The sequence below is a fragment of the Phoenix dactylifera genome, chromosome 2, assembly GCF_009389715.1.
Source record: "Phoenix dactylifera cultivar Barhee BC4 chromosome 2, palm_55x_up_171113_PBpolish2nd_filt_p, whole genome shotgun sequence".
Classification (NCBI taxonomy): domain Eukaryota; kingdom Viridiplantae; phylum Streptophyta; class Magnoliopsida; order Arecales; family Arecaceae; genus Phoenix; species Phoenix dactylifera.
The window spans coordinates 25,693,520-25,754,467 of record NC_052393.1 but is presented as its reverse complement, the minus strand read 5'-3'; the positions used below and the strand labels follow the sequence as shown (position 1 = coordinate 25,754,467).

Sequence of the window (60,948 nt, the reverse complement as noted above, 5' to 3'; positions counted from 1 at the left end):
TGGGTCGGATATCTTCGGCTCCGCAGCCCGACCCCGGGTCGGCTGCCCCTTGATCCAGCAATCCGACCTCGGGTCGGATATCTTCGGCTCCGCAGCCCGACCCCGAGTCGGGTGCCCCTTGATCCAGCAATCCGACCCCAAGTCGGCAATCTCTTGACAACAACAGACTGTTCCCTTGAGGCACGCCGCGGCCCCCTGCTCCACTACTCCCTGCAACGGCCGTATCCGGCGCTGCCCCACGATCCCCTGTAACAGCCGTACAAAGCGGAGCTCCACTACGCCCTGCCATGGCCGTACCCGGCGCTGCCCCACGACGCCCTATAACGACCATGTCAGTGGCAACCCCATCGTGCCACACGATGACCAATCCCCAAAAAACCCCCCAGCCTGATATATATGCGGCTGGGGGGGAAGGGGAGGGTAAGCAAGATTTTTCAGAGTATTATCTTACCTGCTACCTCTTCTTCTCCTTCGATCTCCCCTAACTTGATCGTCGGAGGGCCCCACTACCCCGGTGGTGGTGCGAGGCTTGCTTGCAGGTCTCCCGGCGGAAGGCGGAGCACAACCGAAGTAATTCCAAGGGAACCCCATTCACACCGCTGTGCCAATCGTTCTCGGTTTGGACCCCCAGCAACAGTTTGAAATTCATGACATGGTATGCTTAATTACCCTACAATTTTTCTAGTTTTCTTATGAATTTTAAAAAGGGTAGAGATTTATCTTTCCTGTTAATGGGCTATTAGTTGTACTTCCTCTCCTATAAGGAGACCAAGAGTCATATCTTAATAGGATGTTTTCAACTAGGGTTCAGTCCTTATTGTGATAGGATTTCTATGAAGCCCACATTTTGGCCCATTCTAAGGGTAATGGAAGAACAGACATTACTCTCCTCTCTCATGCAATGTCTCTTGGTGCTATTGTGGCCCATCCATCATTCAGCCCAAGTTTGAGTAGCGATCAAGTATGCCAATTGGTGCAGACACCAGTATCGAACCGCCTGTTATACGGAGCCGCGGTCGTCCCAGAAGGATGGTCCAGCCACTTTCGTTATGGCTGGATTGATTTGGTTTTTATGTTATTTTATTTTATAATTGATTGGGTTTATTTACATATTGTTATTTTAGGGCTTTTGTGGGATTATTTTATTTGTAAGGATTTCTTTGTTATTTTATGACCCTATAAATATGGGTCCATGCACTTGATTTGGGTTGATGGATGAATGATTGAATGAATTAGCCTCCTTTTCTCTGAAATCCTGGCGTGAAGTCATGGCCAGAGCCAGGTGAGAAGCTTGGTTCTCCTTTTTCCCCTCCTCTTCTCTTCTTCCTCTCCTCTCCTCCTTCTCTCTTTCTTCCTCTTTTCTCTGCTGTCCTGCATCACCAATCTCCTTGTGTATCTTGGCGGGGACCTCCTAGGGTAACCTCTTGATACCAATGTTGAAAGATAGGTCAAAGAAGGCCAATGATAATTGCAGCTCAATCATGCTCCAAACTCCAAAGAAGCAATGGGGGCGAGACAATATCCTTGAGGTTGACGATGAAAGACACGAGTAACTCAGCATACACAATCATCCCTCAAACCCGAGCCTCAAAAATGGAAGGATAGTGATGACACCACAAGGATTGCGTGAGATAGAAGGAGACAGAAGAAGAGAGAGATGCCCATGTCTATGATCATCAGCCTCCAGAAGCCTTATATAGACTTTATTAGTCTTATTACAATTCTCATGACTGCACCCATAGTCAATTTAAGAGGTATAAAAGCATGTACAAAATTAACAACTAGCACAACATCTCATTAGCATAATTTAGCAGCAATTTCTTGAATCAAACTAATAGTCTAACATTAAATCATCTCCTGTAAACAAAGTCTAATTGTTATTGATCAATTCAATTATATGCAAAATCAAGGAATTCAGCAATAATTTCTCAACAATTCTACTTGCCTAAATCCACCCAATCAGTATGGCATTTGAAGCATGTTATCATGCATGCTTATCTCATAGAATTATTCATGCATTCATTCACATAATAATATCTATTTCTATTTAAACATGCCTCAAAAATATATAAATTGCATGATAATATCCCAAATAATTATAATATGTCATGATTCTCAATATCTTACAGATATAATTAAACATGTTATAGAATGCAAAGACATATTTTTCTCAATTTTTCAAAATTAAATATATCTAATTTTTCCACACGCTTTACCGACGCTTTGGAAAACGTCGGGATGGTTTCTACCGACGCTTAAAAGCGTCGCTAATAGCCAAAAAAGCGTCCCTAATGTCCAAATTTTTTGTGGTGATAAGTTATAAATGGTCCATAAGTGGTGCCACGTGTTAAGGGCTCCGTGGGAATCCAACCAAGGGTGCCAAGTCATTTCCACATCAGCACTACCTTGTCACTGTTGCCATTTCACAACCATGTTTGTTCGCTCTGCCATGTCACAACAATGCCATCATGCCAGCACCACGTCACAGACACGTCAGCATTGACTGTGCCAAATACTTACATATTTGCGTCATTTAGCATGGAAAATAGAGCATGATGTTGATTTACTTTACAAAAACTGCCAGTTGATTCATTCAATGGATGCATTCTTCTCCTAAGTCTTCTTCCTACTGCAGAGATCCAATCAGGCCACTAGTCTTCCTCGCGGGTGACTCTCGAGCCAAATGCCACAAGGCCTCCCCTCGGAGGCTTGAAATGTGGCATCATCGATTACTCTCATACTGATAGGTCTGAGTCAGAGGAGAAGTGTGGTCGAAAGGAATAGAAAAGGTCGATTCACAAACTCTCTTCGGGTGAGATCAACCCTTACAATTTCTCTACAAAAACAGTAAGAAAAAAACTCCTCTCCTTTCCCTTCCAGACTCTCCGTTTATATTCCGTCACTCATCCCCATAACTCCTGACGTGAAGCTCTGGCCATCACTCATCAACTTTCCCACGTCCACCCCTTGCTTCGGAGCCCACCTCCCACGTCCTCCAATGTTCTCGCTTCGGAGCCCATGCATGGCTCTCCCTCTAGCGTTCTCCCACTTCTAGCTTCGAACTTCTTCCCACTCCCAACTGTGAATGGCTTCTCACTCCCAGTGTCACGAACTTTCCACTAGCGACGCCCGCTGGCAACGAACCTACGTGTATGGCCCGTCTCGTGCTTCCTTCCGCTCCCAGCCCCATCACTGCGTGATTTTCTTCCTCCTGTGAACCCGGTGCTGCGTTCCACATGTCAACCACGCGGTCGATGGGTAGTTTCTTGCAATGGATAGAGAAGAGGTGGTAACGAGGCATCATCCCATGCGGGATGGCTTCACTTCTGGCCGCTGCCTATGCCATCAACTGCACCTATGGCCACCACACCCTTGCCAACATCACCCTCAGCCGACTGGAGGGAAAATGAGTTGAACCTCAAGCAAGGCTCTACCGCCAGGGTCAGAATGGAGCATGAGTTGATCATCAGTCTTCCAATTGTATCACAAGGTGAAGAACTAATCGATGGAGAATAGATCTATTGAATTGATTAACTTAATGAATTGTAAATCATACCTTGACTCGCTAAATCCATCTTCAATTAAACTTTGAGATGCATACGCAGTCGCGATCAATTTAGATTTCTGAAAAAGGATTAGCGAGAGATCTTCTGGAGAGAGAGCTCTTAATGCGTGTATTAGAGAAGAGGTCTGACAGGCTATTTATAGCCCTCTCCAGGGACCAAACGCCATGATTAGTTACACACGTGAAGAGTCACCCCCCATCAAGGCAACCTTTCACTGCCGTGCAATTATCTTAATGCCCTTGTGATTATCAGGATTTACAAGTGACACTTGTCAAGATGTGGGTTCTAATTAAACGGGATCAAGGTTTAATTAAACGGGATCCAACATTCTCCCACTTGGACCATATTGACGCCATTTGTCAATGTGGGCCACAACTTGATGGGATCCCAACATTCTCCCACTTGGACCATATTGACAAGTGAAATATCCTTAGCACTTGAATTTTATAATCTTTATACGCGTATTCTTTTTATTCTGATATCAAGTCAGGAAAACTTTATGTTTGACTACTTTGAGAATAATAATACGAACCATGGCGGAAATAACACCTATTTATTGGCGTATAACCTTCCATGATCACTATATTACTAAACCATCATAACTAAACTCTTATGAATGAACTTCTCATGAAATTCATTCTTTGGTCACAATTTCTGCTACCATAGTATGCATAAACCATATGAATTCATTAAAGCAGAAAATACAATAAATGTGATTTACAACCATCTAAAATGTGCACAATAATACATCAATTAATTTATACAGAAAAAGGCTCATTTGACCGACATGCTCCTTATGCAATCCCGGAGCTATTGCTTTGGTCAAAGGATCTGCCAACATAAGCACAGTATTGATGTATTGAACTGAAACTTTATGGTCTTCACATTTTTTCTTTATAACAAGATATTTCACCTCCATGTGCTTATTTCCATTGGATATCTTGTTATTCTTTATTGAGGAAACTGCTGCTAAATTATCACAATATAATTTTATGGGCCTTGAAATAGTATCCACGATCTGTAGGCCCGTGATAAAGTTTCTCAACCAAATAGCCTGTGTAACTGCATCATAGCATGCTAATAACTCAGCTTCCATTGTTGAAGCAGCTGTCATCTTTTGCTTCGAACTCTTCCACGAGACTGCACCACCAGCTAGTAGAAAGATATAACATGATGTTGATTTTCTACTATCTGGACATCCCGCAAAGTCTGAGTCTGAGTATCCAACTATCTCCAAGAGATCGGATTTGTTGTATGTGAGCATATAATCTTGAGTTCTTGAAGATATCTCAATACTTTCTTTGCAGCTCTCCAATATTCCATTCCTGGATTAACTTGAAATCTTCCCAGTAATCCCACAACATATGTTATATCAGGTCTGGTACAGACTTGAGCATACATTAAAGTTCCAATTAGTGAAGCATATGGAAATGCTTTCATATGCTCCCTTTCAATTTCATTCCTCGGAGATTGTGATTGGCTCAACTTTTCACCTTTAGTAGTAGGCACTGGGCTTGGTTTGGAATTTTTCATACCAAATCTCTCCAACATTTTCTTAATGTAGGCTTTTTGAGATAGACAAACTTTTTCCTTAGATCTATCTCTATGAACCTCAATGCCGATGACATATGAGGCTTCACCCATATCCTTCATATCAAAATTACTGGAGAGAAATTGCTTAGTCTCCCTAAGCAATGCCAAATCACTACTAGCAAGCAAAATATCATCTACATATAAGACTAGAAAAATGAACATACTCCCACTGATCTTAAAGATAAATACATCTACCAACAACGTTTTCTACAAAGCCAAATGTAGAAATGACGTTATTGAAGTTAAGATACCACTGTCGGGATGATTGCTTGAGTCCATATATAGACTTATTTAGCTAGCAAACTTTTTGACTCTGACCTTCTGAAACAAAACCTTCAGGTTGTTTCATGTAAACTTCTTCCTCTAAATCTCCATTAAGAAATGCAGTTCTCACATCCATTTGGTGCAGCTCTAAGTCAAAATGAGCCACCAAAGCCATAATTATCCTTAAAGAGTCCTTCTTTGAAACTGGAGAAAAGATCTCATGATAATCAATACCCTCCTTTTGAGTAAATCCTTTGGCAACAAGTCTGGCCTTATGTCGCTCTACCTTGCCTTTGGAGTCTCTTTTGGTTTTAAAAACCTATTTGCAGCGTACTGCAGTAGCTCCAGGAGGTAGTTCAACTAAATTCGAAACATTATTTTTAGCCATAGAATCTATCTCATCTTTTATAGCATCTAGCCATTTGGAGGAATTTACTGAATTTATGGCTTGTGAGAAATTTATTGGATCATTTATATTCCCTATGTCATAATCACTTTCTTGAAGGTATACTATATAATATGGTGGAATTGAAGATCTCCTTACCCTTGATGACCTTCTTAAAGTTGCTTCTTGATTCACTGGTTCTATAGGTGGAGGAGCAACATTTTCAGTGATAACTGGCACAGATTCAAGTGAAACATTAAAAGTAGACTCATCCTCCTCCAAATCATTATCAATGATAGGTAGAGGAATCATTGGCTGCTTATTTGAATCTTGCACACCATACGGAGTTTGCTTTTCCTCAAAATTAATTTCTTGAGGTTTTATACTCCCACTGATTTGGTCATTTTTAAGGAATCTAGCATTTCTTGTCTCCACAATCCTCAAAGTATGATTAGGACAGTAAAATCTGTATCCCTTGGACTTTTCTGGATAACCAATAAAATAACAACTAATGGTTCTAAAGTCCAACTTTTTCTCTTGTGGGTGGTACACCCTTGCCTCAGCTTGACACCCCCAAATGTGTAGATGTCTTAAACTAGGTTTCCTACCTGTCCAAACTTCATAGGGTGTTTTTGGGACAGCTGTAGTAGGAACCCTGTTTAGAATATACGCAGCGGTTTTTAAGGCATCACCCCACAGAGAAATTGGGAGAGTTGAGTGACTAATCATACTTCTTACCATCTCCATTAATGTTCGGTTTCTTCTTTCCGCAACTCCATTTTGATCAGGAGTACCAGGCATAGTGTATTGTGCAACTATACCTTGCTCTTGAAGAAATCGAGCAAATGGACCTAAATGTTGTCCTGTTTCAGTATACCTACCGTAATATTCACCACCTCTATCTGATCTCACAACTTTAATCTTTTTATCAAGTTGTAACTCTACCTCTGTTTTGAAAAGCTTAAATGCATTTAATGCCTCAGCCTTATCGTACAACAAGTAGAGATATCCATAGCGTGAGTAATCATCAATAAAAGTGATAAAATACTTATGACCAGTAAAACATGGGGTCGAAAAGAGCCCACATATATCTGTATGTATGAGATCCAATAAATTTGTGCTTCTTATGGCACCTTTCTTAAACTTGTTAGTCTGCTTTCCCTTGATGCAGTCTAAACAAGTTTCAAAATCACCATAGTCAAGAGTTGGTAAAATTCCATCATTTACTAATCTCTTGATTCTTTTTATGGAGATATGGCCTAATCTTCGGTGCCATAACATAGAAGAATTTTTATTTATCATGCTACATTTTAATCCATAATGATCTTTATTTTGCAGGGATAAAAGGGATAGCTCAAAGGATGTATCAAGGTCTAATTTGAATAAACCATCCTCCAACAAGCAATTACCAACAATAATATTATTCAAAGAAAGGTTTACAAATGACCGTCCAAATGAAACGGTATATCCAAAGGAAGTAAGTTTAGAAACAGATATCAAGTTTCTTGAAAATCCAGGTACATAGAAGGTATTTTCTAGATACAAAATATGGCCAGTTTTTAAGGTCAATTTGAACGTTCCAACAGCTTCCACATGTGAACGCATCTTATTTCCCATTATGATGCTTCGTTCACTTTCCGTTGGAATTTTTTTGTTCAACAATCCCTGCAAAGTTTTACATATATGGACAGTAGCACCAGAGTCAATCCACCATGTGTTATGAGGTACATCAATAAAATTTGATTCATAACACACTAAGGAAAGAAAAGTACCTTTCTTTTCGAGCCATTTCTTGTACTTGATGCAGTCCTTTTTTCAAATGTCCCTGTTTCCTACAGAAGAAGCACTTTATTTGCCTTTTGTCAGTCACTTTGGCTAACACTTTCATTTTCTTCTTCTTAACAGGAATATGATGACTGGTACCGCCGACCTCTTTATGTCCTTTTCCCTTATGAGAGGTGAGATAAACGCTCACTTGCCTCTCTTGTTTTATTCTCTGCTCCTCATCAATACACATGGCTAGAAGTTTATTCATAGTCCATTTTTCTGTATGTGTGTTGTATGAGATCTTAAATGGTGCATACTCCATAGGCAGAGAATTAAGAACAAAATGTACAAGAAAAGTCTCTGACATGTCTACTTCCAATGATTTTAATTGGGCAGCGATGTCACGTAATTCCATAATGTGTTCGCGTATGCCACCATTATCATTATACTTTAAGGAAGCAAACCTTGATATTAAAGTGCTGGCTAGGGCTTTCTTTGAACTCACAAATTACTCTTCTACTGCTGTTAAAAATTCTTTTGCAGTTTTGCAATCAGGAATTGAGCCCCTTATCTTTCTGGAGATATGATTTTGTATGAGTAAAAGACTTAAGCGGTTTGATCGCTCCCACCTCTCATACAACTTTTTCTCCTCTGGCGTAGTTTCCTCCGTGGGGACAGGTGGCATGTCCTCACGAAGTGCCAGATCAATATCCATGCACCCTAAAGTAAATGTCAGTCTTTCTTTCCATTCCGAGAAATTTGAATCATTAAGTATTGGGATGCATGATGTAGATTATGAAAAAACTGTCGGAAACAAAGCTGCAAAACATATGCTTACTATCAATATGCATGCTATAAATACGCTAAAACCTTATCTAAATCACTAACCCATATTAGCAATTTAGTGAGTAAATCAAAATTAACTTTACATGATTTACCCCTTTACGATAAAACTAATGCATTAAGTATGACATTTAATGAACTTTATATATCTAGTTGGAAAAATCTAAAGAATAACAGCCAGATCAGCTCCAGATCAGTGGTGGAGCACTAGGCTCACTTAAGTACCATCCTTTCTTAGGCACGTATGCCTTTTTGACAAGCTTTTCTTAGACACCGTTATTCAATGGATAAAAATTTTACTAGATATTGTTCAATATTAATGAAGAATTCAAGGCCTTTGGGCAACAAGATCTCATCATAAATATCATACTAATAACATTATTTCATCCCATCATTAACTTTGTATAATGACTTCCCTTTGGGGCCGGTTCATTATATATGATGCAACTATTCAATTTCATGAGATGGTGATAAAAGACCTTTTTATTGATTAAATTAAATTAAAACATTCTAAAATTTATGGGATGCTTTGGCTCGTCACCACAAATATGCAAAAATTTAATCATTTATATGTCTTTTCCTACATAAGATGCTTTGGCTCGTCTCATGCATACATCACCCTTTTATCATGAAAATATGAATAATATAAATAATCATTAATCATCATAAAAAGCATATAAACTGATCATTTATGTAATAAATTCATTACAGGGACCAATATATAATAATTAGTGTACCATTTTGTAATGAATCCTAAGTACAGGATCAAATAAATATACTTTAGGACCTTTCTGTAATTTAACTTCCGGCTGGGGACCATAGATAAACTTTTTTTTAGAATAATATATTTATCGGGGGTTTAACTGTAAAATGCCCAATTTAAGCCAAAAGGATTCGGGTTTCGGGTCGAAACCCAATAACTCGAAACCTGTTAATCCTTCACCCCTTTTTTTTATTCAAATGGATTCGGATATCGGGTTGGATTCCATGCCCGAAACCCGAAACCCATCTCTTCATCTTCTTCCCCAAATCGTGATGGAAAAGAGGGAAGGGCCAAGTTCGGCAGGCCATCCTCTCCCAAACGACGCCGGCGGCCGCTGGTGCTCACGCCTCCGACCGCCCACACGACGCCGGCGCCCCTTGCCGTTGGCCTCTTCGGCCACATGGGAGGAGGAGGGAAAATGACGGCGTGAAGACCCGTCCCCTTTACACGGCGGCGCGGCCGCTAGCCGGCCCATGCAGCCACCGGTGGCTTCCCCGGCCACCTCATGGGAGGAGGGTACGACGGCAGAAACCGGAGCGCCGCTGTCCTTCCTCCCTTCTCTCTTCCTCTTCTCTTTTTTTTTCTTTCTTTGCCCGCGGTGGCCATGGCGGCCACGGCGAGTTGCAGCCGCTGCCGGCCCGCCGGGGGGCGGGTCGCAGCGGCAGCCGGGGAGGCGGCGGCTGGATGGTGGCCCTGTTGGCCACCGGTTAGGACGGGGAGGGCCGTGACCGAGACCCGTCGCTGCGACGGCCATGGCAGCGGCTCTCCCTTCCTAATTTTCTTAGCAAAGGTGGAAGAAGGGGAAAAAACAGATGAAGGTTTTAGTCCCACATCGCCCAACGGAAAAGATTTCAATGCTTTAAGTAATATGGGCAAACACCTTTCATCCCGAGATAAGGAGTTTAGTCCCACACCGGCTAGCCAAAATTCGTTCCGATGTTTAAATAACATCGGGTTCTCAAGTAGATTAAACTAACAATTCAAATTGGTATGGTTTATTTTGGAATCAAATCCACCCGCTCTGATACCATTATTGAATTGATTAACTTAATGAATTGTAAATCATACCTTGACTCGCTAAATCCATCTTCAATTAAACTTTGAGATGCGTATGCAGTCGCGATCAGTTTAGATTTCTGAAAAAGGATTAGCGAGAGATCTTCTGGAGAGAGAGCTCTTAATGCGTGTATTAGAGAAGGGGTCTGACAGGCTATTTATAGCCCTCTCCATGATTAGTTACACACGTGAAGAGTCACCCCCCATCAAGGCAACCTTTCACTGTCGTGCAATTACCTTAATGCCCTTGTGATTATCAGGATTTACAAGTGACACTTGTCAAGATGTGGGTTCTAATTAAACGGAATCAAGGTTTAATTAAACGGGATCCAACAAGATCATCATCGAGGAAGGTGGAGGAGGTGGACGTAGAGAGTCATCTCGAGCAGGACTATTCCATTCTCGTCACCACCAATGGCAGGATCAGGCTTGGTTGCCTTCGCCTGCAACTCCTAGTTCTTCTCCTCCTCTTGCTTTTCTCCCCCATCTTCTTCTCCCCGGTGTCACCAAACATGGCGCCGATATGAGCAATGTGTGGGAGCCTCAATGGCAATCCACTGTGCACCAATTCTTTATGCTAACGAGCACAATGTGGGTGCCACAAGAACGTCTTGGTGGCAAGTCACCACACATAGTTATTTATCGGGACCCCTTCTTGAAATTGGGTGGAATGGCTCGGAAGGAAGAAGTGAAGACCCTGATGGCCACAGCATGCACATAGCTAGTCTCCATGGCTATCAGAACTCCTTCAATGTCCTTTGTGATGATGCCAGATACCAGGACTTCGCGATGAGACAGGAGTCAATCACCCTGTTGCACTAGCGCATGAATAGATTCAACCACCAAAATTCAGTCCTTATAACTTTCTCGTTTCTCAGCCAAATTTGGCATGTAACCATTCATTGGAAAGCCTTTGTAGTGATCTAATTATCCATAACAACCATGGATAGTCTAGTGCCCTTTGTTGAGAGAAAAATGATCAGGAAAACATGGGTCCCAAATTGTCATAAAAGTTGTGTTCCAATTTTCTCTCAAACTATATGTTAGAATTGGTTAAAAATTTCCAGGCTTAGTCATACTCGAATTGTCTACCTAATGTAAGAAAATGAAACCTTAATATCAAGTGCATAAAAGGTTGCCATGAAAGACCATCACGGCCTTATTAATTGCCAACCCATAAAAACCGCGGATTTTTGGAGTATGTTCATCATCATATTCTTAGAAGCATGAATACTAGCCCAGAGGCTTTGATGCCAATGACAGGAATCAAATCTTCAACAAGAAGGAAGATCAATAATATATTTTTAGGAAGTGCTTCATTATGCTATCAAGATCTTACTTTGGTTAGGATGGCATGATTTGGGTCTTATTATTTTCTTGAACATCTTCTTTGTCTACATAGCCCCAATTTGCTGACAGGAATCCATTTATAATAAAAATGAAAACTCTTTCTGACTACCTAAAAGGCCATTAGGTTCAAGGATGACATAGAGAGATAGGAGAGAGGACTAGAGGACATTGCTTCAATATTCATCTCTCTCATTTCTGATCCCCCCCTCTTATTATAGGGGTGGTTGAGGTGGTTTTTGGGAGTTGTGATTACCACACGACGTAGTTATGATCACCATGTAATAACTCCTACTTAAACCTATTTGAGCCAAGCATGGGCATGTTCTCTTAGGCACCCAACCTTGGTTTCTAACAATTTTCAATACATGAATCAATATGCCAAACATCGAGTGAGTGTTCTCTTAGCTGGCCAATAACTGCATGGATGATTTCTTTTTGACTTGATTCTAGAGTAAAGGTCAATTTATTAGTGACATTGCAAGGTGCAAAATAAACATCCCAACATTGGAGACTTGAAATCACATTTAGACTTGTGATGGAGATCTCAAAAATATTATTTTCAAGTGCATGCATTAATAGTGATTAGTCAAGTTAGCTAGGCCTAAATCATAATTAGATTGACAAAGTTTATTGTCAAAATATAACTTAATATTTCAAAATCACTTATATCACAAATTTTCATAACATAAACATTTCATTAATTCTCAAAATCCACAAGTTCCTAAAAAAAATGTTTCCATGACTACAAAAAGTTGAGTGTAATAAGCTTGCCTTATTTTAGTATTCTTGCCTAACCCAAGTTATAAAAATATCATGCTTATAAAGAATAAATAAAATAAAACTATTTAGTTTAGGAATGTAAGCTTTCAAGTAATAATTATGTAGAAAACTAAGTTTCCAAGGAAATAAAATGGTTTACACCGCATTGCAACTAATGATGGCACTCAAAGGATGCATGCATATTCAACCATATGGCAAGTCCAAGGCATGATGATGATGAGGGGCCTTAAGCCAAACATCCTAAAATATGGCGATAAATCAGAGGCCAAAGTCTTAACGCCATCTAGCAAAATAGACTGAGCAGGCGTGAAAATGGCTTAGCATAGGATAAGCCGAGTAAGAAAAGTATTGGCTAGGGTAAGTTCAATATTAAACACAGACGAAGTGAAGATTTAGTACGAGATCCGGCAATCACTAGAATATAGAGTGTGGAGAACGGTTAGTGCCAATTGCTAAAACTATTAGAGAAGTGGAGACTGGATGCAGACAACTGTCCTTGCATTCCATTTTGTTATGTATCGGTTCATTTGCCAGTATTCCTTGAGAAAATCATGGTTAAAAGTTATTAGAAAAGGTTGAAAACCCTTGAAATAGGCAATGAAGAGATATTGGGTATAGATAATTATTTAATTTCGTTGCTTGCTTTATAAAATTGTAATGAGATGCCTTGCATGCTTGGGGATAGAGTTTCCTATGAGTATACGGCGGCTGCCTTAACCACCGGCTCGTAATCTTGAGTCAGAGGTGTGACATATTTTTAGCACAAAAACAACCTTTTGTTTAGTAACATGAGTAATCCAATATTTTAAGCTGAAACATCTATAAATTAAATAAATTAATTAATAAATATTAAAAGTCCATCCTTGATGCAATAGTGAGGCCGATCTCTCCATAGAGCGCTCTTATAATTAAGTTTTCCCATGAGAGATTTTGGACCATATGGAAATTATTCAAATTTAAAATACTAATAGTTATAAGGAAATGGCTGATGCCCTTATTTCAAGATCATTATCCATCAAATAAAAAAAAATTATTTTACAGTTGATTTAATAAAAAATATTTTTGAGCAATAAAAATTTTGAAATTAACAAAAAACACTATTTTTATTTAACCGCAAATGGTAAATAGCAATTGCTATTCTTATTATTTAACAGCAATTATAATCAAATTAATAGCGGATGAATAATGATCATTTTTTTGGCTCTCAGAGGATCTCTTTTTTTCTTTGCTAAGATATGTGGATCATACCTGACGAGTATGGATGCATTCAATAAAATCAAAAATCAAAATACCATGAAGTACCAAGAGCAGCTCTCCATCATTAATCTACAAGGTACTACCAAAATAACTGATTACATAAGTATCCATTCAATCCGTAGCTCTATTAATTTTACGGAACACACTCGGAGGACCATTTTAAGGATCGCAATTTTAAACCCATGGGGTCGACTTGGCCATGCGGGATAGCTGGCGGTGTCAGAGCACCGCCCGCGCAGGTCACATGCGGCCCACAGGAGTGGAGTATTGCTTCTGTATGCTCGCTGCTGGGTACCGGCGGTAGGCCTAAGCAAAAAGTATGACCACGCCTTCGTCTTCTCGCCTGCCTCGCAGCCTTTCCACGACCTCCATAAATCCAGCAGTTCGCTTCACGGGGAGGGAGGGAGACGCAAGGCGGAGAATCAGACACAGTACTGGAAGATGGTAATAATAACAGCAACAGCTGTGGGGAGAAACAAATGGGGCTGGTTCTGAAGAGCATCTGATCACAAACGTAGACAGAGGAAAGCATTTGAAGCCAGCCTTATGATGCAAGTAGTTGATGGTTGAAGGTGGTGGTTGGTGATGTTACACGCTGTATAAATTAATATAGGTTTAAACTTTCTCTTCCTGTTTTAAAGTCTATCTTCGACAGGCCATTTCATGAACTAGATATGAGATTATATAAATAAATGAATGTTAGGGTGGGAGAGAGCTTGTGTTTCTGTGGATGAGTACTGATGGTAATGGTGGAAGGGAAAAAAAGGGAGAGCATGTGGAGGCTCTGACGAGACTGGCCGCTTGTGCAGCCTTCATGTGGATAGTAGGCGGATTCCGCATTTCGGCCCCTCCTTGCTTTTCTTCTGGACATTCCAAAAGCTGGTGGCTCCATAGAACTGGTCCAGCCTGTTGAGGTTTTAATTTTGAAAAAAATATTTTTTAAAATAATAATAAATAAATCTTATTTTTAAAATTTTAGTTGATTTAAATATTTTAAAATATTTTTTGTTTCAAAAGAGAAACCATTACGTTTCTACAATTATCCAGATAGAATCTATAAATAAGCTCATCTGGGATATATCAGTCTGTTTCCACAGCAATTTTTTTTTTCTTTTTCCTTCTTCTTAGGAAACTGAAGAAGTCGTTCAGAACAAGTCTTCTAATAATTATGCTTGTTAGAAAAGAATTGCACAGAGTCAAATTGTTGTATAGTATACTTTGCACATCTTGATTCAAGCAAGATTTTTTTAATTTTCTATTTTTTTATAATTTGTTTATAATACTATACTAAAATTATAAAAACAGCAACACCTACTAATTTTAGGTATATTCCCCAAACACAGACAACCCATCCCAACCATTCCTCTCTCTCTCTCTCTCTCTCCATGTCCCCCTCTGTTTCTACGTGTATGTGGTGCATCTTGTTACTTAAATACTATCGTACGATGAGACATGTGAGGGTAGGCATGGGACAAGACTGAAAGAAAAGAGAGCTCATAAGTCATAAAGCATATGATGAACCATGCATGTAAAGGATTAGAGGATGCCCATGGCCTATTTAGTTATAAGCCCTTTGCATCCTTACTCTTTTACTTTCTAATTTAGGAAAACATAATTTAACTAGGGCAAGGTCCACTTTGCTGCTAGATTGCAAGCTAGCAAGATGTAGAGTCTTGCCCATGCTTCAGAAAACCATTTACTTTCCACCAAGGGGAATATAATAGCTGATTATGTTAACTCGCAATGCATCATCAATATTGTTCGAAAGCGTTTTAAAATGATAAATATATACTAACATAGGATACGCAAGCTTCAAATCATGCATGTTAACATTAAGCTCCATGTCAAGAAAATGTATTATGCTCCGCATCCAACTAATCATCCTCAGACTCGATAACGATTTGTGGTAAGCTAATTACATACATCGAGTAGGAAGTGCATGCAAATTGCAATTGAAAACTGATGATAATAAGCTAGAAAAATTTGGAGAATCACTACTATTGAATTTGTTCCTAAGTATGAGTCAATTGTGTTCCTTATTTTAACCATTTTTGGTATCATATTTGTTCAAACTTACACAATAAATACTGTACTTATGAAACCTATGCAACAAAGTCTATGAGAGGCAATATATGATATAGGAATTTCAGGTGAAGAAAGTTTATCATGGCATATAAAATTCTTGAAACCCCTCCCATCTTTCTATGGGACTATATACATACATACATACATGCCGTTCCAACGGACCTAGAAGAATGACCAATGTGAGGACAAAACGGTCGGTTTCCTTGGGGCGCGTGGCAGCCAAACCCTGAGCCGAGTTGCCCGCCGCGGCGTCGACGCCGAGTCACAAGAAGCAGGAAATGGTTTATTTTATGGTGAACGAGGGAGAAAGGTGGTGCGAGAGAGAGAGAGAGAGAGAGCTTTGACCAAAAAGAGTCGACAGTCTAAGCTGTCGGATACTAGCGACAGCCATGATTCGGTTCCAGGGTCTCTTTTCTAATTTATATCCCACAAGGTACTAAAACCAATACAACTCACCTTTTATTTAACTACTGTTATGCTTACCAATCTATTCCATAAGGATCGCCGTTTCTTCCGGAATTCAGTACTAGTCTTTTTATTTTTCCCATTAATAAACCACGGAAACAGTAACGAAGAAAGAGAGGGGAAAAAAGACCCAAGCCTCAACACAAATCTCATTCAGATAATCTAAGTCAGTCCCTTCACTCTCTCTTAATTTTGAAACGGGAGCCGAATGGCCGTAGGCCTCTTTCCTTCTGCAGCTGCACTTTTTGGGCTACGAGGACAGAAGTTAGCAGTGAGGGAAAGGGTAGTCCATCCATCCATGGGGGTGATGATGCAGAAAGACAGGGCTAATAGACGGTCAAGGCATGCATCCCATCCCCCCATCCATACATCAATGGAGTCCTTCTATTCAAAAAAAAAAAAAAAAAAAAAAATCCCGTTCAGTCTATCCATAGATTTTCTTCTTTCTAAAGGGTCCGTTCCTTTTTCATCCGTCTATGGCACCTTATTCCTCCCTTAAAAGTTTTTTTTTCTTTTCTTCTTTTATCATGGCCACATAATACATACTTAGCAAGTATACATAATCTAACGACCTTATATATATTGAACAAATCAAAATATAATTTTTATAATATAATATTTATCGATACATAATACATGAATAGATGATATACATTATTCAGATAAATTGATATATAACTTAATATGCATTTTCAGATAAATCGATGTACAACTTTCAGTTTCAGAACATAATATTTATTAATATATTTAGCAAATTAACCCTTTAACAATCTAATATGTATCTCCAGACACATTGATATACCATTTCTAAAGTATGATGTTCATCGATATACGATTTATGACCATATGATACAAATTTGGTAAATAAATTATTTTTTGGGTAAAAACGGTATTTCATATTGAGTACAGTCTGCCAAGTTAAATAAAAGTAAAAGATAAAAGAAAGAGAGTATAAATGCCGTTGTCGTCCAGATGAATTCTTCGAAGTGTCGGGCTACAAATAAGGTGACCTAATTTGCTGTTCTATTTGTCTTCTCAAATATATGTACTGTACTTAGAGGAGGTAATTTTTGGAGAGAGAGAGAGAGAGAGAGAAAGAGAGAGAGAGAGAGAGAGAGAGAGAGAACTTACACAAAGATGGAGAGGGGTGGATGATTTTAGGAACAAGAGCTAAAAAGGATGGCAAGAGGATGCTTTATTTTTTTTTTAATTATTAAATGAGGAAGTCATGATCGACACCGTCAGTAGCAGTCCCCTCCCAGATCTCCAGGCGCGCGGCCAAAATTTTTTGTCCCGCATATAATATTGTGTGTGCCTCGTAAATGTGAAGGTTGAATCCAGCGAAGCAGACGAAGGCTGCCTCCCCATTATTATATATAACGGAGAGCTCTTTCATCGGCCATCGACGGGTCCTTCTCGTCGTGGGCGCCACCACCACCTCCCCCTTGTTTCCCTTCCTGCTTCCTCCCCACATATATACTATTTTCCCTCTCTTCTCCTCCCTTTCTTTCTCTCCCTCCCTCCCTTTCTTTTCCCTGTTCCCTCCTCCATTCCTCTGGCCTGTAATGATTTCTGTGCCCCTGCTATCACTATCTGAGAATCCAAAGGGAAGGTCGGAAATCTTTTCATATAATCTGCGAGCCATTCCTCCTCTATTCTCTCTTGCTGTTGGTGTCTTGTGGTGATGGCGGCGCAGCCACGGCAGTTCCAGATGGGTGGCGGCAGCGGCAATGCCGGCGGCAGCGACACCACCTACACGAAGATCTTCGTGGGAGGCCTCGCCTGGGAGACCCAGCGCGACACCATGCACCGCTACTTCCAGCAGTTCGGCGAGATCCTCGAGGCCGTCGTCATCACCGATAAGAACACCGGCCGTTCTAAGGGCTACGGTTTCGTATGCATTCCCGCCGCTGTCCCTCTCTTTCATCGCTAAACAAAAAAAAAAAAAAAAAATCTCTACCATGCATTCTTCTTCTTCTTCCTCCTCCTCTGATCTTCTATAGTCTTTTATATGTATCAGGTGACTTTCAAGGATCCTGATTCGGCCATGAGAGCATGCCAGGATCCATCGCCGGTGATCGACGGCAGGCGAGCTAATTGCAACCTGGCATCGCTCGGCGCTTCTCACCGGACCCGGCCACCAACCCCACGACGCGGTCTATCTTGGCAGTCTTACTCCATATATATATTAACATTTCTCGCCAGTTCAAAGGAAGGCTAATGGTTTATGTTTCAAGTGCAGGGATGGCAGGGAGGTTTAGACCTCTGGCTGGACCCAGCATTGCTGCTTCTACGTATCATGGATCAGCTGCCGCCACCTCTTACTTCCATCAGCCTGCCCAATATGCCTACCCTTATTCTGTTTATGGGTAAAGAAATGTGGCCTTTTCTTATTAAACTCAAAGCTCCTTTTCTTGTGAAATCCTTCCTCCTCGGTTCATTGTCCTCTTTTTCTATCAGATACTCCGGAGGATACTCACAAGACAGCATGTATCCAATGGTTAGTATTCTGTGAAGAACCCGAACAAAACTAGAATGTAGGAGAAATGGGGATCTCGGTTCATGGCAATTAATGGGTAATTTTGATGGCATTGATGCAGAGCTACTACGGTTTATATGGTGGAAGTGGGGGGCAGCACCACCAGTTCTCTCCATACTATGCGGCTGCCGGGCCGGGGTTTTTCCAAAATCTCTACCCCTACCATGCCCAATTTCCACAGGATATCCAGGCACAGACTGGCTACGGGCTGCACTATCCACAGATGCCGCAATATCCTTACTTGCCACAGCATTACAGGGCTGGGGTCCTCTCCATGCCTCCCTCCATTGTGCCCACCACTGGTAAAGTTTCTTGCCCGAGGCCTAAACAGCACGTCATATAGCTTCTCTCTAATGGTGGCACTGAAGTCAGTAACAGTGCTGGTTTGATTCAACAGGGGCGACTGCCGCGGCAACTGTTGGTTCCAGCTCTTTGCAGCAGCAGCCCGGAAGCGCCTCGGCGCAGAAGCCATCATCTTAATTCTTGCATCTGATGTTAGGATTCATGCATTCTTCCATCCAAATTACTAACACTGTCGCATTGATAGGAAAAAGAAAAAGGAGGAATCATTTGTTTAGTCATATGAGGGGGGCGAAGGAAGAATTGGGATTTCCTTGCACTCCCCATTCCTCTCTGATTTCGAAGATGATAACCGATTCATCAGGTCATTGTTCGAACGAGCGATCGGGATGCATCGCTTGTGCTTCGCTGACTGACTGTCTTCACCTTCACCATGGTCTGCTCTGTTCTTCACCATCATCATCATCATACATTATTGCATTGTTTTATTGTATGCATCGACTGGAGGCTGGAACGAAATATTTAACTCTCTTTCCAGCCTCAAAATTAGGCTGACAATTTAGAGACAGCGATCGGTGCATGCGCGGCGCCGATCTCTCATCTTTATCATGCTACGAGCTCATGGTTCAGGGAGACAATTTTAAGTCTTGAAGCTGATCCATTGGAAGATAGCAGCAGAGGCCGCCGGGATGGCTCTGCTGGCTGACTTGTAATAATCTTCTTCTTTCTGTTGGCTGTTTCTGATTGTTATCAATTTTTATAAACTAATGCAGGATTACTTAGATTAATGGGATTCATGATTCCTTCAACTCTTTCCATCTTTTCTCTCTCTTTTCTTTCATATCACTGTGCAACTGTATGATCCGGTCCTGCTTTTTCTCCTCTCTTTTCCCATTTCCTCTCTTTCTGGTGATGGAAGAAAACTGTGAGGTGGAATCCAAGGGAGCAATGCCAGTGGCGTGGCGTGGTGGTAGGAGAGGGGAGGAGGAGTATCCGAAGTAGCTTTAGCTGTTGCAATGAGAGCTCCAACTAGGTGTACGCAGCTCACATGCCGGCAAAGGAAAGCGAGCCTTTTCTTTGTATATAATCTTTAGGCATGCAGCGAATGGGAAAGGTGGCATGTGAGAGAACGTGGGTTGGACGGGCGGGTGTTGACCGGTGCACTGAGTTGACTGGAATTGTGATGTTCTGAGGAAGGTGATGTGTGCCTTGGAGAGGGACCGACCAGTTCCAATTCCAAGTTTCAGACGCATGAAAACAGTATTGGATACATGTAATGGGTGAGACAGATCACAGCCGTTGATTTCCATTTACAAAATCATGCGAGACAAATCACAGAGTTGTCTGTGTTAAAGATAAGTTGTTGGTAAAATCACAAATTCACAATAGCTTTGTACATGTTTTTGATACGAAGTAATCACAATTTGAAACACTTCTCCAATAGGTTATATTTGCCTTAAGAGTTCTTGCTTGCAGGGAATTAATGGCCGGCCGGTCCATCTCCGGCCCTGGACCGGCAGTTTTGGTCAACAAAGACTTTCTGTTATACCGCAGTCGTCGGGAGGATATCGAACTAATTTCCTTTTTTTTTTTGGTGGGTGGTGGGTGGGGGGTGGGGAACGAAAAGAAGAGGGAGATCCAAACATATAATAATCACCTAGGTCCAAATACTTGAAGATGCTCCATGACTCCAATCCAAGTCTTTATCCTCAAATCTTTGATTGCTAAGGTAACCGGTGTGACCATTCGAGAAATCATCGGTTCACAATTTCGCATATTTCGCATATTTTAAAATCAAGAGTTTTGTAAGTTAATGAGATTTTAGTTTTGCACATAATGTAATCATTGATCTCCTCCATGATTGCTTCCATTTGCACTTAGTGTTGATGATGATGGTACTGTCTGGTATACTTTTGAATTGAGGGTCTTCCAAAATTGCTTCAAGTGAGCTTCTTTGGTTCTTAACTTTGCTTGTAACACAACAATTAATTGCCCTCATCTACAAATTATGACCATTTGCTTAGCTGCTGGCCCATGCAGGCCATCCAACTTAGAAGAAATCTTAGGTTCAATTTCACCAACTTATGGGAAATGAACATGGTCTACATTGTTGCATGATGGTGGGGAGTCTTCTCCCCGCCACGAGATAAGTGGAGGGAGTAATGGCTTAAACCACCTGGCTAGAGATTGGGACTTCCAGATTAACCATGGTGGAGATGTCCATAGAATACATGGATGGCTCATGTTGTACGCATCATCGGAGAACATTAAGGGAGGTATTTCTGTTAGCTACTATGGTAGTTAGTTACCACAAGTAGAAAGACCTCTTGGAGGTTCGAAGAAGTGGTGGGGATTCATTTGGTTCGCGGGGAGAGGAGTGGGGAAAGTGAGGTCTACTGGAAAATAGAGAAATGCATCATGTTTGGTTGGAGTTTTCAAAAAAGAGAAATGAAAAAATAGCTTTTTCATTGAAATAAAAATTTCACTTTTTTCATGTGGGATATGGAAAAAGTCCAATTCCTATCATTTGGAAATTGAAATATTTTTTTTCAAAAATACCCTTAAGCTATTAGATAGAATAGGATAAAGTCTTTTTCTTTATTAAAGATATAATAGATATTTTACACAACTTTCTAAGAAAATTAGATGCTCAATCAGGCATAAGTTACTCTAAAATATGTCATTTTTCCATTATCAACCAAACATAAAAAAATTACTTTTTTAGATATCATATACTCACACATTAGCTTTCCAAAAAAAATAATTCAGTAAAAAAAAAAAAATTGTTCGCGAACTAAAACAAGTCCTAGGATGCAACAATTGCTAAGAGTGGCGCCACAATGCCTGGAAATGCAAAGGGCCTAAGGAGCCCAAGCCTCCGCAGAAGGTTGTTTGAATCAAGGAAGGGCAAGCTTCATCCCAAAAGGCAATGCCTGCATTGCAAAAAGAGAACGAAAGCAAGAAAGGCCAAGTTTTCCCCTAGGGCAATCTGTGCCTGTAGCCCCAAAAAGGAAGCAACGTGAGCAAGTGCAGGCATCATCAACAACAAACAGTGCCTACAGCCCAACAAGGGAGAAAAAAATCCAGTCAGTCCACTGCAAGGGAAAGCAAGAAATTTCCTAACCCTCATGCATTGTCTCCAATTTTTGGTGCCAAGCCTGCCCAACTTCTTCACCAACTTAAGGCTGCCTACTGGCACAAATGGCATCTCAGGTGACAAGGCCTAGAGCACTATCACTGCTGTTGTGTCTTCAAAACCAACCCACATAACTGTTGGATTTATTAATGATTAAATGTTTTATTTTTCCCTCTTTCCACAGGTTTTGTGTCATCCTTTTCATGCTTTTCCTCAGTTTTATGTCATGCTTTTACGTCCGTGCAAGAGGGGCGCGAGTTTTTGAGGGACGCGACCGTGGCTTCGCGGTATCGCGCCTCACGCGAAGGATCGCGCCCGCGACCGTGAAGAGACGCACACCGTGAAGAGACGCACCCGACAGACCCTCTCGTAGAGGTCTATAAATAGACGGCCTCTACAGATTAGAAAAAAATATGAAAAACATATGAGATTAGAAGCAGAGGATTCCTAATCTCTCTTCTTCTCTACTCTCTCTGCCAGTTAAAATATTTCTTCCATTTTTTTTTTAAACGGGTTTGCTGCATATTGATTCTGGGTTCGAAGCCTTCTTTGATCTGTGCAAATCATCGAGGTTGAAGGAATGGGAGGCTGTTGTATCTCAGGAGTAGAACGCCATCCAAGCCTAGTGCACTGTAAGGCGGCGAAATCTACTTCAAGGAAAGTGACCAACATACCACGCCTCAGCATCTCGGATTCCATTTTTTCTACTTTTACTCTTTTTTTTTTTGTTTTAGCCTATTACTGCCTATTATTTATTGAAGTAGAATAGTTTAGTTTTATTTCTGCTTCAACATTATTTGCAACATTCTTGAAGTAGATCTTCGTACGTATAATAGGCTAGTAATTAGAGTTACCCCAATGGCCAATGCAAGTAACCCGGTTCCTCCTGAAAAGTTTAATGGAACTAATTTTAAGTGTTGGAGAGAGAAAATGGAAATCTTCTTAACCACGCTTGGATTATTTTCCATAATTTTTGATTCTCCTCCAAATGAGAATGAGAATGAACCGGCTAGGACTTGTAATTTAGAGGAATTTAAGAAGAAAGACTACCTGTGTAGAGGTAGAATTTTGTCCTATCTTTCTGATCCCTTTTTTAATGTCTATTGCACTCTGAAAACCTCTAAGAAGATTTGGGATGATCTTAATAAAAAATATGGTATCCAAGATACCGGAATGGACAAGTATATTGCCAGTCAATTCCTATCTTATAAGATGGTAGACACCAAGCCCATAGTTGACCAAGCTCATGAGCTAACAGTGATTTATCATGAATTAGGCTTAAGGGGAATGGGTATAACTGAGAGCGTTCAAGTTGCTTGTACCATTGACAAGCTTCCACCTTCTTGGAAAGATTTTGGGTTGTCCCTAAAACATAAGACCGAGGAAATGAGCATGAAAACCCTACTATCTGCCATTAGGATCCAAGAGCAACATCTTGAGAAAGACAATGAGCAAATCACGAACCTTGAATTTCTAACTAAGGTGAACTTTGTAGAAGGCCAGAATAAAACCTATAGGTTCAAAAACTCCAAATTTGAAAAGGATGGACCTAAGAACAAAGAAAAATCCATGAAGCCAAAACACCAGATCAATAAGAATGATCGGAGGCCGATTTGCTACAATTGTGGAAAATCCGGTCATATGGCACGAGTATGCCGGATGATGAAGAAGAAGTATCAGAACTATGAACATGCACCTCCAATCCTCAACCTGCCAATCCACAAACCAACATGGTGTTATCCAGTACTGGTCCTACTAGTATTGATGATCGGCCTGGAGCGGCCTAACAGTGACTATGGGGAATTCTACCTCGGCACGAGTACTTGGAACTGGGAAAGTACTTCTAAGATTTACATATGGGAACGTGCTTCCTCTATTTAATGTGTACCATATGCCCGAAGGAAGGAGGAATCTGATCAGTGGATCTCTTCTGATAAGGAGTGGCTATTTTTTGTTATTTCAATCTAAGAAAGTAATTATAACAAAGAATGGAACATTTGTAGGCAAAGGCTATGAGTGTGATGGCTTATATGTAATTAATAAAATGAATGATGTACCTTTGAATATTCCTTCTTATAGCAATAATAAAGTTATTCTTTCAGTATGTTCTTCATTTCTTTGGCATGCTAGATTAGGACATGTGAATAATAATACTATTAAAAGAATGATTAGTTCTGGTTTATTGCCTAATGTTTCATTAGATGAAAAAGAAAAGTGCCAAATTTGTGTTCAATCTAAACAACCTAGAAAACCATTTAAAATGGTAAATAGAAATTCAACTTTATTAGAATTAATTCATTGAGATGTATGCGATCTAAATGGAACTTTGACTAAAGGGGGTAGAAGGTATTTTATTACCTTCATAGATGATTACTCTAAGTATTGTCAAGTTTATTTAATGAAATCTAAAGATGAAGCTTTTGAGATGTTTAAGACTTATAAATCCTTAGTAGAAAATCAACTTGATAAGAGAATAAAAATTCTTAGGTCAGATAGAGGAGGAGAATACACCTCTAGTAACTTGAATGAATTCTGTAGAGTTAATGGAATTCTACATGAAGTTACACCTTCCTATTCACCTCAGTCCAATGGAGTGGCTGAAAGAAAGAATAGGACATTGCAAGATATGGTAAGATCTTTGCTTGCCAACTCAGGTTTACCTGAGGTTTGGTAGGGGGAAGCAGTGCTTACTGCATGTTTCCTGCTTAATAGGGTTCCATTTAAAGGTTCTAATGAATCTCCTTATGAACTTTGGAAAGGAAGAAAACCTAACCTAAACTTCCTAAAAGTTTGGGGTTGTTTGGCTAAGGTTAATATTCCTTTAATTAAGAAAAGAAAATTAGGATCTAATACTTTTGATGCTATATTTCTTGGTTATTCTCCTAATAGTGTTACTTATAGATTCTTAGTCATTAGTTCTAACATTAATGACATAAATAAGAATACTATAATTGAATCTAAAGATGCTTCTTTCTTTGAAGACATTTTTCCTTTTAAGGATAAAATAGAAAAGCATATAATAGATAGATCTAATAATGCATCTTGTAATTCACCTTCGAATGAAAATGAAAATGAACTTATTGATGTTAATGAACTTGGTAGAAGCAAAAGAATTAGAAAAAAGAAAGATTTTGGATCTGATTTCTATACCTTTATGGTTGAAGATGATCCTAAAACATATAAAGATGCTATGAACTCATTAGATTCTATATTTTGGAAGGAAGCTATTAATCGTGAAATGAATTCACTTATGACTAATGAAACATGGTTTCTAACTGATTTACCACCTGGTAGTAAGGCTATAGGTTGTAAATGGATTTTTAAGAAGAAATTAAGACCTGATGGTTCAATTGAAAAATATAAAGCAAGATTAGTTGCTAAGGGATTTACTCAGAAAGAGGGTATTGACTACTTTGATACGTGTTCTCCTATGACTAGGATAACCACTATCCGTACTTTAATTGCACCGGCTTCAATCCATAATTTAATAATCCATCAGATGGATGTCAAGACTGCCTTCCTCAATAGTAATTTAGAGGAAGAGATTTATATGGATCAGCCAGAGGGATATGTGGCTCAGGGACAGGAAAGAAAAGTTTGTAGTTAGTCAAATCCCTTTATGGTTTAAAACAAGCTCCTAAGCAATAGCATAGAAAATTTGATGAAATAATTGTTAGATGTATGCCCTAGAAGCCAATTTGGCTGACACATTGTTGATTCTAGGGACATAATTTTGTACTTGACTATTTATTATTGAATAAATAAAAGGCATCTTTTCATTCATATTGTTTATGTGTCTATGAATCATCCAAGAAATTAATAAGATGATGATACATATTCTCAAGAGTTGAGAATTTGAGCCATGTATCATTGGTGATTAATTTCTAAATGCTCCTGATCAATGGATCATCACGAGGACGGTGATCGATCCGATCAGTGCACAGATCACCTTCCTTCTGGATGGACGAGACTTGAGTCCACAGTGTAGGGACACTGAAGTGATAGTGCAGGTGCTTGTTAGAGAACAAGGGTACTGAGCGTGACCAAGACAAGAAGTCACTTGGATGTCTATCCACTCGTCAGTGACTTGCTTGATGTTGCAGTAGTGTGACTGGTCCTTTGACCTGCGGTGCTTCGGCTACTCACAGTGAGGTTATTGTAGTTTGACTGCACACATACATGGTCTCTAGCCATATGGGTCCATGCAGTGTAGATTGGCTGCAGTAGGTTCACTGTAGGAGTAGGGTATGCACCTATAAGGAATCTATCGACCTTGATAGAAGAGGAGTGATCCTATGTGATTTGTTAGACTGAGTTCTAAGACCTTGACCAGGGCAGTAATATAAAGTGGAAAAAAGGTTTTCCACTATCGAACTCAAGTCGAATAAATCTTTGACATATGACAGACGATGGGGTTTGACGAGTTGTCCATGACCTCCGTCCTGTAGGGATCCATGATAGTAGGACTGTATCACATGTTAACTGTACCTAGAGGTTCATCATTCCATTCTGCTGGGTAGCCACTACATGCTGCTAGGTGTCACTGGTGGATGGTGGGACTCATAGGGATCATCTTGATGATCGATAAACCCTAATGAGTTGAGTTGGAATCGTTCCAACCCATTGAAAGGAGTTTTCAATGATATAGTGATAGAGATCATAATATATCTCACTACCAGTCAGAATAGAACCTATGGGGTCACACACACTAGAAGTATTGACCGATCCGATGGTTGAAAAGTGATTATGAATCACGAGTAATCAATTTGATTGATAAAGAAGTTGAAGAAGGAAAGGGGATTAATTAATTGGACTTGAAACAAGAGTCCTACTTCGGGTAGGATTCCTAGAGTCCTAATTGGATTAGGACTGGAAATCCTAGTTGGAGTAGGACTGGGAATTCCTACTTGGAATAAGATTCCTAAAATCCTAATGAGATTAGGAGTTTTGAATTAAAATTGGATTCCTACTTGGAGTAGGATTCCTAGAAATCCTAATTGGATTAGGACTTCGAATTCAAATAGAGTCCTAATTGGATTAGGACTAAAATTAAACAAATCCTAATTGGATTAGGATTCCTTAAGTCTAAATTAATTAATAAATCAACATGACTCCTAATTGGATTAGGATTGAAGAGTTCAATTGAGTCATGGTTCATTCAAGTCCTAATTGGATTAGGACTAGCATAGATTGAACCCAATTTGGCTAATCCTAATTGGATTGGGATTAAACCATGAGAGAGGCACCTAATCCTTTTTGGAAGAGGATTGGATTAACCAAGTAAGAGGGGCATCACCCCCTCTTCACTTAGTTGGTGCGACATGAAGAGAGAAAGGGGGTCGGCGCCCCCTCTTGGAAAGTAGTCAAGGGCTCCTAACTTGTAGGAGCCCTTCATCCTTATTAAAGGAGGACTAGGGCCGGCGCCCTAGATGGACCTTTCTCCTCTTCATCACGTGGCCACCCCCTCTCCATCTCTCCTTGGTTCAGCCGCCATCAGCAAAGGGAAAAGAAGAGGAGGCGTCTCCCTCCTCTTGGTCTTCTTCCTTGGCTCCAACGCATGGAAAAAGAAGAAGGCTGCAGGGGCTTTTGATCTTCTTCCCATCTTCATCCTTCTTCTTCCTCCTCTCAAGCACAATCAAGGGTTGATTGAAAGAGAGGAGATCAGCCATCAAAAGCTATCTCTGCAAGGGAGCTAGCACCCCGGTGAGATAGAGAGCTTGGATCGGATCCTGCTTCGTGTGGATACCTGTAGAGGCCGGACGTTTGAACGGCTTCAAGCGAACCCTCTTCCAAAACCACGAATTCAGATTTGCGGTGATCATCTACCCGCACAAGGTGAAGATTTGATCTTCCTAATAGTTTTAAAAGTTTTAATTCTTACCTAATTACGAAAGGTCTCGAAACAACGTTCATGCGATGAACGTCGAACCCGTGCATGCCAATTCCGCTGCCATCTGATTTAATTTTTGAAATATCAGCGGCATGGGCGGGTTCCCAACAGTGGTATCAGAGCCTAGGCTTCGTAGATTAAGGTAAGAATTAAATATCTAAAGGCATAATAGATCTGAAAATTGAATGATCATGCATGCTAAAAAATTCTGCATGCAGATTTTTCAGGGGTGCTGATTTTTTGCATGCTGATTTTTATGTGATAAAAAGATGATTCTAAATGCATTGTTAATGGGATTACAAAGTTTAGAATCATGATTAGCATGATCAGCGACCTATGTCATGATACAATCAGTTAGTTTTCAGATCTGAAAATTATAATTGTTGCATACGGTGATGATCATAGGATTCAAACCCTTTTGGTATCAAATGTAATGACCTGCGATGTGATCTGCGATGTCATGTAATTTTTCAGATGCTTGCATGCATCTTATTTGATGTTTTGAGAGGCCTGCGTGCCTCCTAAAAGGAGATGTAATTTATTTTTATTTTTATTTTACATCTGGTTGTATTTCTGTGATGTGATGTACATCAACGATCAAGTTGAAGCAAAGGCATGAGATGAAAGGTGATCTAAGCGGTTGATGGCGATGGGATCAAGAGTTGATCAAGGATCGAATCAAGGTGGCTTGGAACCAATTCAAGAGTTGAAGACCACTTGATCGATTGATGTGCATGTGCTTGTAATACGACCTAATTAGAATCCATGATCATCACCTAGTTAAAGTTTAGCTTTAATTTGATGCTGCGATTATAACTGCCTGTGATGCGCCGTTTGCATGTGATGTAAATGCAAGTCGGGTAGATAGGTTTACATGTGATGTAGCAAACCCAATTGAGACCTAAATCAAAACCTCCTCAATCAAGTCGAGAGTGAACCGACATGAGCAAGTCATATTAGATTAATTGATCTAATTGGTGTCTAGGAAAGCATGAAAGGTGGTTACTTAATTAGGACCTTACTCTCTGAGTAAGGGGAGCCTCCCACCTGCTTACCTGGCCAATTGTTCGATTACCTCTTATGAAGGGCTCAAGTTGCAAACACTAAGACCTGATTAACCAATATTAAGTCAATAGGTCTTCCACTGTAGTAGAGCTGCTAAGGCCTTTCTGATGTTGATTTGTCTCGCTGGACACAGTGGTCAAGTTGCATCGGGGGCTGGACCTCTCTATAGACATGAGATGTTGTAGGGTAAAGGTGGGGTTGGGCACCAATAACTGTTAGGTGAGGACCCAATGACGACTTTATTCCTACGGTTATACGGTGGGTCTGACTTAACTAAGAAATGGGACCAATAACTGTTAGGTGAGGTCTTCATGGCTTAGAGACCAAGTTACACTGCAACATGCTTGAGAAGCATTGTACAAGAGTTGTACACTCATCCATCTATGTGTCACCAATAACTGTTAGGTGAGGTGGCATATAAATCGGTGGGACCGCAGTACCCACTAGAAACCCTAGTCGTGTGGAATTTCCGTTTTCCTACCAGGGGAGTGTGAGGAATTCGAGAAAATAGTGGGAGTTACATTTGTTCTAAAAGACCTTAGAACAGATTAGGATCAAGTACAAAAGTCTAACTAGAATCTTTACTCTCTGCAGATACAATGTCAGCTTCAAACCCTCTGACCCGTATTCTTGAGACCAACCGACTGACCGGAACCAATTATAAAGACTGGCTTAGAAATCTCAAAATAGTTTTGGACTGTGAGAAGATAGGCTACATACTCGATTCAGATATCCCCACACTACCAGCACGTCCTACTGATGTTCAGCGTGAGTTGCATAAAAAGTGGTTGGATGATGACATTAGAGTAAAATGCTATATGATGGCATCCATGTCTAATGAACTCCAATGCCAGCATGAAAATATAAAGACAGCTAGGGAAATACTGGCACACCTGCAAGAGTTGTATGGTGAGCAGAGTCGCACAGCTCGTTTTGAAGTGTCCAAGAGGCTTTTCAAAGCGAAGATGCGCGAGGGGCAGTCTGTCCATGATCACGGTCTGACCATGATCAAGGACCTAGAGGAGCTTGAGAAGCTCGGGTATGGACATGCACAAGGAATTACAAGTGGATTTGATCCTACAGTCACTTCCTGATTCATTTGGTCAGTTTATAGTAAAACTACCCATATGAATAAGATTGAATGCACTAAGACTGAACTAATCAACATGTTGGTAACTGCTGAGGGAGCCTTGAAAGGTTCAAGGGGCAATGTCCTTGCTGCTTGAGTTGACTTCTGGTTCCAAGAGAAAGTCTACTTGGAAGAAAAAGAAGCCTGCTAAGAAGCAGAAGAAAGACAAAGAAGCCAAAGAAGGAAGTTCAAAAGAAAAAGGCTAACGACAAAGGAAAATGTTTCCACTGCAATGTCGAGGCCACTGGAAGAGAAACTGTCCTTCATACCTCGAGAGCCTGAAGAACAAGAAAGGTGACATACCTTCAGAAGGTATAGACTTGCTCATATTTGAAACTAATCTAACGGTTTCTTCTACTTCTAGTTGGGTTATAGATTCTGGTTCTAGTGCTCATTTGTGCACTACCATGCAGGGTCTAAAGGAAAGTAGAAGGCTGGCGGAAGGTGCGGTAACCCTTTAGGGTTGGCAACGGGGCAAAAGTTGCTGCTGTGGCTGTGGGCACCTACCATCTGCGAACTACCGTCTGGAATTTAGTTTAATACTTAGAGACTGCTATTATGTACCTGTTGCTAGCAGAAATTTGATTTCTGTTTCATGTCTAGCACAGGAAGGTCATGTTTTTACATTTTGACAAAGACTGCTGTTCTATTTATTTAAGAAATAAAATAGTCGCACGTGGTTTCATGATCGACAGTCTCTATCATTTACATATGGATGTATCTGTGAATGTTACCGAGCAAGATATGAGTGCCAAAGGATCCAAAAGATCCAGAGATGAGATAAACCAAAGATATTTGTGGCACCTCAGACTTGGCCATATTGGAGAGGATAGGATGAACAAAATGGATAAAGATGGGCTTCTCGGCTCATTGACTTCCGAGTCATATCCAGTTTGCGAGTCCTGTCTTCAAGGAAAAATGGCTAGACTGCCCTTTGTAGGACATGGGGAGAGGACCACTGAAATACTTTACCCTAATACATACAGATGTATGTGGCCCATTCGATGTGCTAGCCAGGGGACGTTATTCTTACTTCATTACTTTACGATGATTATTCACGGTATGGGTATGTGTATCTTATGAGACACAAGTCTGAATCCTTTTGAAAAGTTCAAAGAGTTCAAGAATGAAGTAGAAAAACAAACTGGAAAACCTCTTAAGGCTCTTCGATCAGATCGAGGAGGAGAATACCTTAGTGGGGAATCCGGGACTATCTCAAAGAAAACGGCATAGTCTCACAATAGACATCTCCGGGTACACCTCAACTCAACGGGTGTCAGAGAGGAGGAATCGGACCCTGTGGACATGGTCAGGTCCATGATGAGCTTCACTGATTTACCTAGGTTCCTTTGGGGAGATGCCTTACTCACAGCGATTTATTTATTGAATAGAGTTCCCTCTAAATCCGTTCCTACCACACCGTATGAGATATGGCATGGTAAGAAACCAAGTCTGGGTCATCTCAAGATTTGGGGATGTCCGGCCCATGTCAAGAGACTACAGGCGGACAAGTTAGAGGCTAGGACCATAAGTGCTCGTTTTATAGGATATCCTAAAGAGTCATTAGGATACAATTTTATGTCTCAGAGGATCACAATGTGTTTGTGAGCCATCATGCCATCTTCTTGGAAAATCAGTTTATCCTTGATAGAGGCAGTGGGAGGAAAATTGAGCTTGAAGAGAAAGTCTCTGAAAAGCAACGAGTCATGGATCCTATTGAACCCATTCATACAGAGCCAGTACACAATGTCCCTCGACCACCTCGTAGATCTAGTAGGGTCTCCCATCCTCCCGATAGATACTTAGGTATACTAGAAGAGGATTACCGAGGAAATGTTCCTAGTGGGAGATAGGGATCACATACAGGATCCCAAAACCTACAACGAGGGCGATATCTGATATCGATTCCGAGAAATGGCTGGAAGCTATGAAGTCAGGAGATAGACTCCATGCATTCCAACCAAGTCTGGACCTTAGTAGATCCATCAGAAGGTATTGTACCTATTGGATGTAAATGGATCTACAAAAGGAAGATAGGTTCGGATGGAGAGGTAGAGACCTATAAGGCAAGGCTTGTGGCGAAAGGGTATAGTCAGCGCGAAGGCATTGACTATCAGGGAGACCTTTTCACCTGTTGCCATGCTAAAATCCATCCGAACATTGCTTGCCATTGCAGCATTTCATGATTATGAAATCTGGCAGATGGATGTGAAAACTGCTTTCCTGAATGGATATCTTGATGAAGATATCTATATGGAACAGCCTTTTGGGTTTCACTTCCAGTGATGAAGATCACAAGGTCTGCAAGCTGCAAAGGTCCATCTATGGACTAAAGCAAGCATCTCGGAGTTGGAACACTCGTTTCGATGACGCAATCAAAACGTTTGATTTCATCAAAAACGAAGAGGAACCATGTGTTTACAAAAAGGTTAGTGGGAGTGCTGTCGTTTTTCTCGTACTGTACGTAGATGACATTCTCCTGATTGGGAATGATATTCCCATGCTAACCTCGGTCAAGGTCTGGTTGTCAAAAGAATTCTCCATGAAAGACCTTGGGGAAGCATCCTATATTTTGGGAATAAAGGTCTATAGAGATAGATCTAAAAGGATGCTTGGCCTTTCACAGAAATGTACATAGAGGAGGTGCTGAAGAGGTTCAGCATGGAAAACTCCAAGAGGGGTCTCTTACCCCTAAGGCATGGAATTCATCTCTCCAAGAAGATGTGCCCCAACACATCTGAAGAGATTCAACGCATGAGCAAGATTCCTTATGCATCGGCAATAGGAAGCCTCATGTATGCCATGCTATGTACACGACCTGATATAGCTCTTGCTGTGAGTGTCACAAGCAGATATCAGTCGAATCCAGGTGAAGAACACTGGACAGCTGTGAAGAATATTCTTAAGTACTTGAGAAGAACTAAAGATTTATTCTTGGTTTTTGGAGGATCATCAGAGTTAAAGGTAGAAGGGTACACAGATTCAGACTTCATGACTGATGTCGATGACAGGAAGTCAACATCTGGATATGTGTTCTTGTGCAATGGTGGTACGGTAATTGGAAGAGTTCTAAACAACCGATCATTGCTGATTCTACTATGGAAGCTGAATACATCGCCGCCTCTGAAGCTGCTAAGGAAGGCTTCTGGTTCAAGAAATTCATTGCAGAGTTGGATGTGATGACATCAGATGCCATAACACTCTACTGCGATAATAATGGCGCCATAGCCCTTGCTAAGGAGCCAAGGTCTCATCAGAAGTCTAAGCATATAGAGCGGCGCTTACCTCATACGCGACTATGTGGAGAAGAAATATGTAGAGGTGCAGAGAGTAGACTCCGCGGATAACGTGGCAGACCCGTTCACTAAGCAGCTGAGTCAGCAAAAGACTGAAGCCCACCTTGAGAAGATGGGCCTAAGATATATGACCAATTGGCTTTAGTGCAAGTGGGAGATTGTTAGATGTATGCCCTAGAAGCCAATTTGGCTGACACATTGTTGATTCTAGGGACATAATTTTGTACTTGACTATTTATTATTGAATAAATAAAAGGCATCTTTTCATTCATATTGTTTATGTGTCTATGAATCGTCCAAGAAATTAATAAGATGATGATACATATTCTCAAGAGTTGAGAATTTGAGCCATGTATCATTGGTGATTAATTTCTAAATGCTCCTGATCAATGGATCATCACGAGGACGGTGATCGATCCGATCAGTGCACAGATCACTTTCCTTCTGGATGGACGAGACTTGAGTCCACAGTGTAGGGACACTGAAGTGATAGTGCAGGTGCTTGTTAGAGAACAAGGGTACTGAGCGTGACCAAGACAAGAAGTCACTTGGATGTCTATCCACTCGTCAGTGACTTGCTTGATGTTGCAGTAGTGTGACTGGTCCTTTGACCTGCGGTGCTTCGGCTACTCACAGTGAGGTTATTGTAGTTTGACTGCACACATACATGGTCTCTAGCCATATGGGTCCATGCAGTGTAGATTGGCTGCAGTAGTTCACTGTAGGAGTAGGGTATGCACCTATAAGGAATCTATCGACCTTGATAGAAGAGGAGTGATCCTATGTGATTTGTTAGACTGAGTTCTAAGACCTTGGCCAGGGCAGTAATATAAAGTGGAAAAGAGTTTTCCACTATCGAACTCAAGTCGAATAAATCTTGACATATGACAGACGATGGGGTTTGACGAGTTGTCCATGACCTCCGTCCTGTAGGGATCCACGATAGTAGGACTGTATCACATGTTAACTGCACCTAGAGGTTCATCATTCCATTCTGCTGGGTAGCCACTACATGCTGCTAGGTGTCACTGGTGGATGGTGGGACTCATAGGGATTATCTTGATGATCGATAAACCCTAATGAGTTGAGTTGGAATCGTTCCAACCCATTGAAAGGAGTTTTCAATGATATAGTGATAGAGATCACAATATATCTCACTACCAGTCAGAATAGAACCTATGGGGTCACACACACTAGAAGTATTGACCGATCCGATGGTTGAAATCGTGATTAGGAATCACAAGTAATCAATTTGATTGATAAGAAGTTGAAGAAGGAAAAAGGGAATTAATTAATTGGACTTGAAACAAGAATCCTACTTCGGGTAGGATTCCTAGAGTCCTAATTGGATTAGGACTGGGAATCCTAGTTGGAGTAGGACTGGATTCCTACTTGGAATAGGATTCCTACAATCCTAATGAGATTAGGAATTTTGAATTAAAATTGGATTCCTACTTGGAGTAGGATTCCTAGAAATCCTAATTGGATTAGGACTTCGGATTCAAATAGAGTCCTAATTGGATTAGGACTAAAATTAAACAAATCCTAATTGGATTAGGATTCCTTAAGTCTAAATTAATTAATAAATCAACATGACTCCTAATTGGATTAGGATTGAAGAGTTCAATTGAGTCATGGTTCATTCAAGTCCTAATTGGATTAGGACTAGCATAGATTGAACCCAATTTGGCTAATCCTAATTAGATTAGGATTAAACCATGAGAGAGGCACCTAATCCTCTTTGGAAGAGGATTAGGTTAACCAAGTAAGAGGGGCATCAGCCCCTCTCACTTGTTGGGCGACATGAAGAGAGAGGGGCCGGCGCCCCCTCTTGGAAAGTTGTCAAGGGCTCCTAACTTGTAGGAGCCCTTCATCCTTTTAAAGGAGGACTAGGGCCGGCGCCCTAGATGGACCTTTCTCCTCTTTCCGTGGCCACCCCCTCTCCTCTCTCCTTGGTTCAGCCGCATCAGCAAAGGGAAAAGAAGAGAGGCGTCTCCTCCTCTTGGTCTTCTTCCTTCTTCCAACGCAGGAAAAAGAAGAAGGCTGCAGGGCTTTTGATCTTCTTCCCTCTTCATCCTTCTTCTTCCTCCTCTCAAGCACAATCAAGAGTTGATTGAAAGAGAGGAGATCAGCCATCAAAAGCTATCTCTGCAAGGGAGCTAGCACCCCGGTGAGATAGAGAGCTTGGATCGGATCCTGCTTCGTGTGGATACCCGTAGAGGCCGGACGTTTGAACGGCTTCAAGCGAACCCTCTTCCAAAACCACGAATTCAGATTTGCGGTGATCATCTACCCGCGCAAGGTGAAGATTTGATCTTCCTAATAGTTTTAAAAGTTTTAATTCTTACCTAATTACGAAAGGTCTCGAAACAACGTTCATGCGATGAACGTCGAACCCGTGCATGCCGATTCCGCTGCCATCTGAAATTTTTGAAATATCAGCGGCATGGGCGGGTTCCCAACAATAATTATTTCTTATGGCTTTAAAGTAAATGAATCTGATAAATGCTTATATTCTAAGTTAGAAAATGATTCATGTGTTATCTTATGTTTATATGTTGATGATATCTTAATTTTTGGTACTGATATGAATATTGTAACTGATATCAAGAATTTTTTATCTAATAATTTTGATATAAAAGATTTAGGTCAGGTAGAGGTAATGCTTGGTAATAGGATTACCAGAATACCTAATGGTATAATCTTTGATCAATCACAATATATTGAGAAAATTTTGAAGAAATTTGATAAGTACAACTGTAAACCAGTGAGTACACCTTATGAGCATGGTTTGAACTTGAAGTGCAACAAAGGTGATCCAGTAGCCCAAGAAAAATATGCTCAGATTATTGGGACACTGATGTATATTGCAAATACAAGTAGACCTGACATTTTCTATGTTATAGGAAAGCTCAGTAGGTTTAATAGTTGCCCTAGTCGTAGTCACTGGGAAGCACTGGACAGAGTACTTAGATACTTGAGAGGTACCATGTCTTATGGTTTACATTACTCAAGATTTCCTGCTGTACTTGAAGGATACAGTGATGCTAGTTGGATAACTGATTTAGTGAACTGAAAAGGAACTAGTGGATACATATTCATGTTGGGTGGTGCAGCTGTTGCTTGGAGATCATCCAAACAAACTGTGATCACCAGATCCACTATGGAGGCTGAGATTGTAGCCTTAGATTCTGCATCTCAAGAAGTAGAATGGTTTAAAATCTTATGTCAGAAATTCCTATTATGGAAAAGCCTATGCCTGCTATCTCTTTGGTATGTGACAATGAAGCTGCAATTAATACTTGTAGAAATACTGAATATAACAAGAGAAACAGAAGACTTATTAGTGTGAGACATAAGACAATTAGATACCTAATTAAAAATGGTATCGTGACTTTGGAATTTGTTAGATCTGAAGGTAACCTAGCAGATCCTTTGACTAAAGGACTAGCTAGAAGCAAAGTTATAGAAACATCAAGGGGGATGGGACTGAAACCCATAAGGAATCATTGACAATGGCAACCCAACCTATTCTGACTGGAGATCCCAAGACGAAAGGTTCAACGGGAAAAACAAGTTGTTTAATGATTAGTTAGCACTATTATTAAAATGACTTTATGTCATTTGGTTTCTCCCTATGATGTGAGTGCTAAACACAGCAGAGGTATACGGAAGAGTTTAAAACTCTGAATGAGTCCGAGTCTATGATAAGGTGCTGTGCTGCGAGCACCCTTGGAGGATTAACCTATGTGAGTGTGACTGTGTGGCCGCAGTCTATGAGAATAAGGGTTTAACCCCTAGAGCGCTCATGAAACTGAGATATTGGTGCATGAGGCCGAAAAGCACCACCTATGATGAACCCATTATTTGCATTTGTCATGGGTGAAGTATATGGAAATCTGAACCAAAGGATTTGGCTCAAAGCTTTTTAGCTACCACTATTCCTTCAGATGTAAGCATACTTTCACTAGGTAAAGGTTCAAAGCCGCAAGCTACCTTTATTGAAGTCGTGACATAAAAAGTCCGGTATAACTATTTTTATAAAATCTTAAAAAAAAATATTTTAATCAGGTAGGGGATTGTTGGATTTATTAATGATTAAATGTTTTATTTTTCCCTCTTCCCACGAGTTTTTGTGTCACCCTTTTCATGCTTTCCCTCAGTTTTATGTCATGCTTTTACGTCCGTGCAAGAGGAGCGCGAGTTTTTGAGGGACGCGACCGTGGCTTCGCGGTATCGCGCCTCATGCGAAGGATCGCACCCGCGACCGGTTTCGCCACGCGAAGGATCGCGCCCGCGACCGTGAAGAGACGCACACCGTGAAGAGACGCACCCGACAGGCTCTCTCGTAGAGGTCTATAAATAGACGGCCTCTACAGATTAGAAAAAAATATGAAAAACATATGAGATTAGAAGCAGAGGAATCCTAATCTCTCTTCTTTCTCTACTCTCTCTACCAGTTAAAATATTTCTTCCAATTTTTTTTTTTAAACGGGCTTGCTGCATATTGATTCTGGGTTCGAAGCCTTCTTTGATCTGTGCAAATCATCGAGGTTGAAGGAACGGGAGGCTGTTGTATCTCAGGAGTAGAACGCCATCCAAGCCTAGTGCACTGTAAGGCGGCGAAATCTACTTCAAGAAAAGTGACCAACATACCACGCCTCAGCATCTCGGGTTCCATTTTTCCTACTTTTACTTTTTTTTTTTTGTTTTAGCCTATTATTGCCTATTATTTATTGAAGTAGAATAGTTTAGTTTTTATTTCTGCTTCAACATTATTTGCAACAATAACACAACACCTCAAGTGACAAGGACACATGGGTCATCAGCTTAAGTCAGGGCTTTGATACCTTTCTAAATGATACATCTCTATTTTGGAATGCTTCAGTTATGTTTATATTAATCTAGGAAAACAGTACATAACAGCAAATGGTAAGTTTGTTGATTGAAGCAGGTTTTTTATACTGAGCTGCACATTAATGGGCTTCCAACCAGGGGAAGAGTTTCCCCCTCATTCCTCCTATGGGGCTGAACAATCTAATTTCATGTGGAGGGGCAGCATGCACAGACATTAGACAATAGAATTTTGGAATTGGTGAAATATGTGAAGCATTTTAAGAACTACAGTTAGGGATTGATGAAAATTGGGAATGTCTTGGTGTTTGTCATTAGGAATTGGCAAAAACTGTGGAGGAATTTGTGAATGCTGTGTGAATGAATTGGTGTATGCTTTGAAGCATTTTTGAGATTTATCTTGGGCTTCGTTTGGAGTCAATATGTCTTCTTATGCATTGTCATTGTTCTATTAGAAATGAATCAGATTATGTGATCTCTCCCAATGACTTATATGTGCCGTGAGTTGACTGCTATGTTATCATATATCTTAGTATTAGGAAAATCTTCTATTCCTTACTGCCAGTTATAAGCATTCAATGAATAGATGGGGCAACAAAGCTAGCCTTCACTGACTAGTTTCATGGTCAGGATTGATTTCATTAGTTTTACTTTCATCGATGTCTCTAGGTGAAACCCAAACATTATTCAGGTGAACTTCTATGCCAATCCTCTACAGAGCTGTAGCAACTACTGTTTAGGTAAAGTTTATCATGCCTCTTTGCAAAGAATATGTTCATGTAACCAATTTGAGCATTCGGAGTAGGTTCTCAATATATATTCAAAACACAAGTTTATCAAGATGTATGTTTATATATATTGATTTTGTGCCAATTTAAGTAGTCATAGCTGACATGCATTTCAGATGACTGAGACTGTACATGTTGAATCATAAAAACCATTATTGTTTAATTGAACTGCTATGTTCTCATTATCATTTCAAAGTTCATATACAGTAACATAACTGGCCCAAAAACAAAGTTATTTCTCATCATACATCATTGACTAACCCAAAACAAGATTCCTTTCGTCTCACTTTAACACCAAAATCCAAACACTAGTCCGCTGCCCACCCCATTACAGCCCAGTGCAACATAATGAAAGTTCCACCCACCCCCAACAAGCCACCAACCATGTGTTGAAAATATTTTACCTAAAAACTACTACATCTTTATTTTATAAAAAAATTATAGAGAAATAATCTACTAGAAAAAAAAATCAAAAGGTTAAAAAAAGCTTATCTGGATCGAAGCGGTGTGATATACACTGCCATAAGAACGTGATTCACCCCCTACAAGCAGGTTTGCGGCGATCTCATTCCAAGGTACAACAATTCGGTTTAGCCGATCTTTCTCTAAACGAGCACGATTGCTGGAGAGGCCTGATCCGACCGACTCTTTTAATTGTCCAGATGAAAAAAAAACTTAAAAAATATTTAGAAGAAGAGGAAAAAAAGAAGAATTTTCTATTTCGTCTCAATAAATAGAGAAGTAATATGAATTGAGTTATCTGAAATACTAGATCAGTGCCTATTTATAGATTTTGTCCAATAACTGATACGATTGCCGCGTCTCTAAAGATGTGATGTTTCAAAAATATCGTAGCCCTACCTCTGCATAAACTGAAGCTGGCATATTTATTATTACCTTTTTTTTCTAAGTTAAAACTCCACCCTATTGGCTACAACATCTCCTACAATCGATCACCCAGGGAAGCTAGTAAACACCTCATCAGGTACCTTCTTTTATTTCTGCCAACTTTGGAGCTCAGTCTCAAGCCTCCTATTCCTCCGAAGGAGCCTGTTGATGACCTTTCTCCCACTGTCCCACATGCACAGGTCCTAGCTACGGTCCTCCCAACTCCCAAGCCAAAGAAGTGCCAACCTGGGTATGCAATTGTTCACGAAGTCCAAAGAAGTCTTTTACAGGGACGTAGATGGATGGGATTGCTTGAGGACAATACCTTATGTTGGGGGGAATAAAGTTTCCCCCCAAATGACATAAATGCCCTCTAAGAAGCCGTACAACCTCCGACCCCGGACAGCCGAAGTCGCGTCTGACCTCGGAACGCTCGGCCACAAGACGACCGACCCCGAAACCTCCGACCTAAGAGAAACCCCCGATGTCCGAGGACCATACTCCAACACCCCTCCGGCATTTATTGCGCATGGCCGCTGTAATCTTCCGGCACACTCAACAATAAATGCGGATCTCCGGCTTACTTCCACCATTAATGCGGATCTCCGGCTTACTCCATAATAAATGCGGATCTCCGACTTACTCCACATAAATGCGCATGGCTCCTGACATCTACGGATCCCAGCTCTCCACGGCAAATCGACCCGGCAGGGTCTAGTCGACTATGATAAGTCCTGATCTCGGCCATACCGCCGACATCAGTGCAATGATTCGCCCTGACCGAGCGCCGACCTGAACAACATGCCAAGCCGTACTACGGCCTCGCCCTGTACATCACAGGTAAACCGACCCCCGCATATAAAAGGGAGCCTTGGCCTCTCAAGAGGGGATTGGAAACATTCATACACCCAAAATCACTGTTTATCTCCTTCTCCCCACTATTTGCCCCTCCCTGACTTGAGCGTCGGAGGGCCGGCGCCGGAGAACCCGGCCACCGGTTCGTGTGCAGGCACCCGGATGGAGGACGCCGTCAGCCAACGGATCGCCGCCCCCGCTGCGAGGACCTGCTGTTCCTTCTCTCCGACCGCCCCGGACGGAGGACCGCCGCCCGCCGACAGACCGCCGCCCCGCCGTGAGGACTAACAGTCGCTCCCCTCTGCTCGACCGAAGATTGCCCCCGGGTCCAATTTCCAGCAACAGTTGGCGCTAGAGGAAGGGCCCGAGTAGCAGTCATGAAGTTGAGAAGTAAAGGAGCCTCTAACGTCTCCCGGCGTCCCCCGCAAAGTCCTGGACACTCCGTCCAGAATTCTCCAACTCCGGCTGACCCAGCTCCTCAGGTCCAGCCGGAACAGTTCAATGCCCTGGTACAGCAAGTCCAGGGCCCTGGCCGCCGCCGTTCAGGGCCTGCGGCGCGTGGAGCTTACCGGCACTTCCCCCGCAGGCCCAGGCCCCGCCGGAGTGTCTCCCCAACGGCCCGGTTCTCCCCAGCCAAATTTGCATGGGCTCCTCCCAGAGCCAACAATGGAGAACGAGCTTCTCCCCGGAGAGAGTTACCGGGAGAAGGTTTCGACCGGAGACCCCAACTTTCTGAAGGCGGAGTCAGCCCCGGATCACCGTGAGCTGGCGCAAACCACAGCGACAATCCCACGGGTGGGGGAGCTCGACCGAAAAGTCGAGCATCTGGAGCGCCAGATTGCGGCACTCCACAGCAAGAAGGCAAGACAGGAAGGGACTTTGAGTTCACTACCAAGTCCCCCTTCTCCCGCCAGATCGAGGACGAGCCAGTTCCCCGCGAGGTTCAAAATGCCTCAGGTGGAGCCCTACAGCGGAATCACCGACCCCTCGACCACTTGGAGAGTTATCGGGCCCTCATGGCCCTACAAGGGTCCTCGGAGGCCATACTCTGCAAGGCCTTCCCAGCAACCCTCCGAGGGAACCGCTCGGCTTTGGTTCTCTGGTCTGAAGCCGAACACGGTGTCCTCTTTTGAGCAGCTCGGCAGGCAGTTCGCCACCAACTTTGCTGCCAGCCGGCGCCAGCGACGGACATCAGACTCCCTCCTGGACATCAAGCAGAAGGAGGGGGAGTCCCTCAAAGAATACCTGGACCGCTTTACCGCCGCCACATGGGAGGTTCGCGAGCTAGACCAGTCGATAGCCATGTCGGCTCTGAAGACTGGGGTCCTCTCCTACCGATTCCTCTTCTCCATCGAGAAGAGCTTCCCGGCCGACTTCACCGAAATGCTGGCCCGAGCCCGGAAGTACGCCAAGGCCGAGGATGGCAGTCGCCTCCAGGCGGGGGGCAATCGAGCCCACCTCGAAGAAGCGGAAGAAGCGCCCGCGAGGAGCGCGGTCGACAAAGGAGCCGGTCTCCCCGCCGAGAGAAGAATCTCCCCAGACTGAGGAGCCCGCCCCGTCAGCAGGGGCGACCTCAGCAGAGGACACCTCCTCGTCCGAGGTCTCCACCACGGCCCCGGACGTACCAGGCGAGGTACGAGAACTATACACCCGTCAATGCTCCTCGGGCCGAGATCCTGATGGAAAATTGAGGGTCGGGACTTCTTCCGACCCCCGCCTCCTATGCGAGACACGGGATTTCCCCGAAATTCCAGGAAGTACTGCCGCTTCCACCGAGATCGCGGGCACGACACGGAGGACTGCTTCCAACTCCGGGACGAATAGAAGCGCTCATCAGACGGGGAGTACTCAACTGGTTCGTGAGGAACCACATGAGGAAAGGAGGCCGGCGGAGAATGTCGCACCAACCGAAAATCCTGGCGGCAACAGGCCTATCGCCGGCACCATCAACATGATTGGGCGGACCTCGGCAGGAACAGCCGCCCAGGGAGCACCCCCGAAGCGCCCACGCACTGATGAAGTCATCTCGTTCTCGGACGAGGACTTAGAAGGGGTCGAGACCCCTCACGATGACGCTGTGGTCATCTCAATGATTGTAAATAGGTTTGATGTAAAGCGTGTCCTAGTTGACAATGGAGCTCAGCCAACATTTGTACTACCATGCCTACCAAAAAATGGGGTTGACAGAAGGACACCTCCGGAGAATCAATGCCCCGCTGGTCGGGTTTACCGGAGATGCGGTCCCGATGAAGGTGAGGCTAGCTTCCTTGTCACAGTTGGCCTCGCCCCCCGGGAGAGCACTGTGAGGATGGACTTCCTGGTGGTCCGTCTGCCCTCGGTCTACAACGCCATCCTTGGGCGCCCAGGGTTAAACGCCCTTCGAGCCGTGGTTTCAACTCGCCATTTGCTCATGCGGTTCCCCACCGGCCAAGGACGTGGGCGAGGGTCCGCGGAGACCAAGCTGGTCGCCAAGCAATGCTACATGGCGGCCCACACAGTAAAGCAACCAGCCGAGGCACCAGACCGCCCGATGGGCCCTTCACTGCCCATAGAAACCCTCGATGCGAGGGACACCCTCTGGAAGAAGCAAGTAGAGCCCGGTGAGCTCCTTATTCAAATCCCACTACAAGAAAATTTTCCGAGCTAACCGTGCAGGTTGGCTCCGGCCTCGGCGCCCATGAGAGGAATCGCCTCGTCAGCTTCCTGCGGGACAACGCTGACGTCTTCGCCTGGTCGCCCCGCGGACGTGCTAGGAATTAACCCCCGAGGTCATGGTCCACCGACTCCAGGTGAGGCCAACCAGCAGGCCTGTAAAGCAGAAGAAAAGAGGCTCCGCCCCTGAGCGACAACGAGCTGCGGCCGAGGAGGTGGACAAACTCCTCGGAGCCGGCTTCATCCGGGAGGTCTCCTACCCGGATTGGCTCGCCAACGTAGTCCTCATAAAGAAGGCCAACGGAAAATGGCGTATGTGCGTGGACTACACCGACCTGAACAAGGCCTGCCCAAAAGACAGCTTCCCTCTCCCGAGCATCGACCAGCTCGTCGACTCCACTTCAGGACACCAACTGCTAACTTTTATGGACGCCTTTTCAGGATACAACCAAATCCGAATGGCGCCAGAAGACGAGGAGAAGACGGCCTTCATCACCGACAAGGGCACCTACTGCTACAAGGTGATGCCCTTTGGCCTGAAAAACGCTGGGGCCACCTATCAGAGACTGGTCAGCCAAATCTTTAAAGACCAGATCGGCCGGAACATGGAAGTCTATGTGGACGACATGCTGGTAAAGAGCCAAGCGGCGGAAACACCACATAGCCGATCTCAACGAGACATTCGCCAAGCTCAGAAAATACCAAATGAAACTTAATCCGGCGAAGTGCGCGTTCGGGGTCACCTCGGGGCAAGTTCCTGGGTTTCATAGTGACCCAACGCGGAATTGAAGCCAACCCGGAGAAAATCCGGGCACTGCAAGAGATGTCGCCTCCAAAGACAGTTAAGGAGGTGCAGCGGCTCGCGGGGCGGGTAGCCGCCCTGGGAAGGTTTGTTTCTCGATCAGCCGAGCGTTGCCTCCCCTTCTTCAAGAGCCTCAAACGGCCGAAAGACTTTCGGTGGACAGAAGAATGCCAGCAAGCCTTTGAAGAGCTTCGAAGCCTTCTGGCCTCTCCCCCGCTGCTCACCAAGCCCCAGAAGGGCGAAATTCTTTACTTATATCTGGCCGTCTCCCCAGCTGCAGTAAGCTCGGTCCTCGTCCGGGAAGAAGACAAGCTCCAAAAGCCGGTCTATTACACCAGCCGGGTTCTCAGGGATGCTGAGACCCGATATTCTAAACTTGAGAAGACCATCTTCGCTCTCATCATCTCGGCTCGGAGACTCAGGCCTTACTTCCAAGCCCACACGATAGCTATATTAACCGACCAGCCTATGAAGCAGATATTGCAGAGGTCGGATCGTGCGGGGAGGATCGCCAAATGGGCGGTCGAGCTCGGGGAATTCGACCTAGAATATCGGCCCAGGCCGGCTATCAAAGCTCAGATACTCGCCGACTTCATCGTGGAGTGCACCCTTCCGGACGACCCCGAGTCGCCATCTGAGTCCGTGGAGGAGACCCCGAAGCAGCCATGGGTCCTGCACTCGGATGGGTCTTCGACCCCGGGGGGCAGCGGGGCCGGACTTATCCTCACCAGTCCAGATGGAGTGGTGGCCGAGCAAGCTCTGCGCCTCGAGTTCCCGGCCTCGAACAATGAGGCCGAGTATGAGGCTCTCATCGCCGGGCTCAAGCTGGCGAAAGAACTAAAAGTGGGAGACCTGACGGCCTTCAGCGACTCCCAGCTGGTGGTGAACCAGGTCCAAGGAGATTTTGAAGCTAAAGAGCTATCCATGCAAAAGTATCTCCAAAAGGTGCGGGAACTCACATCTGCCCTAAATTCTTTCAATATTCAGTATATTCCCAGAGCGAAAAACCTCAGGGCAGACCAGCTATCCAAACTGGCCACCTCCCGCATGAGCGAGCTTCCCAAGGGAACAGCGCTCGAGTATCTTCGGGTCCCCAGCACGGAGGAACCCGAGCCCACTATGTGCATCGACTTCGAGCCAAGCTGGATCGACGGGCTCGTCTGCTATCTTCAGGACGGAACTCTACCTCATGACGAGACGGAGGCTCGCCGAATCAAGCGCCAGGCTCCCCGGTATGTCTTGTACGAGAATAAACTCTATCGACGATCATTTACTTCTCCCCTTCTCAGATGCCTCCGCCCCTCCGAGGCGGACTACGCCCTCCGAGAGGTCCATGAAGGGATCTGCGGAAATCACCTGGGGGGTCGAGCCTTGGCCCATAAGATCCTGCGGCAGGGATACTACTGGCCCACACTCCAGAAGGACGCAACAGATTTCGTCCGCAAGTGCGATCGGTGCCAACGAAACGCCAATATCCAGCGCCGACCTTCAGCTCTGCTGACCTCCATCATCGCCCCCTGGCCGTTTGCCCAATGGGGGATCGACATCCTGGGGCCCTTTCCCCTGGCCACCGGACAGAGAAAGTTCCTGGTCGTCTCCATCGACTACTTCACCAAATGGGTCGAGGCCGAACCTGTTGCCCGGATCACCGAGCAAAAGATGCGGGACTTCGTGTGGAAGTCTATAATCTGCCGATTCGGACTACCCCGTATCCTTATATCTGACAATGGTCGACAATTTGACAATGTTCATTTCAGGGAGTTTTGCTCTGAGCTCGGCATTGATCATCGCTTCACCTCGGTTGCCCCATCCCCAGACAAACGGGAAAACTGAGGTAACTAACCGAACTATTTTGCAGGGACTCAAAGCTAGGCTTGATCGGTCCAAAGGACAGTGGGTCGAGGACTTGTACAATGTCCTTTGGGCGTACCGGACCACGTTCCGACTGCCCACGGGAGAGACCCCCTTCAACCTAGCATACGGCACTGAGGCCGTCATCCCATTGGAGATTGGCTTGCCTTCTTCGAGGGTGGAGCATTACGACCCTGATACCAATTCCTCCCAGCTCAGGAGCAATTTGAACCTCGTCGAAGAGACAAGAGAGGTCGCCCGGGTGCGCATGGCGAGATATCAACAGCGAACGGCCCAATACTACAACTCCAGAGTTAAGCCCAAGCTCTTCAAAGTAGGGGACCTCGTCCTCAGGAAAGCCGAGGCTTCTCAACCAACCGAGCAAGGAAAGCTCGCCCCAAACTGGGAAGGACCGTATCAAATCGCCCGGGTACAACGGCCAGGGGCGTACAAATTGAAGTCCCTGGAAGGGACTCTGATCCCACGAAGCTGGAACTCCGAGAATTTACGAATGTACTACCAGTGAAATGTTAGATGTATGCCCTAGAAGCCAATTTGGCTGACACATTGTTGATTCTAGGGACATAATTTTGTACTTGACTATTTATTATTGAATAAATAAAAGGCATCTTTTCATTCATATTGTTTATGTGTCTATGAATCGTCCAAGAAATTAATAAGATGATGATACATATTCTCAAGAGTTGAGAATTTGAGCCATGTATCATTGGTGATTAATTTCTAAATGCTCCTGATCAATGGATCATCACGAGGACGGTGATCGATCCGATCAGTGCACAGATCACTTTCCTTCTGGATGGACGAGACTTGAGTCCACAGTGTAGGGACACTGAAGTGATAGTGTAGGTGCTTGTTAGAGAACAAGGGTACTGAGCGTGACCAAGACAAGAAGTCACTTGGATGTCTATCCACTCGTCAGTGACTTGCTTGATGTTGCAGTAGTGTGACTGGTCCTTTGACCTGCGGTGCTTCGGCTACTCACAATGAGGTTATTGTAGTTTGACTGCACACATACATGGTCTCTAGCCATATGGGGTCCATGCAGTGTAGATTGGCTGCAGTAAGTTCACTGTAGGAGTAGGGTATGCACCTATAAGGAATCTATCGACCTTGATAGAAGAGGAGTGATCCTATGTGATTTGTTAGACTGAGTTCTAAGACCTTGGCCAGGGCAGTAATATAAAGTGGAAAAAGAGTTTTCCATTAGCGAACTCAAGTCGAATAAATCTTGACATATGACAGACGATGGGGTTTGACGAGTTGTCCATGACATCCGTCCTGTAGGGATCCACGATAGTAGGACTGTATCACATGTTAACTGCACCTAGAGGTTCATCATTCCATTCTGCTGGGTAGCCACTACATGCTGCTAGGTGTCACTGGTGGATGGTGGGACTCATAGGGATTATCTTGATGATCGATAAATCCTAATGAGTTGAGTTGGAATCGTTCCAACCCATTGAAAGGAGTTTTCAATGATATAGTGATAGAGATCACAATATATCTCACTACCAGTCAGAATAGAACCTATGGGGTCACACACACTAGAAGTATTGACCGATCCGATGGTTGAAATCGTGATTAGGAATCACAAAGAAATCAATTTGATTGATAGAAGTTGAAGAAGTGAACAAAGGGAATTAATTAATTAGACTTAAACACAAATCCTACTTCGGGTAGGATTCCTAGAGTCCTAATTGGATTAGGGCTGGAAATCCTAGTTGGAGTAGGACTGGAATTCCTGCTTAGAATAGGATTCCTACAATCCTAATGGGATTAGAAATTTTGAATTAAAATTGGATTCCTACTTGGAGTAGGATTCCTAGAAATCCTAATTGGATTAGGACTTCGGATTCAAATAAGAGTCCTAATTGGATTAGGACTAAAATTAAATACATCCTAATTAGATTAGGATTCTTTAAGTCTAAATTAATTATTAATCTAATGAATCAACATGACTCCTAATAGGATTAGGATTGAAGAGTTTAATTGAGTCATGATTCATTCAAGTCCTAATTGGATTAGGACTAGCGTAGATTGAACCAAATTTGGCTAATCCTAATTGGATTGGGATTAAACCATGAGAGAGGCACCTAATCCTCTTTGGAAGAGGATTAGGTTAACCAAGTAAGAGGGACATCAGCCCCTCTCACTTGGCTAGGGCGACATGAAGAAGCTAGGGCCGGCGCCCCCCCTTCTTAGGCAAGTTGTCATTGGAACTCCTAAAAGTTAGGAGCTCCAATCCCTTTATAAGGAGGACTAGGGGCCGACGCCCTAAAAAATTGAATCCTCTTCTCCTTGCTGCCGCCACCCTCTCCCAACTCCCTGGTTCAGCCGCCAACAAGAAGGAAAAAGAAGAGAGCCTTGTCCGCCTCCTCTTCCTCCAATCCTTCTTCCAACGCGGGGAAAAAGAAAGAAGGCTGCAGAAGCTGTGTTCTTCTTCCTTGAGTTCCTTCTTCCTCTTCCTCCTCTCAAGCACAATCAAGGGTTGATTGAAAGAGAGGAGATCAGCCATCAAAAGAAGTCTTTGCAAGGGAGCTAGCACCCCGGGAAGACAAGAAAGCTTTGATCGGTTCTCTACTTCGTGTGGATACCCGTAGAGGCCGGACGTTTGAACGGCTTCAAACGAACCCTCTTCCAAAACCACGAATTCAGATTTGCGGTGATCATCTACCCGCGCAAGGTGAAGATTTGATCTTCCTATTAGTTTTAAAAGTTTTAATTCTTACCTAATTACGAAAGGTCTCGAAACAACGTTCATGCGATGAACGTCGAACTCGTGCATGCCGATTCCGCTGCCATCTGAAAAATTTTTGAAATATCAGCGGCATGGGCGGGTTCCCAACATGAAACCCCAAGGGGTTCAAGATAATCAGGATAATGGACTCAGCTCCTTTTTCTGCAAATATTTCTCTCATTTTGATGACTGTAATCCTCTTCTAATATTGGGTCGTCTGTGATCCTCAGATTCTCCGGCCAAAATCGGGATGCCTCGAGGCTCGACCGTAGAGTCCCAAACTCCCTCGACCTCGGGAAGAATCGCAGGACGGTGAAACGTCGACTGGTGCAAGATTCCTCGACTAAGGTCGAGATGCCCCGAGTGTCGACAGTGCGTGCCCAGACCCCTCGACACTTCGGAAAGACGGGGTATTACCTTTGCAGTCCCCCGTGGCGCTCAACACCAACAACGGGGTAGTACCTTCGCGGCCCCCCGTAGCGCCTCCTCGACTAAGGTCGGGATGCCCCGAGGGTCGACCGTAGAGAACCAGACTCCCTCGATCTCGGGAAGGCGCCGTGAGGGGTGGAAAGGGTGGCTCCACCCGGGGCGCCACAAAGTGGACCCCCGGGAGCGGTCGACGATCCCCGATCCCCGAAGCGAGCGATCCCTCGACTAAGGTCGGGATGCCCCGAGGGTCGACCGTAGAGAACCAGACTCCCTCGACCTCGGGAAGGCGCCGTGAGGGGTGGAAAGGGTGGCTCCACCCAGGGCGCCACAAAGTGGACCCCCGGGAGCGGTCGACGATCCCCGATCCCCGAAGCGAGCGATCCCTCGACTAAGGTCGGGATGCCCCGAGGGTCGACCGTAGAGAACCAGACTCCCTCGACCTCGGGAAGCGTCGCCGGTCGGTAGAGCGTGCCTAGACCAGCCGACCTGACGAACGATTCCTCGACTAAGGTCGGGATGCCCCGAGGGTCGACCGTAGAGAACCAGACTCCCTCGATCTCGGGAAGGCGCCGTGAGGGGTGGAAAGGGTGGCTCCACCCGGGGCGCCACAAAGTGGACCCCCGGGAGCGGTCGACGATCCCCGATCCCCGAAGCGAGCGATCCCTCGACTAAGGTCGGGATGCCCCGAGGGTCGACTGTAGAGAACCAGACTCCCTCGACCTCGGGAAGCGTCGCCGGTCGGTAGAGCGTGCCCAGACCAGCCGACCTGACGAACGATCCCTCGACTAAGGTCGGGATGCCCCGAGGGTCGACCGTAGAGAACCAGACTCCCTCGACCTCGGGAAGGCGCCGTGAGGGGTGGAAAGGGTGGCTCCACCCGGGGCGCCACAAAGGGGACCCCCGGGAGCGGTCGACGATCCCCGATCCCCGAAGCGAACGATCCCTCGACTAAGGTCGGGATGCCCCGAGGGTCGACCGTAGAGAACCAGACTCCCTCGATCTCGGGAAGCGTCGCCGGTCGGTAGAGCGTGCCCAGACCAGCCGACCTGACGAACGATCCCTCGACTAAGGTCGGGATGCCCCGAGGGTCGACCGTAGAGAACCAGACTCCCTCGACCTCGGGAGGTATCACAGGTCAGCAAAGCGTCCACGAACCCGCCGACCTGACGTGAGATCCCTCGACCAAGGTTGAGGCGCTCCGAGGTCCGACCATAGGGTCTTAAGCCCCCTCAATCTCAAAAAGGGCTACAAATCAACAGAGCCTCCCCAGATCCTCTCAACTCCGGCAGGAGTCGCCGGGTCCATGGGAAGCCCGAGCCCCTTTTACAAGTCAAAAATGACTCCGGAGGTCGACGAGGAAGGGAAGCGACCTACTCCACCATGCGAAGCATGACCCCGAGAATGCAAGAGGTACACCCAACTAGACGCCCTCCTTGTCAAATTTTATCTACATATTGCCGAGCGGGATCTCGTCCAATGTTGGAGTCTTATTTTGCCCCAAAGCCGGGCTTCTTCGCTGGGTCGGCTTAAGACCGACCTCCCAACTTCATTATGCCTGCTCTGTTCGTCAAGTCTCCGCAATCCGTACTAAGGCTTCATAAAGTAGGGCCCAACTCGGCTCTTCTAAGTAAACTCCGACGTCCAGCTGAGAAAGTGGTCCCGGCCACGAATGTACCAGCCAAGCACAGGTACCAAGGCAATCTTTGGGAATCCCAGCCTTGTTCACCGAAATCTCGGCAGGGTCCGAGAACGATAACTACGAAAACCTTCGGCAATAACTTGTTTATTAGCCCGCGCTCCCTATGAGAGGTTCGGAGTTGAGTTCGGAAACCCGACTAAACTCCCCGAATAGCGGCACGAATAGACCTATTCCGGTCCCACTTGAAGGGCTAAGGCCCGACCTCGGTGCCTTAAGATTTTCCTAAAGGCCAAACGTGGCAACTCCCACGACTCTAAGATCCGAGTTATAGGACTTAGAGAAATTTTCTAGAAACCTAAGCTCGGAGCTCCCTCTGGTCGAGACGACTGGAATCCGAGAAGGCTAAGATATAGCCAGGGAAAAGGGCAGCTTCGTTAAGCAGCCCAAAGATTAAAATACGAAGTTAGAGGTCGTCGAGGCGGTTAGCTAAGGTTCTAGCCTCATCCACGACAACAGAGGGAAAGATGAACACAGAATGACAAAAATATTTCTTCATTAACAAAGGGCGGGAAGGCCAATTACAAAATTGAAAGTCGGCCACTCAAGGGCCGACCCCGGATACAATGAAAAAGAAAAGAAAAATATGCTAAGTCCTAAGCGGCGGGAGCCACATCCGGGGGTCATCCGGCACATTGATGACCTCATGATCTTCCTCCGGAACAGGCTCGGGGCCGGGAGCAGGAGCTTCGGGCGCCGCCTCCGGGACAGCGTCGATCTCGGCCGCCGGAGCCGCCTCCATGACACCGTCCGCCTCGGCTACCCCCGTCGAAGGCTCGGCGGGGTCCTGCTCGTATATTCCCGACTCGGACGTCAGGATGGCAGGAAGGGCTTGCACGTCGGACCCCCAGCCCCGGTCCTCCCTCGGACGGACCGTCGAGAAGTCGTACTGAGGGCAGTACCGGCGCACCTGCTCCCGGAAGTTCTCGAAGCCTCGAAGGAAACCGTCGACCGTCTCCTCCTCCAACATGTCGCGGAACTCTTGCGACTCTTTGAAGAGTTCCACAGCATGCTCGGCTCGTTCGAGGGCCCTCCTCTCCCGGGCCTCAAGTTGCCCGAGTCGGAGGCGGAAGACCCCCTCCTCATACTCGAGGGCCGCGACCCTGGCCTGGACCTCCCCTAAGCGCGCCTCCGTGCCGCGCATGGTTGCCCTGGTCAGGGCATGAGCCGCCTTCTCCTCCTCGAGCGCCCCCACCATGGCAAGGCGCTCAGCCTCGGTGGCTGTCCACCGAGCCTCGGCCGCGGCCAACGCCGCCTCCAGCTCGGCGACTCTTTTCTTGGCCGGCTCCAGTTGCTGGCCGAGCTGTTGAACTTCTTCCCGATACCCATGGGCGATGAACGCCATGGTGTCGAGCTCGAGAATATGCTGAAAAGAAAGAAACGAGGGTATTGTGAGTTGAAAAGCACATATGTACGCTAAAAACTCGGGGAAATTAAGAAGGAAGCTTACCCGGGCGGTGTTGCAGTAAGCACTGCCGACGACCTCCTCCAGCGAAATACCTCGGAACACGGCCCGGTCCGCTAGAAGCACCGCACGCCGCAACATGGAGCGTGCGACCTCGGCATCTTGAAAGGCCGAGCGCCCCTCGGGAATAGAAGAGTCCGGCTCGACCGACTCTTCTCGGAAAGCCCGGGAAGAGCTCGGCACGATCGAACCCGAGGTCCCGGAGCCGCTCGCCTCGGTGCCTCGGGTAAGCCCGGGTCCTGGCTGCTGCGGCCGGACCACGGACGGCTCCCCCCGCTGGCCAAGGGGGGTAGGGCAAGGAGGGGCCGACGGGCCCGCATCACCAACAACCCGCTCCCGCCTCGGGTCGGCTGCAGGGGCCCCCGCCTCGGGGCCACTCGTCCCGGCCGACGAAGAAGCGCCGTTCGTCCTCGCCCTCTTCCGAGGCTGGGGCGCAGCACCCCCGGCCTTGGCCTCTCGCCTCCTCAGGCGAGAGAAAAGTGATGTGTTGCTGGTCGGCATGCGTGGAATATCTGAAATCAAGAATTTGTTAAGAGTCAGACCAGTGACCGTAAAGACGGAGAACAAGAAATAAATAAATAGAATAATGCAACCGCCCTTACCCTCGGGGCGCGCCGAGCTCAGACCCACGCTCGCCAGGGCGTCCTCCCGCAGGAGCTCGGTCAGGTCGTTGCCCCTCCCGAGGGCTCGCAAAGAGTCCAGGGTCCTCAGCTCCCTCCCCGTGGGCTCGGAGAGTTTGTTGAGGGCCTTCAGCCGAGGGTGTCCCCACCTTGGCTCGAACCCCCAAGGCGCCGCAGACGCCAGAAAGAAAAACTTCCTCTTCCACTCGTGAATCGAGGAAGGGGCGCCCCGGAAGAGTGACATACCGCCCCGAAAGGCGAAATATAACCACCCTACGTCCGCCGGGTTTTTCTTTAACAGAAAACACCGGCGAAAAAGGCCTACCGAAATCGGAATCCCGTGCCCGAGGCACAGGGATAAAAACCCGATTATGGTCCTCCATGAGTTCGGAGCCAACTGCGCCGGGACGAGCTGGTACTCGGCCAGCAAGTTGCTCACGAACTCATGGGCGGGAAAACGCAGGCCCGCCCAAAGTGTCTCGCGGTAAACCGCAATCCGACCTGGGGGCGGCTGCGTCACCCTGTCTTCCGGCCCTGCGGTTTCAAGGCGAAACCCGGGCTGGAAGAAGAAACGGGAGCGGATTAACTCCAGCTCCTCTTCCGACAGACTCGACCCAACCTCTTCGGGACCGGAACCCATTCTCACGGAAGAGTGGAGCAAAAGTTAAGAGTAGAAAATGGAAGTTGACGAGGAGGAGAAAAGAGGAAACCCTAGTGAAAACAGGAAGAAAACCTACTGGACATTGCCGGAAATCGCTCCGGGCACCACCAGCAAGATTCAGCTGAGGGAGGAAGCAGGGGGGAAAGACGACGAAAATAAGAGGCAGCCAAACAAGACCTTTAGGGCAGACTCGTGGGGTTTATATAGACCCCCCTGATGGCCCAGATCGACGGGGTCGGTTTCCATCCCCCCGACCGGGTTGCGCCACGTGTCGACCTCGGAAGCCGAGGCACCGTATTCACTCCGGTTTAATAAATCGGATACGAAATCGAAGCGTTGTCCCATCGGATCTCGGGGCCTCATCATGGGTCCACAGAATCAAATCGTCTTGAGGAACGAGCGGACGTAACCCCCGCTCCCTCGTTTAATAAGATCTGGGACACGTGGAGCCCCGATGAGGCCTCCACTTCTTCGGAATTATGATCCAGTAACATGAAATCGAAAGCGTCCGACCTCGGGTCGCGCCGCGTGTCCGTTTCAAACCCCGTAACGGCACACTCATTAATGAGCCAGAAACGTCGATTACGGAATCGAGACACCGCCTCGACGAGCTCGAGGTCCCCCATCATTAATCCGCCGTAAAATGATCCTGGCGATTCAAGAAGCATGATGATACGAGCTCCATCATTAGCTCACCGAATAAAGCAGCCTCGAGACGCCAAAGGGCGCATATCTCACCATGAAAGCTCCGGAAAGCACAAGGGGGCGGGCGAGACCTTCCCCCCAACCTTAGTGACAGACTTTACTTCCCACGTCCGAGCCCCACAAGCCGCTCGAACTCGGAAGTCGGGGGGTAGTATTGGGGGGAATAAAGTTTCCCCCCAATGACATAAATGCCCCTAAGAAGCCGTACAACCTCCGACCCCGGACAGCCGAAGTCAGCGTCCGACCTCGGAACGCTCGGCCACAAGACGACCGACCCCGAAACCTCCGACCTAAGAGAAACCCCGATGTCCGAGGACCGTACTCCAACACCCCTCCGGCATTTATTGCGCATGGCCGATGTAATCTTCCGGCACACTCAACAATAAATGCGGATCTCCGGCTTACTCCACCATTAATGCGGATCTCCGGCTTACTCCATAATAAATGCGGATCTCCGACTTACTCCACAATAAATGCGCATGGCTCCTGACATCTACGGATCCCCAGCTCTCCACGGCAAATCGACCCGGCAGGGTCTAGTCGACTATGATAAGTCTCTGATCTCGGCCATACCGCCGACATCAGTGCAATGATTCGCCTGACCGAGCGCCGACCTGAACAACATGCCGAGCCGTACTACGGCCTCGCCCTGTTACATCACAGGTAAACCGACCCCCGCATATAAAAGGGAGCCTTGGCCTCTCAAGAGGGGATTGGAACATTCATACACCCAAAAATCACTGTTTATCTCCTTCTCCCCACTATTTGCCCCCTCCCTGACTTGAGCGTCGGAGGGCCGGCGCCGGAGAACCCGGCCACCGGTTCGTGTGCAGGCACCCGGACGGAGGACGCCGCCAGCCAACGGATCGCCGCCCCGCTGCGAGGACCTGCTGTTCCTTCTCTCCGACCGCCCCGGACGGAGGACGCCGCCCGCCGACAGACCGCCGCCCCGCCGTGAGGACTAACAGTCGCTCCCTCTCCTCGACCGAAGATTGCCCCCGGGTCCAATTTCCAGCAACACCTTAAAAAAAGAGATTGCTTGAGAACAAGCAGGAGCTCTGGCTCAAGTCCATGGCGATCTCACTTGATTTTCGCGTATCTCCCTCCTTCACTGCCTCTCCCAATCACAATGCTAGGCTCGCCATGGTTGTTTCCCCCTACCTCTCTCCTTGGTTCTGCACACTGGTTCAAAAACCCTTCAAGCTCTAGTTTTAAGTGGGAAGAAGACCATTCAAAAAAAAGAAAAGGAGAAGACAATCACGCCCAACTCGCACCATTGAGCTCATAACGATGCCAAAATGGAGAGCATTTCCCTGAGGCTCTGAAATCCAATGGAATGCAGATCCATTCATATCCATAGTTATTTTATTTATTAAATATCAATAAAAATATTTTATATTTATATATAAAAACAGAATATAAGTTAAATAGTTAAACTCATATAATCAAAAAAATATTAAACAAAAATTAAATCAAATTAAAAGTATGTTAATGTAGTCATTTTTTTTTTTTAAAGTTTATTATTGCTATATAAATTAAATAGGTTACAAATAAAATCATATATTTGGATACGGATCGGATCGTCATCTATCCATGTTTCTTTTTTTTTTTAATAGATAAGAATATGAATATTAGTCGGATGCTCAAATTTCTATTTATATCCACATAAATTTAGATTTAGATAACAAAAATAAATTTGGATGGATATTATCGATTTATCCACCTTCATCTTTATTTTCTTAAGATGTCGACAAGGGCAGTTAAGAAAATTCCAAAGTTTTAAAGCCTCATGTAACTTTTAACTGAAGCTTAGTTCATGCCTGCTTCACCGAGATGGATGGAAGGGTTGCTTTGGATCAAAATAATAACTTCATGGGCCGGACCGGCCCGGTCTAAAACTTTTCAAAGTAAAGCAGGGCCAAGTGCAATATGGGAAAACTAGTGAGAAATCAAACTATATTTTCTCAAAATAAAAACTTGAGTATTGGACCACAAGGTCCACAATAACCCCCTCAACATAGTCTACATTTGACTTGTAAAATCTTCAATTACAACTACCGAATTATAAGAGGATTAGAAGAAGTAGTTGTACTTTTTTTTTTCTTTCTAGGCTAGAGAAATTCAATTTTTTTTTCGAGATGTTGAAGATGAATACGAGTTTAAACTTAACAAAAATGATGATGATAAAAAAATTGGCATAAGCTGGAATTCTCACTAATTCATTTTCCTGACTTGCCATCAGTGTTGAAGGACAAGTGATGATTATAAGTCACAGAAAGAACTTTTGATCCTTCTATGCAATTCAGTAATCTTACAAACCAAGTCCGGGGCTCAACCTACTCAAGCCAGAATCAAGAATATTTTAACCATAAAAGGTTGTGATCACACATCCATCATTCCCAAGGCCACGACAAATGGTGTATGAATCTTTTGTGGCCTAACTTTTGCATTGTAGAGTCCTATGATAACACGGCAGTTCTCATATTATCTATCTCGAAAATGAATGGCTCTCGTTCATTATTGAAATCCGACAGGTACTAAAATATGGTACATAGTGCATCATGAAGACGACGAAAAATCATCTGGCCCTAATATGTACAATGTGACAGCCATATATGATGATCCAAATTTCTATGGTGCAAAAGTCGCGCCACAAAGAATTTTGATTCATCTAATTATAACAAGATTTCTCGTCCGCTTGCCACTGACTGACCATCACCAACCGACCATCAATTACAACATCTTACGAACATACACAAGAACTGAAAAAATTATTACACTTTTTTACACGCTAGAATAATTTCAATAACAAAAATAGGATGCTAGCCATCACAGCATCCACACTTCTTCGCCACAGCCACTCGTCCTAAAAGCATGCATACATAAATCCAAAAAATCAGCAAATAAAAAAGTTATATAAAAAAAAAGGTCATTAAGATGTTCCGGCCGGAAAATTTACCGTCGCCACTGCCGAAATGCCGTAATAACCGGATGACGACGCGCCGGAGAAGTCCCCGCTCGAGTCATAACCACCACCAACACCGCCACCAACTCCTCCGCGGCCGCCGCCGCCGCCGCCGCCGATGGTGGAGTTGTCGAGCGTGAAGCCAAGCTGGTACGCCGGCGTCCCGTCGGGCTTGAACAGCCCGTAGTTCCTCTCCGACGCCGGGCCGGGCTTCAGGTTCTCGTTGAAGAGCGCAAACACGTACGCCCACAGCGGCACCTTCGGCACGAGGGGCGTCCCCTTCCCCTCCGCCACCAGCTTCATCAAATTCCCGTTGTACTTGGCCGCGTTCTCCGCCGTCGCCCCCGCCTCGTCGGCGTCGCCGGCCGACGGCCACCCGGTCTCAGAGACTCTCACCTCGACCCCTTTCGTCGTGCCGGCGGCGGCGATGGCGTGGTAGACGGCGTCGACCTGGGCGTGGAGGAGATTGGAGTACCGGAGGCCGGACCCCTGGTCGGCGACGGCGGCGGCGCCTGGCTGGAGGAGGGCGTAGTCGAGGGCAACGCGGGAGGGGTCCTTCTTGTAAGCGAAGTACGGGTACGCGTTGACGAAAAAGGGGGAGCCGGTGCGGGCGTGGAAGGCGAGGATGGGGGAGACGAGGGGGAGGAGGTCGGGGCGGAAGGCGGCGGTGGAGGGCGGGTAGGAGTCGCCGAGGATGGCGAGGGAGTGGGTGGTCGTGACGGCGATCTGGCGGTCGAGGCCGAGGGAGGCGAGGGCGGAGTGGAGGTTGTCCATGGCCGGGAGGAGTAAGGGGGGGAGGGCGGTGTTGTTGCTGGTGAGGACCTCGTTGCCGACGGTGAGGAAGCCGATCTTGACTGCCGGGAGGTAGGCCTGGATGTTGGACTGGACCCAGGTCAGGGCCTCGCCGGCGTCGGCGGCGACTTTAGGGAGGCTGCTGTCGGGGATTTCGACGACGAGCTCAATGCCGGTGCTGGCAAAGGCACGGATGGTGGCGGGGTCGGCGTCGTAGAGGCGCACGCGGCCGATGCCGATGGAGGAGACGAGGCGGGGCACCATCTCCAGCGAGGGTAAATTGTTGGCGACCCGGCCGTAGTTGACGCCCACCAGAGACGCCGAGGTGGCCGAGCACCACGGAGCCCGGAGAACTAGCTCGAGCAGTAAAGCAAGCACGAAAGGAAGCAGATAATGGACGGACATTGTCGAAGTCAAGTCATTTAGGAGCTGAGCCGGACGAAAAGAAGGGAGAGGCAGTGGGGAGGGGAAGCTGGATTTTTGTCCGAGGCGAGATAGGCGGCATCCAAAGGACTGACTGCAGTGAGAATAGGGTTGTGGGCAGCCTGAAAAAGTATTTTGTATGGGAAACGGATGTTGAAGGCCGGCGGTCCATTTCTGGAGGATGGCTCATCCACTATAATTGACTGAATTCGGAGAGCAGATAAATATGAGGATGGCTGCTCATTGATACGGGACACACGCAAATTGGTGCAGAAGTTGATCTTCTATGAGATAGCTCATATGTTTCGGAAGACGAATAGAGCAGCAAATTGGGCCACCTCTTATGTTGCCCAGCATTTCGGAAAAATCATCTAGATAAGCATAGCATGTATATCAGATCCTTTATTTTGCTTACTTTTACTTGATATGGCAGATTGTACTCGCGTTAGAATTATATGAAATAAAATGCCGTTTTGACAAAAAAAAAAAAGTGAAAGTATTGGCCGGACCTGATCCACCAACTCACCAATCCAACTGGCATATGGCTTTCGTTAGTTTCTTTCATTTATTTTTTTTTTTTACGTACATACCCTTCTAAATATTAAAATTTGCATAAATACCCTCTTCAAATTGATATTTACATGTATACCCTTATAAAATACTTATTTTGCATATATCCTTTATTTTTTTTTTTGCATATATGCCCACACCATCTAACGTCATCAAAAAATTAGCAGTTTAAAATTAAAAATAACATGGGTGCAGGGCGGACGATTTCCAAACGGACTCCTCATTCATTAGATAGAGAAGATCGCCAAGAACATTTGTAACGCGATATCAGATTAGCACATTCCTCGGAGCAAATGGGTAGACATGTAAAAGAAAATATTTATAAGGGTATATATGCAAATAATACTTTACAAGGATATTCATGCAATTTCACATATTTAGGAAGGTTTACATGCAAAAAATTCTAATTTTATTTTTCTCTATTTCAACCTGTTTTAACACTTGAATTTGTCTAGGTGGCCTTTTACCACATGGTCGTAGAGGTTGTTAATAAATCTGAAGGGTTCAAAGTCCTTCGATGATTTTGCTTAGGGATGATTGATGTTGTTCTTCCACCCATGAGCATAGCAATAGCAAGGAAGCTTGAGTTTTGTAATTTATCGTGTGCCTTTAAAAGATTCTAATCCTTTTATATATTCTAATGTATGCCCTCATATATTCATCTATAACAATAAATATTATAAGCTATATTTCAATTAAATAAGATATAGATGCTGTTATAAATGAAAAAGAATAAAGTAGATTAATCCCATAATTAAAGAACTTCCATAATTCTTTTTGTTATCTAATTGTCAAATCAATTTTTTTTAAGCAATCTTTTTATAAAAAACATCGAGGAGTAGACACTAGACAAATCCAAGTATTAAAACAGGTTAAAATTAAAAAAAATAAAATTAAAATTTTTTGCATGTAAACCTTCCAAAATATGTGAAACTGCATGAATACCCTCGCAAAGTATTATTTGTATATATACTTTTATAAATGTTTTCTTTTGCATATCTACCCATTAAGGATATTTTAGTCGTTTTTAATTTTAAACCGCTAATTTTTTAACGGTATTAGATGGTGTGGGCACATATGCAAGAAAAAAGAAAAATATCAATTTTATAAGGGTATACATGTAAATATCAATTTTAGGAGGGTATTCATGCAAATTTCAATATTTAGGAGGATATCTATATAAAAAATCCTTTGGAGTTTTAACTTAAAACAAAATAATAATTTTAAAAATAAATATAATAGATTTATTTCATAAAATTTATATGTTTAAAAATTTTAAAATTTTTATAACTCTTCTAAAAAATGTTGGTTTCTGAAGCTCGAGCAAAAAAGCAAGCATGAAAGAAAACAGATAATAAATGGACGACTGAGATGGATGAAAAGATGGGAGAGGCAGTGGGAAGGGGAGGGTGGATATTTGTCCGAGACATATAGGCGACATCCAAGGGTGAAAGCATTGGCCGGACCAGATCCACCAGCCCACAACGTACACAGATATGGCTTGCACTGCTTTCTTTCATTTGAGAAATTATATCACATGATCATGTATGTTGATATAATTGTTTATTTTTATAATAATACATCGAAATGAGCGTTTGATGAATGAAACTCATGAAAACGAGCAATGATTGATGATGTGCACAAC

The 60,948-nt window shown here is 44.4% G+C and overlaps 2 protein-coding genes across 3 annotated transcripts; one reads left to right on the top strand and one right to left on the bottom strand.

Annotated features, from left to right (window-relative positions):
- The first annotated feature begins 17,592 nt into the window (after positions 1–17,592).
- On the top strand, positions 17,593–19,822 carry LOC103708299 (RNA-binding protein 24-B-like). 2 transcript variants are annotated; one of them, XM_008793146.4, is made up of 6 exons: positions 17,593–18,068; positions 18,195–18,330; positions 18,417–18,543; positions 18,635–18,674; positions 18,775–19,015; positions 19,111–19,822. In XM_008793146.4, exons 1-6 carry the CDS (start codon positions 17,859–17,861, stop codon positions 19,191–19,193), a joined length of 837 nt encoding a protein of 278 aa, XP_008791368.1. In that variant the 5' UTR covers positions 17,593–17,858; the 3' UTR covers positions 19,194–19,822. The 2 variants fall into 2 exon arrangements, with proteins under 2 accessions (XP_008791368.1, XP_038979690.1); XM_039123762.1 differs by having other exon boundaries at positions 19,092–19,822.
- Positions 19,823–57,169: 37,347 nt separating this feature from the next.
- On the bottom strand, positions 57,170–59,211 carry LOC120109935 (glucan endo-1,3-beta-glucosidase 11-like). The gene is made up of 2 exons (XM_039123761.1): positions 57,513–59,211; positions 57,170–57,419 (listed from the first exon to the last, which is right to left on the bottom strand). Exons 1-2 carry the CDS (start codon positions 58,713–58,715, stop codon positions 57,345–57,347), a joined length of 1,278 nt encoding a protein of 425 aa, XP_038979689.1. The 5' UTR covers positions 58,716–59,211; the 3' UTR covers positions 57,170–57,344.
- Positions 59,212–60,948: the final 1,737 nt, after the last annotated feature.

Bases quoted from the DNA above. Each gene is read 5' to 3' on its own strand.
- LOC120109935 (XM_039123761.1), bottom strand. From the start codon at position 58,715: ATGTCCGTCCATTATCTGCTTCCTTTCGTGCTTGCTTTACTGCTCGAG. The intron at 57,420-57,512 runs GTAAATTTTCCG...GCATGCTTTTAG, and splicing joins GCATTTCGGCAGTGGCGACG to GACGAGTGGCTGTGGCGAAG.
- LOC103708299 (XM_008793146.4), top strand. From the start codon at position 17,859: ATGGCGGCGCAGCCACGGCAGTTCCAGATGGGTGGCGGCAGCGGCAAT. The intron at 18,069-18,194 runs GTATGCATTCCC...TATATGTATCAG, and splicing joins GTTCTAAGGGCTACGGTTTC to GTGACTTTCAAGGATCCTGA. The intron at 18,675-18,774 runs GTTAGTATTCTG...GCATTGATGCAG, and splicing joins AAGACAGCATGTATCCAATG to AGCTACTACGGTTTATATGG.